This window comes from Thunnus maccoyii, chromosome 1, assembly GCF_910596095.1.
Source record: "Thunnus maccoyii chromosome 1, fThuMac1.1, whole genome shotgun sequence".
Taxonomy (NCBI): Eukaryota; Metazoa; Chordata; class Actinopteri; order Scombriformes; family Scombridae; genus Thunnus; species Thunnus maccoyii.
In genome coordinates, this window is record NC_056533.1 from 5,165,075 (window position 1) to 5,237,163 (window position 72,089).

Consider the following 72,089-nt stretch of genomic DNA (forward strand, 5'->3'; position numbering starts at 1 on the left):
GTTTGTAAGAATAATTTCAACTTTATGCAACTCCAAATCTTAAAAATGATCTATGCAACTGAGCTCTCAGTTCTGGACATGTGATGAACAACAAACAGCCAAAGACAACTCAACAAATAACCTCATGGAGCCAAAATGACAGACATCACGTCATTATAAATTTGGTTCCAGCTTCCAAGAGTGACTGAGATTCATTCTTTAGTCAGTTCCTGTAGACATCACACAGTACAGTCTGTAGGACAGCGTAGGTGTGTGTGTGTGTGTGTGTGTGTGTGTTTGTGTGTGTTCTCCACTCTGTGACATAGTGCCGGTCTTAAACACCATCATCTGGTTCAGTCTAGGGCAAGGCAAACAAGAAGAGAGTGCAGGAAGAATACAGGAGAAGGATCTACTGTAATACAATATCCATGCTCAGGCAGTCATAAAGCACTGTTAATATATATATTTATATACAGTTTATACATAAAACAGTGAAAAAACATCCATAAAACCAAGAATATAAGAGCATGTTCATAGGCAAGGAAGCAGTAAACAACTAATTAATCACTAAAGGATTAGATCACCAGCTGGACTGAGCTGGTAAATGTAAATCATGTGTGACCGTGTGATATAATATCTACATATCAGGTTAGGATAGCACTGGTCAAATATGCATAACAACATCTGTGACTAACAAAAAATTTGTTGACAGTGTAATAAAAAAGCTCAATGGAGGATGGTCTACATTGTCTTCTCAAAGAGCTGACTAAATCCAGCAAGCTAAATATGTGACGTTTCCTGCTTAGAAAAGAAGAAGAGAAAGAATGAGACGGAGACTGCGAGGTCGTCCTTCCTTCATTGGTCAAGATGACCGTCGCTTTAGTAGACCGGGCTGTTGCGGATCCCGCAGCACAACACCATACTGAAGATCATCTCAAAGATCTGGGATGATAAACACAAGCAAGTGAGAATGTGATATATTCCCCATGGTAGGGTTACCATGACCAGCAAAAATATACAACTCAAATTGTGCTTTCAAAATGATACAACAGAAAGGATAAATGTGATATTCTATATTCTTCTTATTATCAATTTGTCTTATTCCTCTGATTTATCTTTTTCTTTTGTGCCAAAGAGCTACATTTTTACCACATCAGTGAGTCATACCGTTGCACTTGGTGACATGTTCCTTCATTACCATGAATACACACACTGTGGTTTATTATGACTCAATCCCACACACACCGTCCTGCTGCCAGAAACACTCAGAGGCTACAAAAAATGTGTATTAATCCACTGCTGCTGCCGTTGGTAGGTTTGGTATTTTCATGGGATTTATTCATAATAATAAAAATGTAGAGTAACACTAGCCTATACTTTAATCTAGCCCAGTAATTTCAGGTCTCAGGCAGACAGGTAGACAGATAAATATACACAAAATATGGTGTTGGTCAAATTAGTCCAAGAGGAGAAAAGCTTGATGGCAGAGAACTGCCATTAGTTTGATTAAAAGCATTTCACACTGATTGCTCCTGAAGTCAGAGAGATTAATTCCCCTTGTGTCCTTTAGGTGACTGATGCACTTTAACCAGCACCATTTATATTTTATATTACAAGATTTATGTTTTGTTTACAACCATTTAATAATTGCATTGATGCAGTGAAAGAGCAGTCACACCCCTACCCATGACTACATTACTGTATTTAGGATTTCAGCTGTCAGGTGAACGTGTCTTGGTAACCTGCTGTATGCTGTTGGATAAGTTTGAGGCTGAAGAAATACAGTGTGTTATTGAAACTCACCATAATAACTGCGACCACCAGAGCGGCGATACCAATCAGATAAATCTTATCTGAGAACAATTCCTGGATCCTATCGTGGCAACTCTGCAAAGGAAAATCATCAAAATATTATTTTGTATCTTGTTTACTGATTTTGAAGTCAATGGGAAAACAAGGTGCCATATTTTACTTTGGCTTTTTATTATTTAAGTACTATTCCATATTTATTCCAATGAGCAGTTTGGCTTCTTATTCATTCAGGGCTGTATTCAGAGTAAGGACTTATGTGACATTAGCGGATGGGTTCACAATTTTTCAAGTCTGTTTTAATACAACAGTCAGGTGCCCCATTGAAACATGCTTTCTTACCATAATCGTTCCTCCTGTTCATACTGAGCATTAGAACATCCCTTCATAATGCACTTACAATGTAAGTGATGAGGGACAAAATCCACAGTCCTCCTTCTGTGCCTCTGTGTCTCCTCATTTTAGCCATGCTAGCTGCTTGGGATGTTCAGTCACCTAACTAGTACTTGCAAAAATAACGACATTCCCATCCCATTCGTGTTCAGCGCTAATTAGCAAATGTTAGCATATGAACATGCAACATTAACATGGTGAATGTTAAGCCTTACTAGCTGCTAGCGTAGCTCTTAGTCTGATTTATTTTAGCAATCAACTGCTATTACTTTATCAATTTAATCTTATTACAACATGCTTTCTCTAAATTTTACTTCACAATAGCCTACTGTGTCTCTTGTATTTAGTCTATTATGTTGATTACACACAGTAAAAAATGCATTTAAAAAAAAAAAATCAATCCACTTTTTTTTATCACCTGATGTTGGATTAACAGTATTGGCTCGATACACAGGAAAACATCAGTTCCAGAAAACTGAACACAAGATAGTCCTGGCAACCTCAGACGCTTGGACTGGACTCAGATCATTTCAGTAATGTGAATGTGCTGCCAAGAAATCAAGATGAATCCCCTGTGCAGCACAAGTCTGAATACAGAGACCTTCCCTGCATATCTTTCTACTGAAATTTTGCACTGAAGCAGCTTATGTCTCCAGCCCTGAATACAGCCCTCAGTGCTTCTCTACATCACAAATTTAGTTGGAATTATAAACTCTGTTCATTATCCCATCAAAAGACAGTAGCTCTACATCAGTGTTTCTCAACATTTCCAGAGCCCTGACCACATAGATCTTTCTCACAACAGATATTTAGACATTTTAAACGTTTAACATTATGTGAAATGTGCTTATTCACTTTCTTGCAGAGAGTTAGATGAGAAGATCGATACCAATCTTATGTCTGTGCTCTAAGTATGACGCTGGAGCCAGAAGGGGATTAGCTTATCTTAGCATAAATAGTGGAAACAAAGAGAAACAGCTAGCTTGGCTCTGTCCAAAGTTCAAAAATACACCTACCAACACCTCAAAAGCTCACAAATTAGATCGTAAATGCTGTATAGTTATTTATTGGTGAACAACAACCAGGAGCAGACTTCTCTGAGTCATGTGGTCACTGTGAGTTTGCCAGGCATCCAGCAGAGACGCTGCACAGAAGAGCGTATCCTCCCACATATCCTCCCTGTACATTTGGAGAGTCAGGCTAGCTTCCAGTGCATATGCTTGCTAAGCTAATCATCTCCAGGCTCTCTCTTCTCGTCTAACTCTCTGCAAGAAAGTGAATGAGCATATTTTCCTGTTGAACAACTCCTTAAAAAATGGTTACATTCCAACTGACAGACTGACATGACATACTGGTACACCTAAACGGAATGGAGACATTATTAATTATGTTAGTAACACCTGTGCTTCAACAAGATACAATGTCTTCCTTTAGCGAAGTGCGTTCTTAAGAAATGAGTGCAGTGTTTTCAAGACCATTGTGATTGCTCCAAATGTATAATATATACATAAAACTATATTTCAAATCCATTTTTTTCTGATAAAACATATCACACACTTTTAATATTTCAATCTGAGATATATTTTACTCTAGAATGAAGTGAACAGTAACACACAGTACCTACATTTGTTGCTGCGCTGTTGAAGTTTTATGCTGAGTGTGGTGAACACAACCTCACAGTGTGACCAAGCTGTTGCATGCATGAAAGTGGTGAGAAAACTGTGATCACACTTACAGTTGTAGTTCCTTTGGGGCACAAATTGGTCACGCCGAGTGTGTCTGTAATTCTGGTCAGGAAAGCAGTCCCCTGGCCTTTACCACAGCAATCCAGCTGAAACACAAAGACAACACAGTGATGAAGTAGCGCTCCCTCGTCCTCTACTTACTGTACGTCACCCCCCATTCTTATTTGGTTTCTGTTATCTACTGGTTTTAACAGTTTAATGACAACACACTCTTGTGTATCATGCAAATTTTGCACATAGCCTCTATAAAGTGTTTGTTCCTACTTCATGTCATCGTTACTTGTCGTTATTTTACGTTCCACATTTCTCATAAACATATTAGTTGAAACATACAACAGACAAAAACTGTCATATGTATGTTTCCACAGATTTTTATTGACAATTGATCAACAGGTTGTATGAATTGTTTTTGCATATCCTCTTAGTTATGGTGCTTTCACACCTGATCTGTTTTATGCCCTGTGAGGAAAGCTGGTGCTTTTCCTCTTTGGTTTTTCTTGGTTTGGGCTGGCAAAGCTGTCGATCAAATTCTGGTATGGACTAAACAAATGGACCAAGACCCTCTGAGACAGAGGGTCGGACTCTGTCAGTGCGGTTCATTTGTGGTGTGAAAGCAAAATGAACAAAATACTATTTTTTCTGATTGTTAAGATTTGATTTTAGCATTGAATTCACAATCTAAACTACTATGATTCCATCTGCTGATCATGGAAACTGACAAGCCATCTTAATAAGTATGCAAGATCATTTGGTAACCTAGTAACACACGTGCACATCAGCACCAGTGCGGGGATTTTCCTCAATACATCAGAGAGTGAAAAGCAGCTATAACAAGGGCTGCAACTAACAATTATTTTCATTATCGATTAATCTGTTGATTATTTTCTTGATGAATCCATTAGTTGTTTGGTCCACAAAATGTCAGAAAATGTCTGTCACTGATTCCCAGAGCCCAAGATGACGTCTTCAAATGTCTTGTTTTGTCACAACCCAAACATATTCAGTTGACTGTCATAGAGGACTCAAAGAAACTGAAAATATTCATATTTGAAAGGCTGGAATCAGAGAATTTTTCTCTTAAAAAACGACTCAAGACAATTTATGAATTATCAAAATTGATGGCATTATGATGACATTATGGTTAAGATGCCTCTTTTTGTCTTGTTTCTACCAGCCTGTCATTATTTATGATATATGAGGTTTAGTTTCAATCTCGACTATTAATGTTCATAATCAGTCATTATTTCATGAGCTTTTCGTGACACCAGAGAAGTGAAGTAAACACATAAGGTTCACTAATGTGCTACATGATGACCTGCTGTTAGTCACCAGAAATTGATTTTCCCAAAAATCAACACTGGAGATGGACGTGAGTGAATCATTACTAGCAGAATTTTATAGCTGTTGTGAGGATTTTCTCATATTGTCAACTTTAGCTTGAAAGTGCACCATTAAAATGATATATAGTCGCTGGCCAGACGTCTCTGCCCATGCACAGGATGAGTCACCACCAAGACTGAGTCACTGGGAGCCATCTGTCAGAGCTGATTGGTATTATTTATGTTCTACTTCCCAATTAACGCCAACTGAAAGCAAGTCACTATGCTGCATTCAGCTGTGCAGTGAGTTTCATCCTTGAGGGAGAATTTATTGTGCTCCATGATGGATCCTCTGCTGCTGCTTGGAGAAATATTTATGCAACAAATAGTCCAATAACCTCTGACATGTCTGTGGCGCAACACAGTGTAACAATACTTGTTACACAGCAATAATGATGGCAAATATTTGAAAAAGTACCTTGACATGTACTGTGTTTAGTGAATGTGTCCAGAACTTTAACTGTTATCACAACTCTTGAATATGCAGTTGTTGTGATGTCAGACTGCCTGTATTAAGCAGAGCTCTACCTTGTGGCTATGTTTATGTATTACATCTCACACGTATCTGGGTCAGACATACACCTGCTGCTACACTGAACACTCAGCTGTCACATGATTCTTTCAGGGTGTTTATTTTTACATGTGCACAGTAGATTACTGCAATGAAGACTTGAGTTTGCTTTAACCATTAAGCATGCTCTCTTCCTTCTTTCAAGGGAGGGGTTATTTTGTTTTTTTTTTACATTATATCAAAATATACATTACATAGCGTATGTTCATACCGTCTCATGGAAGACCGTGAGCACAGAGGAGGCTGCCTGTTTCTTCTCCTGTTCAACAATAGTTGATGTTATGGCCTTGTCGTACACAGAGTCATAGAAGTTGATCATCTCCTTTGACACCTGAAACAGGAACAGAGAGGTTTTTGTTAGCTCTGCCTCAAACTTAATATTGTTACCTTGAAAATAAATCGCTAAATACACTACAATTCAGGCAAAGCCTTGGAGTGATGAGGGGCAATACAGCGAGATGGAAGAAGTGTTTAATTTGTTAAGATTTTTTTTGTTGTTGTTGCATTCACAGCAGCACTAAATATACAGTTACAGTAAAGAAAAAGTGACCAGCCATTCAGACCGAAAACAGCGCTGCATTAAATATAAGCTGTGTTGGTGTGAGTGTGTTTCTACAAAAACGCTGGTCTGAGTGATAGATTGATGAGTCTGAAGGTTCATCAGATACAAAACCACAACACAGTGGTTTATAAAGAGACCAGACTTTACAACTCTGGCCACAGTCCATTTATCAGTTTTATCAATGATCATGTGGGTTAACTGTAGAATTACCCTGTTCACATTTCAAAGTAATCTCCCAGGAATGTGTGCTTGCATGTGTTTGATTAGAATGACTTGGTATTGCTTTGCAGCACATGTTTAGCCAGGTCCATCTGAATACAACACTTTGTTTTTTTGCAGGAGGCCTCTGTGTTGGCAGAGTCAACACAGCGAGCCCATTGAAATAAATGAGGGGTCCTGAATTTACTGTACTGCTAAATGTTGCATGCCTATTTCTAGCTCTGATGTAAGTGCGTGTGTGTGTGTGTGTGTGTGTGTCTGTGTATGCATGGTCTCACTGTGTCTTTGTGCATGAAGCCCCAGATTCCAGCTGCAACCTCGCAGGCGAACAGGATGACCAGGCAGGCGAAGAACTGCAGGACAGAACGAAAACATTGGATAAACGGTTATGGTAAGGCTTTAGCTAAGATGGGGTTTTCCTTGATTGGTTAATGACAAAATAAGCTAAATGTGACAGTGACTCACAGTTCCCAGGAGACATTGGGACTCCTGGATGGCACCATAGCACCCGAGGAACCCGACTACCATCATCACAGCGCCGACAGCGATCAGGATGTGGACACCTGGATAAACAGACAGACTGATTAATATCCATGGCAACGCAGTTTATTAACAGGTAGGACTGACAGGAGTACTGCAGGGACGCCCGGTGTACTTGACTAAATACTCATGCTTTCAAAGCAGTTCAAGTTCATGTAAAGGACTATTACTAGAGCACAGACCACTGAAAAGGCTGTAAAACCACAGTGGTTTTAAAACCTTGTAAATATCCTCCACCTCATTTAAATACCTACATGCAAGCAGTAACATCTGATGGACAGCAGAGGGCACAATGATGTTTTTTTAGTGCCAGTTGTATAAAGCGACTCATGTTCTAGTTATGTTCACAGGATGTTGTTTCGTGTTCTCTTATGTAAATTGTCTACTCCATAGTTTAGCACATTATTTTCCACACAGGAAATAAAACACACACACTTATCTCACAGTTTTGAGCAGTTTTTACAGCATGTCAAGAAAAAGAAAGTGTGTGAATGTGCTCTACCTTCTCATCACAAATAGACTCATTTCCTGGTTTTTCACTTTGCTCTTAGTTCTATTCATCTGGGGAGGTGTGTGGCTGTAAACCCCCCGCTGTGTTTTGGCCCTTTTAGTACAACAGCTGAGAGAAAAAAAGTGAAAAACAGGCTGATGAAAGTTCAGGTCAATGGTCTGGTGTAGTGTGAGCCAGGCAAGCTAAAAGCTGGGTGGAAAGATGGGACTGGAGAAGAAAAAATCACTTCTGCCTTGTTTTTCCTTTAAAGACCGATTTGCTGTTTTTGCAAGTTTTAGTTCTATAAATATACATGACTGCCTAAGACTTTCCTGTGTTAAATGTTTTTCCGTCCAGCAGGTTGGTTTCCATTCAGTGCAGTAAACTTTAAAAAATGTAACTGCAGAGACGTGTTTAAGTGAGGTCAACTATCACAGTTCACATCTTGTTTTATCTTTGTGGTAACATAGACACATTTGAGAGGTCGACTGCTGAGTGGTGGTGTGTTCATGAACAAAGAGTGAGAATAAGTGAGAAAGAAAGAAGTGAGACATGAGCATTAGTTGATGATGAGAGGTGCATTCATGGACACAATAAGCAAATATTGATGTTTTGAAAAAGTGTGGAGAATGTGGCAGCTCCTCGAATAAAAATGATGCTATTCAGCAGCCAACTGTCATACTTTATCATTGTAACAATATCCCCCAAAAACATGGAGCCCTAAAGTGTTTAATATTCAATAAATCAATAACTAAATAGAAATAAATAATGTGATGAATAAACTGTATAATATATATAAAAACAATAAAGTCTGAAATAATCTAATAAATTACTGAAACTATTATAAATTACTTCATCATTCTTATTTTCATAACATCAAGTTTTTATCATTTTTATTTTATACTCTTTTCCAAAAATCTGTTTTTATTTAATCAAGTCATTTTTCCCAATGACATTTTCATTTCATGTCACATTTTATTTGATAATGCCACTGTGGTGCCATCATCATTCACCGTTCACTCCCATTTCAGCCAATCACATGCACTGTGCCTCTCTTAAAAGGGAACTCCACCGATTTTACACATTAAAGTGTGTTTCCAGGTGTTGGGAAGTACTACTGTATATGTGAAAAAAACAGTATGAAGCCTTTTGTGTCTCCAGAGGGAGCTGTGTGAAATCTGATAAATTGCCTCGAGTGATGTCACTTGAGTCAGCGTTGGTTGGGGCTCCACAGCCCCAGATTTATTTTATTTGTAGTCTTCAGCCAACAAATAAAATAAATCTGGGGCTATGGAGTTAGAAAGTAGTGAGGTTAGCAGACCTCTGTAGCCCACTCCTCATGTGGTCTTGAGGCTACATTAGCTGCTACTAGCACACACACCCGAATTTCGGACCGAACTGTTGGTTGTCGAGTTGCATTATGGGTAATTTATGTGGCTGGTTTTGACAAGGAAGAAGAATGCATGGAATAAAAAAAGACCATTTCTCTGGTTCTGCTGCATTGATTTTGTTCCTTTTATTTTAACAGTCCATTGTGAATCTAAATCAGTGCAGTACTCTTTTAAGCAAGCAAATTTAAAAACTACCAAATTCAGCCAGTTAGCTCCTGTTAGCTATAGCAACAACGTCAAACAAATTCTAAACCAACCAACAAGCTGCTGCTTTAAATGAACAGTGCACATAGTAATTCACATCTTCGTTTATTTTGCATAACAAGCTGCACAAGCTAGCTACGGAGCAGGCTACTAGCTAGCTAGAGTTTGGACTATTATTCAGCATCTAAGTGAAGAACCAGAGTGTGAACGGCAGCAGCTAGCTGGTCAATTCAGTTACTTTGGCAGCTTTTTGATCCTGAAGATGTTCCTCAGAGAAAGATGCACAACTCTGTGAAGAGAAAAAAATACTTTTTTTCTTTTGTCACCTCTTTAACCAACAGGAGCAAGCTAGCTTAGCGACACTTAGTGACCCTGCTGGGAGGCAGCGGGTATGATTGTTTGAAAGGTGAAGGGGAATTAATTAAAAGCATTACATTATAATGTCTTTTTAATTAATTTAATATTAAACATTTGGGCTATATATGAAACAAACTTCCCACCTCAACTTCATCAGACTACAAATAATTTTTTGACCTCACAAATATTGACTGAAACACAAACGCTGACGTCAGTGAGTACCAGGGTATTCTCCCACTGTCTTATTGTGCTTGAATCTGGGAGTGGAGCTCTTTGTGTCCAGCCCCAGCATCATTACTCCTGCTTGTCAGCTCAGACATAATTCGATTCTGGACCACTAACGGGTCCCCTACCTCGTATACCCCATCCCCCACCACTCTTCTGCCCACAGAGCCACTCACACACACACACACACACACACACACATACACTAATGCTAATTTATAAATCGATATCTTGGCGACTGACCAAGCGGTCCCTCCATCTCTTATATTGTGGCTCTCCAGTCTGACACAGTCCCTCCCCTCCCTCTTCCAATGCTGTTTGGCAATCACAATCTCTCCCTCTCTTACCACAGCACCACCCGTCCTTTCTATGTATTGCATTTGCTCATTTGAAATTATGCTCTCAATAATTCCATTTACTTAAATGTCTTTTCCTGTCTGTCTTGATTTAATCTCCTCATGAATCCTCTCCTATTATGTTCTCTGCTGTCTGCCTCTATTCATCAGCCCTACAGCATCTCCCTTATACAGACTGAGGAGGAGCTGATGGATTACATTCCTGCGTACGTTGCAACATTGCCACGAGATGTGTCAAGGTCTTCTCAAGTTTCAAGGCCACAAATAAAAAGATCACATGTGCTATCAAGTGATAATTCTGAATAAGAAATGGTTCCCATACTTGGCTTATCATTCCCGTCAGTGTTTTAATTATAATTTTTATTGCTACTTAAATCATCTGTGTGTTCCAACTGAAGTGCTTGTTGGATGATCCAACAGTGTCCCAATTTCCCAAAGCTTTCTGAAGTCAGAAGTGGTGCAATGAGATTTTTCTAACTTTCCGAAACAAGCACGCCAACTTTATGCCACGATTGGTCAGGTGTGCGGAGGTATGAAAGTAGGCAGGGTATGAACTTCTCTCCCAAGCTCTATCTTTTCACTGTTCACACAATTACTTCTGTCACTTTTTGTATGTGCCATTCAGCTATGAACTAGATTATTTCAAGCATAGCCCTTCCTTTATGGAAATTCTCTGATGTTGAAAATCAAAAGCCATCTATGTTCTTGAAATTAAACCTATTGTGTTTGTTTATCCGCTCACAGCTGGAAACAACATATAGCAATACAGCAAGCAGAATTTCCATGAGATGATTCATCTAATATAACAACATACCTCCAAATATTTTATCCAGATGTGCTTAGTTTCCATGTTAAAGTTATCCTACTATTGTTTGTTGTACAATGAAAGCCTTCCTTTCTGCTGCTTCCTGTTCCATTACAACTTGGAAGCTTATTAATAATACTGCAGTTCGTCCATGTAAGAATATCAGATATTCCGAGGGGAATTCAGAGATTAGGATAACTGCAATGGAAAAGATCTTCCTGATGGAACATCATGTAGGACACTCGATTTTTCAACCTGCAGACATTTTCAGGTTTCAAGTTTAGTCTACAGTGTTGACTGCAGATTGGTATTCTTTTGGTAGTAGTTTAATTCGTAGTAGAAATTGTAGTTAGTTTTGTTTTTTTTTATTCTCCATCAATACGTTACAGCATAACAAGACTGCTTGTTCTGTTTTTGACAGATAGTTACAGCAGGCTTTGTTGTAGTCCTAGAAATGTGATGGTACGGTGTAGGAAAGCTATAATCCAGTTCATACAACAGCATGTGCCAATGAACATGTGGAGCAGAACTCTGGATCATGGGTAAAATTAATAGTTGAATACGTACATCTCAGCTTTCAGTCCCTTCCTGGGCAAGTTTATTCTTTTCCAAATGCAGCTGAGCGACGTGGGAAACCCTGCACAGGGATAGTCCTCTGACTCAGATTCTACTTTTGTGAACTGGTACGGTAAACCACCGGATATGTATACAGTCACTGTAGGTCTGGTAGAACTATGACACATATTACAGTGTGATGCTGGGTTTCCAGGGTTTTTCCTACAATTGTAACATTTAGGCACAATGCCCAAGTGTTTTTTCACAGCCCCTAAGCCAAATGAACAGAAAAAAAAAACTATGCTGCAAGTTCTCTACAGTGTTTTGGTTTCATTTATGGTCATGCTAGCTTCTCTGTCCTCTCCTCTGCTCTCTTTGTCTGAGGGCGGGTGCTCCCATTTTTTTGTTTCTCCTGGGAGACTCCTGTAATTTGCATGGCCCTAAATCTTTATTATGAATAACTGTCATACACACGGATCCATAAGTTTTGTATGTTTGTCTGACGTTACCCAAGTTGCCAGATTGTTTATGAAACACAATCTACACACACACAACATACAATTTCAACTCATCTGTCACTACAATCTGATTCAAGGGGCGTGTGCACAGCTGCTGTCTGCACAGGAAGTCTTTCCTCCTGTCCTCTGTCCTCCTCCCTCTGCTGCTGATGTGATTCACTGACTGCAGGTACCGCTGGTAGAGAGGCGGGGCCGGTTTGTCTCAGCCAGCAGCTACATTTACAAGAATTTATCAAATACAAAGCAAAGTCAGGTTGTGTAACACATACAGGCAGTGGATGGGACACTGCGGGAAAACAGTTGAAAATATCGCTTGTCTACATGTTTATGCTTGTTGAGCGGGTGGTTTGGTTTGGTGGTGGTGGTGGTGGTGGTGGTGGTGGGGCGGGGTGTGATTAGCAGCCACACATTTCTCCATTCTCTATTTCTCTGTTTAGCGTCTTCAGGCTAGGCTAACCCATTGTTGCTAACTTCGGAGCTAACCCCCAAGCTGCAGCATTTAAGTGACACACTGTAGTCTGTACTGTAAAAAAGATGAGAGAAAGAGAGAGAGGGAGAGTCAGTGGTCAAGCGAGCTAGAGTGTGAATGAAGAGAGGGAAACGATGTTTTATCATATTTAAAATATAAATCTATTCTACTCCTGTACTGAATTATTCTTTTTTTTAAATGATCATTTAAAAAACTCAATTATTTAGTAAAGAAAATGTGAAAATGCATAGCAACCACAGCACCTAAGCCACCAGAAACCCAGGGGAAAACCATAATTTCATGTGAATTTGTCACTGCTACTTTTAGAAGCAGTGACATTTGCTTCTTAGTAAGTGAATGACTATGTGGTTTACTGCTGAACAGGAAGATGAGTCAAGTAGTTCCTGATGCTCCACTGGTCTTGGTCACTTTATGTGAAAGATGACCCCATGAAAACAGAAATCATTAAAAAATAAAGAACTTGTGATGTTCTGCTGGGATTACCTGCTCCCTGCGTGAACATTAACAGTTGCATGGTAATGTGAATTATGATTAAATATTAGGCCGGAGTAAGTGAAATGCTTTACCACTGGGGGGATGGATCTGTGTGTGTGTGTGTGCAGCTGTTCTCCACATTAACTGTCAGAGCATTTGCACCCATTTACTAGCTTAAATTTCCAAAGCAGTTCATGCAGGAGCCTGCAACCCCGCAGAGTGCAGATCAACTGTGAAAACCATAATCAAATTAAATGACATTCATTGATCTCCTATAATTAACTCAATGTGTTTTTCCGTTGTAATTCACATCAACTATGGATTTCCAGTTACCACACTTAAAACCATTTCAGAACTTATGATCACAAGCTCAGTCTTGTGACTTACTTGAATTAAAAAATTAAATTACTTCATGAGTTGAATGAATGTCCTACTGACAGGACAGCACAGTTGTACTAGTACAGTGGGCCAAGAGGTCTGTCTGTAAATGGCAAAGTCACTTTAAAAAAACAAAACAAGTTTGATTTTATTCAAACTAACATGTTGTTTTTTTTATTTAATTTGAATGCAACCCATGTAGGCTAATCAAAAAGTTAAAATGAAGGTTCTGTACGTAGTGCTGCCTGACTTCAGTGACAAGCTAACGTTATGTAAGGCAGGTGCATTTTACAAATAGCCTCACTGTTATCCACCATTTCCATCAATGGTGTCAAATCTACAATGTCTACAGACGTAACTTCTCAGATGGTTTGGTTTCATCAGTATCCGTTCAACACAGCTCGCTTGTTTTCTCCAGTTAGCAAAGGGTACAATGATAGCTTAGCGTGCTGATGGGCTAACAGCGCTCGCAATGGTAGATGAACAGTTTCATTTTAAGAACACTTTCAACACATTATTATGAATTGAGTAGTTAATTTTTTTCCTTTTATTTGAATGGTAGTTTGAATTTCCACTAAAAAATGACTGCAACTGCAACGGATGTTTACAACACACATTTAAATGGTTTTACCGTGTCTTTGTTTTCTCTTCCAAATAAATTTGACTAATCAGTTTGTTTAAAACCTATAACTGATGGAACTAATGGTTGGAGCGACAAAAATAAAACTCAAGTTGTAATAAACCATTCATAGCGTAATCACAAACAAGCTCTTAACTGTACTGGAAAACACTTTCCAAAACCAACTTTGTGTCAGTTTGACTAATATCACATGATTGTGTGACAGTCATAGGTCTGCTAATCATGATCAAGATCATTATCTACTTCAGTCCCAGCCTCCCCTGCCATGCTAGTTGTCAACTCTGCCACAAAATGATTTTATAACCTGGAAGGAAGTGACTTTTTAACATCTTTGCTGTTCAGAAAATTAATGAAACTGGACTTAACAGGAACTATGAACTCAAGTTTGAGGAACATAGAACATTTCACCCCTCGAACTCTTTCATTTAGTTTTAAAGTAAAACATGAGCACACTATTCAGTTGTACATCAACTAATCTATGTTTAAGCAGGCAACCACTGGGTGATTGTGAGTGTGTAGGGGTAAAGAGAAAGGAGACAAGCAGATGTAGGGCTCCATATTGAAAAGTTGCTGGCAGTGGGGGATGGAGACGCGAGGGGAGGGAAAAAAAGGGCAGACAGAGGTACAGGAAGGACTAGGGGAAAAATAAGGAGAAAAGAGACAGCACGACTCAAACACTAACCACATCCAGATGGGGAAGTGAGGGGGAGCGACAGTGGAAAGAAACTGAGAAAAGTGAGGGAGAGGAAAACTTTCACAGAGGAGGGAGGAGGAGGGGTGGGGTCGCTGAGAAGGAGGAGGAGGGAAAGGGAGGGCCAGTGAGGAATTTTTTCCTATACGGACCAGGCCTTTTCTCCTCTCCTCGGGAATGAGACGGAGGCTTTATGTAATGGTTAGGATGCAATCATTGAGCCTGTTTGAGAGAAACTCCCTAAGTAGTTCCTCTCTGAGTGGTGAGGCTTTTTTCACTGAACAACCACAGCTATGCTGCCATGGAGGGCGGCAAAAACAAAGGTCCAAAACACCCACTTCATTTTTCCTGTAACTGTGTTTTAAAAGAATCTTTCACACATTCATTTTGAAACTATAAAAAGCATCTTGCTATCATCCCTTCCCTTTAATATCTCTTCCCCCCTTCTCTTCCTCGGAAGGCTGATGACTCAGGTTGTTGACGCAGACAGGAAGACCAACTGTCGTAATGTGGGCGTCGATGTTGGTTTACAGAGTTGCAGAGAGAGGTGACGGAGCAGCTAACGTCATGTGGGAGCGCAAGCTTTGAACAGAGTCAGATGATAAGCTGTGTGTCCTCTGTTAGTCCTGGTCACAAGTTGCTGGTGATCTGGGCGAGGCGGGGCCGCCCCACTTCAACATGAACACATTTCACACCAGTTTACTATTCTCATGTCCAGGTTACTAACGGTCAGCTCGCCCACTTCCCTCCCTGAACGTCCTGTACTGTATTGTATGTGTGAGTCCATTCAACGAGGCTGTGATAGATTAGACAATGCTCTGTAGAGCTGAAACAATTAGCTGATTAATTGATTAGTTGTTTAGCAAAATATGAATCTGCAACAATTTTGATAATTGATTAATTAAAGCCAATTTGAAGACCTTTCACCTTGAACTCTGGGAAATTTTGAAACACCTTTTCACTATTTTCTCAAGTTTTGTAGACAATCAGTTAATCAAGAATAATAATAATAATGATAATGATGATGATAATGAATATGATAATAAAAATAAATTAATGGATAATCAAATAACCATTAGTTGCAGCCCTGCAGTTCAGTTTGGAAGAATCAATATTTATTCAGCTTTGGGGATCAGAACAACCAATCCTAAAATAAATGAGGAAAACAAACGTTACTATAAACTAGAGTGTTCGTCAATGCCTGATCATCATGGCCGCCCACTTTCCACCACACATGGCTCTAAGGAAAACATTTAAGAGCATTTTAAAAATTCAAGACCTCTTCTGTTTGTGCAGCTGGTAATCCAGTCTAACTCAGTAAGCGGGCAATAAGGCAGCTGGTCAGGGAGGTGGTGACCAACAACCTACTGGCCACTCAGGGAGGCTTCAGAGCCTGCTGGCAGATGGACAGCCATCTCTGCAGCACTCTGTTAATCATGTCAAAGGCACATGACAATCTGCCAGGATGTTGCGATTATGCAAAACGGCATAAACATGGCAAAAGGTCACATTTCATGTTTCTGAAACCACCCTGAGATGATGAGTGCGTAACCCACCAGAAAGAAGAAATGTAAATATATGTTCATTGTGGCTAGAAGAGCACATCAGCACAACACACCTGGCCCTGTAGTTAATTTTGAGGAGTTTAGAAATTCACTAATCTTACCCTCAACTAGTTTATAATGTGCTTGTTTGTACTGTATCTAATTTGATACCCACATGATGGGTCCCATAAGTAATTTACAAAAGGTTTTCTCATGACTCATCAAACTCTTTAGGCACATATAGAATACCATCCATGATGTATTAGCTCTAATAAAAGTCACCTCTTATCTTAAAGGTATACTATGCAGGATTTGTGTGTTGGTGTTTATAAACACACAGCATTCAAAGTTGGCCCCTCCTCCCCGGCTCAATGACTGAGCATGAGAGAGAGCATGAGAGAGAGCGTGAGAGAGAGCGTGAGCAGCGGCGGTCGAGCGAGCTAGAGAGTAAATGAAGAGAGGGAGCGGTGCTGTGAGAACAAAGCCATGGATCAGATAAATAAAACCTTATTTCCTGATTGTTTCATGGCGGTTATATTCTAAAACACACTCATGCCTCCACACATCTCTGCACAACCTTTGCGGGAAGTTGCAGCATTACTGGATTTTGTGTGAATGCGGAGCTGCATCTTGTCCACTGTGGCTGCGTGTGTGTAGCTCAGCCCCGCCCACGAGTCGCCCAGACACTCAGACCTGCAGCTGTTCATACATCCATGACACAGAGACAGAGAGCAGAGCGGAGCAGAGGAGAGACACGTAGAGAGCGATGTAACCTGGTTGCTATGCTATGAGTCCTGACCTCACACCCTGTCCGCTAGTATTGGCTGGGGGCTACACACCCACTGCCAAAAGGTTGACACCCAGAAGTGTCCTGAACACAGCAAAATAGAGGCAGAGGGCAGCGTCTCTGTAGATACATACACCACCACACACTTCTAGTGGGTCATAAGTGATGATTGAGAAGTATCATTTTTGTATGAGTCTATACATTGTTTTTTTAAAGGAAAATCCTGCATAGTATACCTTTAACTTATTAAAAATGAATATCCCATTCGTCTTATTCAACAGGGGCCTTATAGACCAAAGAGGATCCACTATTCTATCCATTAATAGTTAATGTTATTGTTTCACTGTTAGTTATTGCAGCACATTAAAGAAATGACACTGTGAAACTGTATTCAAAAACAAAGGAAATAATATGCCGATACTGGTTTCAAGTTAGAGGCACATACTTCCTTCTAGTATCTTGCATGAACTTGCTTTAAACTTGGACTCATTGATGAGGTCCCTTCACTGAGGGATATAGTAAAAGTTCAACTCATCTGAACTCAGTTTGTCTTTGACCAAAATTACCTGCCAGGATGTATTATATATCAAAATTTGTTTTGAAATTCAGACCAAATGTCAGATCCTACCTGATACGACCACTGTACTGTTTTTTACGCTGTGGTTTAGTGTACAAAGTGCTGTGTTGTGTGGAAATAATGAAGATGAGCGCAAATGCCAGTAACACCATCATTTTCCATGTGAGAGAGGATAGAGTGTGGCAACAGATGCTTTTTGTTGCCACAAGGCTCTCTTAACGAAAGTTTCAGCAACAGATTTTCCACAACATAGACGGCACAGAGACAGACAGTAAAGATGGTGTAGATGAGATACGTACTGATGTAGAAGGTGCTGGGGGCCTGGGCTCCATCAAATTCAAGTCCCAGAAGACTGCTGGTCTGGGGATCATGTCTCAGCCATAGGGCCACGCCCAAGATTACACCTCCTGCAAGCTGCAACACACAACATGACACGTAGTTCCTTCAGTGCATCTCATTTCATTCGGTACATTGCATTGTGCTGGTTACATTTTTAAAATCAATACTTTTTTGTTCACTTTCATATTTATTGGGCACATTCAGTGACCTAAACAGTCCATCACACATGCCTGCAGGACACTATGAGCTGCTTGTGTTTTATATTTGTATGTTTTACTGACACTACAGATAAGGCCTGCTGCCATTTATTGCAAAACAGTCTTCCCTTAGCTGAAGTTAGTTTGTTTTCTTGGCAATAGTTAGCTGAGAAGACAGATAGCCCTCTCATGTTTGTATGCTGAATATGAAGCTACTGCCAGCAGCCAGCTAACTTAAAACTAATGAACATGCTGTATCTCATTTGTTTCATCCATATGAAGTCTGAAACTGACAAACTGTAGTTTGATGGTGGGTTATGTGCTCCTACAACTATTTCTTGGCCAGGAACAGTTGCCATGCAACCAGCAGAGACTCACGGAAGTTACTGGAAATCAAGAAATTGTCCAGCTCCTACCTGTCCAAAAATTTGTTTTTTTACACTTTGTACAGATACAACAAATAAGTTAAATAATTAGTGAGCTTTACAGGTGCCGGTGGGCAAAGTTTGTTACATTTGGACAGAACCAGACTAGTTGTTCTCCCATTTCCAGTCTTTGTACTAAACTAAGTTAGCCAGCTGCTGACTTGATATCTAAAAGACAGACATGAGAGTGGCATCAATCTTCTCATCTAACTCTCAGAAACAAAGTGAATAAATGCATTCTCTGAAATGTTACACACTTTAAGTTTATTTAAGTCAGTCAGGTGTGGTGCAGAAGGGATATTTTGAGTGTACATTTGACGACACAAGCAAGACACGTCTGTGAAACCCTTTGTTTTTTTTCTTACTTCCTCCACTGCCCAATTTCCTGGGGGAAACCCTGCACACACTGCGATGTGTAACTTTGCTATATAAATATATTGTTCTCCAGGTTGGTTTATATTGACATAAGCCTTCCCCAGGCCTTTTTGTTTTACCCAGGACAAAGAAATCCTAAATATAACCAGAGTTAGCATATACCTCAGCAGGCACACAGGAACAAGCACCAGCACACATACGGCAGCAGTAAAATAAACCACTGACGGACAGAACCAACACCCTTCCCCTCAACATGAGTTTGGATCTAAACGTCTGCATCTTTTAATATATTTGAAAAAATGTCCTTCTTCTTTCCTGTGACAAAAACAGAATATTTAAACTAAACTAGCTTCTGTGAATAGATTTTTACCAAAACAGGCTCAGCGCTCTTACTCCCTCCCATCCTCCTCCTCTCTTAGTGATCTCCATTCCACAGCTGAGGACAGCTGCTGCCTAGCAACCAGATCAACACCATTACTGCCAAGAGTGCAGAAATTCAACACAACCACACAACCACATACACACACACACACACACACACACACAGAATTACTAACTTTAAGTTAACCTCTACCGCATTACCACGTGAATTACCACTGAGATGAGTCACTGAAATGCAAGAGGGTTAAATAAAACATGTTTATACAGATTCCTGAGAGGCTTTAGTTTACAGTGTTTAGATGATGAATAGAAGGAGAACTCTGTTGAAATTCATCAATTTTAAACTCTGGCTGGGATGTGACCAGGGTCTGAAATTAACACCCCCCAAGCGCCAAATGCGGGTAGATTTTCTGTTTGGCGAGTAAATCTCAGAAGGCCACATTGGCGGGTAAATATTTGTACCGAAATAGTCATGCAGTAAAATATCTGGCATGATGGCTTGGAGGAAATTACTCAGGTTTGTCCCTATACAGTGTAGACACGTGTATAATGTGTTTTTTTTTACACACTCCTAAACAGTGCCACGAAACTGTAGGAGATGGTCTGAGGCGAAGGAGTGCCGACCACAGACTGTCTCGAGCACTCCTAGTTTTGTGGATCTAGTGGATTTTTTCATCTACCAATCCCTTTGGCAGGTGAGTCAAGAAGTTCATTTTCAAACGCTGGATGTGATCGAGGCTGGAGCAGCCCAGCTACTGCTGGAGCACAAAGACAGTCCTGGTCCCAGGTTAGCCACAGTTTCAAGGGCAGCAGTGCAAAGGGATGTGACTCCCAAACACAACCACCAGTACAGCTATGAGAAAGAAAGTATTTCATCACAAATCCATGAGATGGCTTTTGAGCCGTAATTATGGGATCTGGGATGTTAGAGTCAGAGGTGCAGGCGGCTTCTGGAGAGACTACAGATCTTGAACTGTCTCAGAACAATTTTAGAGGAGAATCACTTAAACTCAGATGAAATTCAACAGGAGAAGTTAGAACTGGACTCACATCTCACCTAGAGCAGACAAAAAGGCTCAACTATTGATTGAGTAGTTAAGTAGAGCTGAAACAATTAGACAATAAGTGGATTGACAGAAAAATAATCTGCAACCATTTTGGTAATAGATTTCTTCATTTAAGTATTTTTTTTGTTTTTTCTATGACAGTAAACTGAATATCACTGGCATTTTACATATTTATATTACTGATAATGAAAATAATTGTTAGTTGCAGCCATATAATAAAGTAGTATAGACTAATAGCAAGGTTTTTTTGTAATAAACCTATTTCACAGCAGACACTTTGACATATAATGGTAGAAAAACCTCAGGTCTAAGTCATACATTTAAACTGGCTGCAATCCTTCTAGTTGTTTCAGTAACAGCATGCTGGTTCGCTGGAATGGCGTACGGGGACATTTAAATGGAACAGACTCATCATTAATACTGTTAGTTATGTTTATGTTGAAATGTCTGCTGTGAGAGAGGAGTATTAACAAGATTAAGTAGGAATCCACATAATAAGCAAGAGCGTAAGTGCGTTCTATTTGTTCAATCCACACTGACAACAACCGCACCTACATTCATCGTCTCTGTCCACAGAAGCAGAAGTCTGTCTGCAGAAGCAGAAGTTCCTGGGAAGCTGAGAGGACAGCGGCCAGACGGAATGCCCCCACCAGACTGACTGACAGCAGAAATTTACTGAACCAAAATAGTTTTCATGTCGGCTACACAGGAAGAAATCAACAGTGTTTGTATTTATTGATTCATTGATTTTATTTCCCACCGTAGCGAGTGAGGAGAATCTGCCTACATTGAAACTGGTAGCTCACAGCCAGACCGGGAGCCTTGATAAATCAGTATAGATACAGTTTGAAACACATAAACATTGAAACACATATACAGTGGGATATTTGTGTGATTTAAACAACTGTCTGTGCAGATTACACTTCATTAAACGTGACAGAAATAGACTCAGAGCATAAAAAAAAAAAATCGCACGTGTTTCGGAGTCAGTATGGATTAATGTATTTAATAAAATGGAAGCGAATCTGTTCCATGAAACGAGTGACGAACATCAAAAACGCTTCTGAAAACACCTTCTATGTGAATCGGCCATAAGAGTCTACAGCCACGCTAGCAGCTCTGTGAAGCTCTACAGCAGTACAGTGGTGCTTTGAGCCAAGTGCTGATGTCATATTGCGAACATGCTCAAAATGACAACACTAACATGCTGATGTCAAAGCAAGTATAACGATTACCATGCTCACCATCTTAGTCTGGCATGTTAGCATGCGCATATTTGCTTACTTAGCACAAAATACAGTACAGCTGAGGCTGATGGGGAAGTCAACATATTTGCAGGTATTGGACAAAGTATTGGACAAATTGATATCTTGACCAGATGACATCGCTAGCTGAAAAGTCAGAAATCAATGTTATTACAGTTCATCTTGAGGGTGGGATGAACATCTGTACCGAATTTCAGGGCAATCCATCCAATATTTGTTGAGATATTTCACTCAAAACCTCAAATGTCAACCTCATGGTGGCGCTAAAGGAAAAGTGAGGGGATCACCAAGGTCAGTAGGATTCATCTTCTGGGGACCATTGAATATTTGTTGACATATTTCAATATGGACCAAAGTGGCAGACCTTCAGACCGACTGACCAACATTGCCACAACCAAAGCCATGCCACTAGCATTGGGATGTCACATTTCTACGTAAATGAGTTCATCTTGTTTTAAATTACATGTCCACACAGGCGTTTTCATTTGTTTTTCTTAATTAGACCTCCACAGGAATGTGTTGGTGTGTACAAACTGTGCTCCTTGACATCTCCCTAACCTCCCTGTTACTTCTGCTGCACTTATTACACCTATATCATTCTTTTTAGTAGATAAAGTTTGGTGGCTCAGTAGCCTTTCAACATACGTCAACAAGCTTGACTTTATTGTTGTCGTTGGCTGGGTATATCCACTGTCCAAATTCTGTTTTTCCAACACAAAATGTTCTGCTCATTGGATGTAGGCTATTATAAGTATTGGACACCAATACTTTCATGAGGACACCCTGAGTGATAAAATGCCAACTGTTGAATCAAGTACAACTTAACTGACTTGACTCTGTGTTGTAGACATTATCGCTCTATGGAAGTCTGATGAAACATATTTTCTCCATCAGCGTCTTCCTATGAACAATGGGTTTCAACATGACCACAGTTTCTTGCCAAAGTTAGAGCAGTTTGGGTTCTTTCACAAGACAAGATTTCCATCTGTGCCCTTGCTGTTGTTTGTTGTTTGAAGGGAAAAAGGACTCAGACGCGAAAAACGTGATGTCAGGTACTCATGTGCCCCAGTCAGGGACAATCACTGTTGATTGTTAAGTGTTCAATATGTAGTTATAGAGAAATACTTAAGATTTGAAATCAGGTTTTCAAGATTGTTTTTCGAGATTGTTTCAGCTCCAACTGAAATACTTTTTTCGTTGGGAACTAGGAAATACTGGGATGTTAAAATGACCACAATATGAACAGCATTTTCCTTGGGACACGTCCTACTCATCACAAGATTTATTGTATGTACGCTACTTTTTTCATTCTGTTGTTGGAATTTTTACACTCAAATCAGATGTCAGACTGTTCAAATCTTACATATGCATGTATTTTATTAGAATAAAATGTCCTCTTTTTATTAGATCAAGACTTAGAGACAGGAGGACATACTACAATCACAGAGTTATACTGGAAGCTAGATTGGTAGCTCATAGGTTAACATTAGTATAACTGCAGATAGGCCCCATTTTCAGTGACTGATAACATTTTTGGCCTTGTATGTCGAAGACACAAGCAAACCATCTGTTGCTCATTCAGCCACTGCATTCGGTGTCACACATTCCACACAAAGAAAACTGTGTAAACACACGGGTCAGCATCATCATGTTTACTGCCGCCTGCTGTCACCAAAGAGAGGCGGCTGACAGTGTGGGCTTATCTTGCTCCTTCTGAGCAAAACCTAAGATTCATGATAATATCAAGCCAGTTCTAATGTGTTGTAAGACAGGAAAAAACACAGATCAACATCTCCGACTCAGTTCTCACACTTAATGCCTCCCAAGATGGAAGCGCGACTTATAGATGAGGGTGAAACTCTGAAATTGTCTCAAACATCATCAAGTGTAAGATAAGCACAGCCAAAGTGTCCCCGCCAGCCCTCCCTCTAGGGTCTATTTCTGCCCGTTGCCCAGAGTGCAGGGGGTTGTAAAATGCTAGGCATGCTGGAGGACGGGTGTGGGGGATGGGGTGTGGTCTGCAGTTCCCATAAGACTCCTAAACCACCACAGAGAGGCTTGCCTCCCACCCCCCACTCCCTCTGTAACCTCTTAACCCTCTCAGTGTCCGGTGTGATTTATGGAAACAGGAGGTCTCATTTTTTTTTAAAGAGCCAGCCTCCACAGCCGGCTGCTGAACGACCGCACATCACAGTCAAAGCGTCTCTTCAAATGGACTGAACTTGTCAGCCCCGACAGATCCATTCACAAAGCTCTTTAGAGCAGCCAATAAAACTAAAAGGGCTAAAGTGGGCTATGTGTTAAAAAGAGAGGAGGAGCCACAGAGATGCTGTAATGCACTTTAAGTACTCGTAATGCATCATATTATAGTCACTTTTCAGGAGTTTTACCAACACTGCATATCAGGAACTGTTTCATACTTGATCTCAGCGTCATACATCCTGCTGCATCCTGTTTCCCTATCGTTGTTTTTCCATCATTACAATTGATTGCGTTCAAAAATGTTTTAACGCCTTACACCAGAGCTGTCAAAAATGTGTACACTACATGTGGCCAAAAGAATTTCCTACAATGGAATCCAAATTAAGATATGTCTTTAAAACACAATAAGATATATTCCATATTTACAAATCTCCTTGGTGTCTCAACACAGCTGGCTAACAAGAAGAAAATCTTCAAAAAAAAATGTGATGTTCGTCCCAATAAAAATAACCTGTATCCTCAATTCTCTGATGTAACTTTTTACAAATGGAACTGGAAACAGAACTGCAAAAACACATAAAAATGATCAAAAGGATAGATTTGAATTTATTTTTCTGGCAAAACTGTTGTCACTACGTCCATCATTTTGTATCCCAAAGTTCTTAATGCAATAAATCAAGAGTTATGTGTAACTACAGTTATGTGAATATGGAGGACTACCAGAGATGATTTGTAATATCTGGATGAAGTACAACATCATGATGACAGAAACTAGGGAAGTATGTCCAAGATAAACTAAATGGAAACATCTTAGTTTAGCCTATTAGCATGCTAACATTTCCTAATTCGCACAAAGTACAGCCGATGCTGACGCAATGTCATTAGTGTTGCTGTTATCTGGTCATAAACCTAGTAAGTACTGGGCAAACAAGGGAAACAGAGGAAAGGTCAATGGACTATCAAAGTCATCATGATTCCTGTGGGCACCATGGACATGTGTACTAAATGTTGTGGCAATCCATCCACTAGTTTTGAGAAAGTTCAGTCTGAACAAAAGTGGAGGACCAACCAACCACTTACAGATTCCTGTAAAACTGATCAGTGCTACACTAAATCCATTCTGTTGGAAGCTCGTAACCCTAAAGGTAATAAATTCTAACCAGCAAAAAGAGTAGATCCATATGTTCATTGTGTTTTAAGTAGTGAGAGATTTGGGCATTCTAGGAACAAGACATTGCCTTATGGCAGATTAATTGGTCTCTGCTTCCCAAACTGGTTACAATTGTAGACAAAGGTATTTTATTACAAAGGAAACCCATAAATGTGGTATAATTACATTTCAATGTAGAGATAAATCCTTTGTTTATTTGGCTGCATGCTATTTGGTGATATAACTGAGTTTGATTTCTATTTAGCCTGAAGAAGAAACACTGATTTCATGTGAATACCTACTTTCTTTGCATGAACTAAAAAAAGATACAGTTGGATCCCAGAGATACCCATCATGGCTGGTAGTGAAGACAAAGTGGTTTTTTGTCTTTATTATGGACTCAATAGTTAATTTCACTTCTGCTACTTTGTGTCTTGGTGGCACTTATGAGAATTGCAGTTTTATTAAGATGATATTAAAGTTTGAACGAGTAATTGAATAGACGCACTTGCTTATTGAGTCGCCTTCTGGAAGTAAGTTAATGTAACTCTTTGAAGTTCAGAAAGAAAAAGGCCCCTGTTCTTTCCACAGTGAGATTTACTGCCTGTTATCTATGTTAGATAAAGCTGGTACCACAGTTTTATTATTAACTCTCTGGTCCCTGAACAGTCAGACTGAGGAAAACTGCAGCAACTGGAATAAAGAGCCTATTGCTCTCTTTTCAACACTATCACTTTAGTTGTCATTCATCATTGATAACGGCAATCAGGGGCAAATGGTCATCAGGGGTAACAGCATTTCCTGTTGGGCCAGCCGTGAGTCTACCAACATCAATATGAAAACTAAAAAAAACTGTACCTTATAGTTCCTGCAAAAGGTTTAAAATGACCATTAACTAGGCTGACCATGACAATCTTTCAAAATTGTTCAAATGATTAATATTATAACCGACAATACTGAGCATTGTTTTGAACACCATTTAAAACCCATTTTCTATTGATTTATTGTAGTAATTACATTTTTATGTGGCACGTCTCATACAAATTAATACAAAACAATGTGGTTTAAAAGTATTTTCTTAAATCAGAAAAGAAAAGCAAAAGTGGGAACATAAAAAAATAATTAAAAAAGAGACATTTAATAATAAGTCAATAATAATTACTGGACATGATGAAACAAGAGAAAAAAAATCAAAGTTGAACCAATTATTCAAGTAGTCGATTGACAGACAATGAATCAGCAATAATTTTTCATAATTATTTGTTACAGCTGTATATCTTTTGGTTTTGGAAAGAAACACCAATGCAAATGTCTCAATAACGAACCACAATACAATGAGTTCAAATTACATGGAACAAATATTGAAAGCTAACACCTACAAACTCTCAGCACTGGATCGCTTATTTGCTGATAAAGCTACGTATTATAACATCTTCCAATGTCTCAAGACTCTATCTGCAAAGAATCAGGAGCAGAAAGCAGGTCTGTACCAGAGTGATACTGTTTATCTGCAATCAACACTTTTGCTTTCATTCAAAAGCTCGTATGGAAGATGGCACATTTAAAATGAATACAAATGATGATCATGGCCAAACAAAGTCATTACAGTTGGCCTCTATGATCTCTATCTATTAATTATTCCGTTATTGCAGTAGCCTCAGGAATGACGTCAGTAACCGGCCACAGCCCCGACAGCTCTGAGATGCTTTCTACTGGTGGATACTTAAGAGAAGCAGAAACAAAACATCTCTGAGCAGAGCACTCTCTCACTGAGTGAAACTCACTGTTAAGACAGATTTCTCATTTCTACTCTTCAGTTTTGATTTGTCATTTTGTGAGTTAAGTCCTCCAGTAAACATACTGAATAAAAGTGGTGAATCTACAAGGTGTGATTAGCAGGGACTTCTCCAATTACTTTTTGACTCTCATAGGGTATAACTGCTGAATAAAAAATAAAAAAAACCTAAGGAAAAAACGTACGAAAGTAAATGAAAATCAGTGAAGGAGCAGTTTGAGTGCAAACTTCGCAGCGGCTCTTACACAAGGAGTAAAAAAACTAAACACCCAGAAATGTTTCCATGATCCATCACCCAACACAAGGCCTTGACTCACCAAATGGAAACCACACACACACACACACACACACACACACACACACACACACACACACACACACACACACACACACGTTGGGTGGAGGATGTAATCCAAACAAAGCCAGTCTCCTGCCGCCCAACATCTAACGGTGGAGCATCACAAGCTGAGCAGAAATGTGTCGACATGCTTCTTCAGCTGCTGAAAGTAAACTCAAATTTGATTGTAAAGTATTGAACTTTCAGCTTTATATCACAGCAAATCACAACTATTGGTTGAGATGATCTTCATGCGGTCTTCATATGGTCTACATGTGGTCTACATGTGGTTACAGACCCCTTTTTCTCCGTTTCATTGAATTCTTCCTCTCACTTTAAGATCTGAGGTGACTCCTGAGCCATGTTGTGTTTTGTCTCGTATAAACTACATATAGGCTGATGAACCAGCCCGTGGGTGTGTGTTGTAGTTACGTAAATTAACCACACATGTCATTTTGTATCAATTCATTTGATTATCCTAATTTCACCGCAATCCACCCTGGAGGTAGAAAACTGTCACGCGGGTATTGTAGAGGTATAAAGGCGCTAAATGTGAGATGTGACGTACATGTTGTTGGTTTCATTCATGATAGACCAGCAGCCGAAACAAACCAGATCCGTTAAAGACAGAGAGGAGGCGGCGCTGCGCCACACACACACACACATAAACACACTCACAATGAGGTGAAAAGCGAGGCTGCTTACCCAGAAGATGAAGTTGAAGAAGAAGAGCATGTACTTGATGCATTTGGTGCAGCCTTCGACCCCCATGGCGGTCCGTCAGACAGAGAGATGTGGCGCAGAGTTAACGGGATGGTGTCGGCAGCGTGCGACTAGCTGGAGCTCAACTGAGGATCTGGATTTCAGTTCGGAGACAGAGGCAACACCCAGCTCCTCCCTCCCGCCCTCACTGCAAAACAGAGCATCCCCCGTTATAATCCAGCCCGACAACACAACACTTCCCGTCTCAGCCTTCAGAATAAAACCCATATTTGAAGGACGAGTTCACTGTTTTTCAAGTCTGTTTTTACAGTCAGGAGCACAAATGAACATTGAAACATGTTTTTCTAGCTGTTATCATTCCTCCTGTTCATATTGACCATTAGAAGATCCCTTCATAATGCACTTATAATGTAAGTGATGGGGGATCCACAGTCCTCCATTTGAGCAAAAATGTATTTAAACGTTTATCTGAAGCTAATATGAAGCTTCAGACGTCGAAATAAGTCAAATCAAGTAGCTATATTTCAATGTTAGTCTTTTTAGTGCCAAAGTCCCTCTTTTTGTTACTATACTTCCACCACATTTGATGCTAAAAAGACTGTAAATGTGGCAGATATCCACTTGATATGACTAACTCAGACTGCTGAAGCCTCATATAAGCTCCACATCAACTTTTAAATGCATTTTTGCACAAAATGACTGTGTGGACACACTGTGGATTTTGGCCTACATCACTTACATTGAAAGCACATTTGAAGGGGATCTTTTGATGGCCAGTATGAACAGGAGGAATGATTACAGCGAGGAAAACCTCTTTCACAGTTCATATGGACACCTGACTGTTGTTTTAAGACACACTTGATAAATTGTGAATCTGTCCTTTAACAACGTGCTTCAACATTTTTGCCCTGATTAGGTATCTGTGCTTCAGTTCAGCTGCTGTTCTGTCTCTCTGTAAATTGTTTTTCTCAAAACATTTTAGCTCAGCAAATCTCTCAGTGTGAGGTGGAGTTGCATGGAGTTGTTCCAGCCAAAATAATTGAACTGAAGCAATAAATAAAAGCAATAACTTGGCAGCAGAATAAGCTGGAAACTCAACAATGACACAGTATCATCTTGTAATGTTGTTGTGGTGAACATGTTAGCAAACAGCTGCCTTTTACATATACAACAGATACATCATTCATTTGGAGTTGTGATTCTGTCCATCTGAAAAATGTAAGTATATTCACTCTCCTTTTAGCTCTGGTTTGGTCTATCTGGTTTAGCTGCTAAATGTTCCACTACATTCAACAGTGAGTCACTAACTTTGTCTGTCATTTGGTTCTGGGCAGTTTGTTTGCGGTAGACTTATGAATTTTATTTGCTCTGAACAGCTGCTGCTGTTTGAAAAAGGTTTGATGAGATGCAGTGAGACTGAACCAGATCAGTAAAGTTGAGGTTGTAAAACCAAAACAAGGAGCTGGAAGACACTAAAAAGGGAAGTACAGAGCGATGCAAAACCTTTCATTTCGCTTATTTATATATACATTAATATATCCGTTAAGCTTTATAGAAAAAAATGTAATGATAAAAATAAACAATATGATTTTAAAATTGTAATTTTAATAGGGTAAGTCAAATAATAAGACAGTATTTCATAACAAATTTTGATGGTAATATTTTGTGTCATTTATCTGCCTATTTGAATATTATTTATATCAATATTAACATACTTTTTATTATATATTATATTTTACATGAAACTAAAATTATAATATGCATTATACATACAATACATTCAATTAAATTGTTGTTGTTGTTGTGTTAATACTTCATTAAAATGGATTAATAACTGTATTATCTTTGCTGGTTCTTTCTGTTGTGTGTTTTCAGTAATGTATCAAACTGGCTCCCCAAAATCACAAAGTACATCCTGAAATTATTTTCAAGCTCCAGTATTAACTTGTGAAATTCTAATTAGTGACATAGTAACATAGTAATTAGTTACTATATATAACTAATTATTATATTACTATATCACTAATTACTGCTTGAAGGCAGTATTGAGTAGAGCGAATGTTCACAAGGAATTTTAAAACATGAGTCACACTCATGTGTAAGGTGAGTAATAATGAGTTTTTCACTCCAACAGGATGACAGATGAAATAAAATGCACACAAACAATTTGTACTTGGTGTGGTAAGTCTTTTAAATTCTTACAATTATAGCAATGTATTACTTATGTATATCGTTTTTACATACAAAGTAATAATTATGAGCTACATTAACATTTTGAGAGGCTGAGTCATAAATCTGACCCACCCGTCTGGCAATGGAGTGCAACCTGTTCAGTGTTTCCTACAACCTTAGCCAGAAAATATCAATGTACTATATATGGGTTGGGTTTTTTTTTCTTATATTTTGCAATAAACACTTACAGATTCCTATAAATAAATCCTATAATTTATGGTGGATATTTGTGGATTTCTTTAAAAACAACTACATTAGCTAGAGTTTCATGCCTTATTTGTCTTGTATTATGGAGGGTGACATATAATGTAGGGATATCTTTTAATTGAAGTTTTTATTTTCCCACGATGCCACATTATGGCATTTGATTTTGAAGGACAAATGCTCATGTTTCAGAAGTATCTCTAGCTAAGTGTGAAATCTTGACAGAGCTGCTTAGACTAGCCTCAGCTCTCTGTTTCTGCCTGTTTTTCTTTTCATTTTGCCAGATTAACATGATAATGAACAGTTAAATGACCATTGAGTTACAGCGAGTATGAGGGAGGCTACAGGAATGATATGATTTATATATTGGTTTTAGAGATTTAATTGATAAGTGGGATTAGTTATGTCAATAAACTGGCTTCAGTGAGCTGGTTCATGTCTTTCTTTTTTAAGATTTGGCCTGAAAGTATATTTTCAGAGAAATTTATTTTCTCCTTTTTCAAATGATTTAAGGTGCAAGGTCAAGCAGGTCTTAAATCTGTGGGATCAATCAGGGCAGAAAGTTGGCCCCAGTCAGTAACTTGCTATTAACAGAGACCCTCATGGCCCTATTGGCTGGGAACAGAACTTCAAAATGTTTCACTTTTACTTTTCACATTCGTTTTTACTTTCTATACTATTTCAGGCTTTGATTCTACTCTCAGAATAGTTTCAGAGCTACTCATTTGGTCAAAGTTCCATGTTTTTTATTTATCTGGGGAAGTTCCACTGTGAGGAAGTCACCCTTATAACACTCTGATCACATAGTTACACTGGTGCAACTGGAAGGGCAAGGCAGTGATGATGAGAGGGAAGCCCCCAATCCTGATTTACTTTGCAAGCCGAGGACATTCTGGTCACAAGATCACTTCTCTAACTTTGGGCCACCACTGCCCTTATTTCAGTTTACATTTCAATCATTTTAATTAATGACCTTGAAGGAATTTCTGTAACCTACAAGTAAAATCTGATTAGACATACTGTACATTTACATTAAGTTTGTTGGAACAGTTGAGAAATTAAATTTTTGATTTAAGTTTCTTTGGACAGATTCAACATGACCTGCCAGTATCATCGCAGTTAAAGACATTAAAGTATCAACTGGTGAGTGATCAAGGTAAAATGTATGTGGTCAACCCTTGTTAAAAAACACTGTACCCAGCTGCTTGAGAAAATTGTTATTATCGTTATTTTCGTGTTTTTTTATTTTCATTTTATTGACAGTGGAAAGTCTACAGACATGCTATAATCGAACAGACATGCTATAATCGACTCTGTGCTGATACATAGAGGTTGGGACTTTATTAGATTATTGGCTATGAATTAAAAGTCTTAGTCTCAGAAGTCTTACAAAAAGAACTTTTACCTCTTTCTAGCTTTTTTACAACCATAACACAAGCCTAAGCAGCAAATGGAGCTGGTTCAATTGTCATGTGACCTTAATATAGAAGTCTGGTCACCTAGGCTTTATTTCCACCTGGTGTTTACATATGATCTGTATCTGGATACATTATCTGGATAATGGCATCTGATCCATGGGCCGTTGCATTTATACTTGGTATATGTGTTTTCGTTGTCTTCATTCTCAGATCTCGATTCATTGTGATCACATCTCAATATGCAGATAGTTAGGTGGACAAAAAACTTGGTGCGTTTTAGGTCAAGGGACACAATGTCATGGGTGTCATTCATTTTATTCAAGGGAATAAAGCTAATAGCTAATAGCTAATAGCTAGCTATTTCTACTACTTGTAGCATTTATTGGGCTTGCTTAAGCTGGCAGGAGGAGGCAGAGTGACCTTTTAACTTGCTGGGTTAGGTTTTCTTAAGAGTTCGGCCACACTGTACAGATTGCATTTACATCTGGTGTCAAGCGTCAGATATGAATGCCCCCCTGATCTTTCTCTGGCTGTCCACTGACTGCCGATCAATGATTTTTACTCCTTCCCAATCAATGCTGTGACCATCAGCTGTTCACAGGCAGCTGATGTCTGTTTCTGTTTCCCTGCTGTTTCACCGATGTAGTGTTCCCCCTAGCTGTCACATGTGATGTCATACACCATACCAGTTACATACCAGTTTTCCTCTCCAGGGGGATCCTAAAGTGTTGAATGGTTATTCCAATCACATATGTAAGGGAGCCTCACTGGTTGATTTAGAAGTGTCTTTAGTGGTCTTAAACCAGGGTATGTTTCTCATCATTCACTCCTTGTATCTGTTGGCCCTGAGTGTCACTCAGACATGCTGCACCTCCCTCTCTCTATCTAGTTTTTGACTCAACCCTTAATAAATAATAATAAAGGATGTGTTTCTGAACCTTAACATTGACTGTAGGTTATTAAGTCATTATTATTTAAAGTTATAGAGAAATACTTAAGATTTGAAACCAAGTTTCAGAAGATTTAATATTATTTCACCATAATTGTATTCCTGACAATGTGGGGAAGACATTGAAAAACAAAACAGTTAAATAAAGAAATGTGGAAAAAAATAAAACACAGTTTTTCATGGTTAGTCAAACTTTTCTTTGTGGGGGCGGGGCTGGGCTGAGGGAATTTGGACTCATGCCCGTAGTATTTCTAAAATCCTGGCAATGGCCTTGGCTTAAGCAACCGTAATCAGGTTGACTGTGAGCAGTTGCACATGTTCGGACTGCACATAAATACAGACTATCTGAATGAACCATTTGATGATCTAAATTACAATATATTGTGTGTAGTGTGTAACAGTTCCTTGAGAATTAATTACCTTTAGTGTTGTGTTTTTCTGCATTTGTTACTTGAAATTTAGTGGGAGCTGTTTTGTTTAACTGTAATTTTGATAACTGTCTTGAAACAAACATTTTTGTGTATAATAGCAGTTATAACATAAAACTCTCCAGAGAAACAAAAAAAAAGGTGGTAAGACCTCTGGACCAGTGTGATATTGATGGTTCATAGGTTTGGTTATGAAAGAAGTAACTTGTCTGCTATTGTACTTCTGGTATTGTACTTTATCTATTATTACAGTTCCCCACTGGGTCTGTGAGTTGAGATACACACCTATAAAGTAACCACAAGAGGGTGGTACTCAGCTGTAATGCACACAGTTGCAGGCCTCCTGAAGGTTGCTGCACACAGGATGGAGAGCAGTCAGTGGAGTAGACACAATGTCTTCAACAGCCATGCAATCTGGTGCAATTTCATTCCACAGAAATGCAGTAAATACTACCTTTGTGAAGCTATGAAGTTAATAATGTTCAAATGTATTTAGAGTATTGGAGAGTGAAATGTTGTTGCACTTTAAATTGTAAGTTGCACTTTATATTTTGTCCACTTGTTCCTTTGTGCAAAGTGAGTGTTGAATTATATGTCTATTTCACTGATTCTTTAAAGGATACGGCTGGTATTATTCTATATTTTTCTTATTTTCTTTCCTGTGAAAAGACCAACACAAACAATATCTCAAAATATCTCTCAATACCTTCTGAAATTCCCATCCTGTGTGACACACATTCTTGTTAGTATATGAAAAAACAAGGACGGCCAGAAACCAGACTATCATGGGGCATTAAAACTATCCATTTAATAAAAAATAAGAACGTAAACATCAAAATTTTACCAGTAATGAAAATACATTCATCAGAGCCAATTAAGGTTACAAGCTACAGACAGTCAATGTTACAGTATCAATTTAATCAGGGATGTCCCGAGTCACTCAGGGACAATCAAAGCATTTTTATTGGATTGGTATCTACTATATAAAGCCTGTTCCATATCCAATTAACAAAGGGATTGTAATCCATTGCTGTCTGGATATGCCAGCTGTCAACAACATCTCATAGTGTACAAACAAACAGCCGTCATAGGATCCATCATCACAGTGTAAATTGGTAGCATCAGAGAGTAGCCTTCACATTAACAAAGCAACAAAGTATGGACTTTATTACTTTTTAAAACTTTGACTTGATTATACATTTATTAAAATACTATCACATAAAGTAAGATAAATTAAAACACTGTGAGTTACCCATTTAGGCAAGATCACCCACATTATTACACCACATGTCATATACTTTTATAGTCATATATGACAACAGAAATCAATCACACAACTACGCACTTTCACATTACTTGTTGCATTTATTACCGTTTACAGCCAACAGTAAAGCCAAGTTCAAAACATTTGTCTGGTGCTTGTGGACGTCCCCACACAAATGTCAATAGAATAATGAACGATTCAGGAAATCACTGCTGCCATTTGTTATTTGTCATTATTCATTATTTTGCGCCTCTATTACAGTGACAAGAACCTTCAAAGCTGCTACTGGTTGCAAATGGCTTTTGAACTTCAAGGTCCAACACAGCTATGGTCCACCAACACAGGTGTTATCACTTATTTTGTCTGATTAGACCTCTTCTCACAACTAGGTGGGTGTGTACATCTCCCTCACCCTCCTGTTAGTTTTGTTGCATTTCCGGTCCGGTTGAATCAGACTCTGGTTTCTTTTTCTTGGTAAAATTTGTTTGGACAGATCTGTACACAGCAGTCATACTCAGGAAGTGGTCTTGGTCTGGTCACAAACGAATTCTGGAGCAGTTTGTGGTGGGAACATGATCCGACCTCGATCCAACTCAACTACAAGGCGTACTCTGCAAATTGGAGCTAAGTGGCTACTGTAGCCAAGTGGGCTTTGCACGGTCGGATGAGAATGACTGAAATTAACAGCTGCTAGCAGCTGCCCAGAGATATATCGAGGTCCAACCTGGACTAGCAATGAAGTAACACCCCATGAATGTTTAGAAACGCCCTGAGAGTCCAAAATGGAGGACACTATAATTTTTTTTTGTGTCTTACCCTTCTCTACTGAATTAGAAATAACACCAATAGAGCTTTCCTCTTCTTATTCATTTTGCCACCAGTGAAACTAGTCACAAAAGTTTCCACTTTACAATTCACTTAGTACACAGCTAATTAGCTTTCAGACATATTAACTTCCATTTCCTATGCTACTTCTATCATTGGCCTAAGCTTAGGCTAACTGCATGTTGCAACTATACTATGTCTTAAGATATAATATCGGATCTCTCAGATGAGAACTTGGGGCAAACTGGATCAGAATGTATACGGAATTAAAATGTATAACCCATAATATCATTTTAACTCTATTCAAGATTATCAAATCACAACAGGTTAGGCTAACCACCATCTTAATACAGGTTAGTATCCTAGTTTGCCCAAAGTTTTCCCTCATTGCCCCATTCTCACCAAACCCCATCCAACCTCACATATTCCAGCCCATTTATACCCAGTCCATCCAACCCAATAAACCCAACTCCAAACTTTACCAACTCCAGCTAACCTCTTTTCACCCTAATAAACTGGGTACTTGCTGCCGTGTAATTCTCCTGAAACCCTTTCTGAACCCCACTGAATCCGATGCACTCCTCCCAGCCTGATCTTCCTTCAGCTAACCCAAGGCTCGCCTCAGGCTCTCAGATTTATGTTGAGTCGGTTCAGGGCGTCCTCTACAATGTCCAGCTCATGCCGGATGTCCTTCACCATGCTGTTGATGCTGTTGGTGTCCCTCAGGACATCCACACTCTGGGTGTAGGGGTTGTAGCATACTGTGAATGGGCGACGGATGGTCTTGGCAAACTCCCTGTACACACAAAGCCATTCAACCAAACTTATAGTAATCTCAAGTAGAAAATTGACATTCCATGATCTATCATCACATTAAATCCTCCCCGACAAAGGAAGGACTTTTATATACTCAAAAGTTTAATTAACTCAAATATATTAACATAAACAAAACTGTGAGGTATCTCCTCGGGCAAAACTTTATTACAGCTAAGCTAAGGTCCACATCTAGAGGCATTGGAAAGGTAACTGCTAGAACATGGAGACTAAAATCAAATGTTGCCAACTTTTGTTGAAATACAGTAGGTACAGCGGTTTTTAAAGAAATAGTTTTTTATGGGAAATATGCTTGTTTGCCTTCTTTTTGAGAGTGAGATGAGAAGACTGACTCTCAGACACATGGGTGATATCAATTTTCTCATCCAACTCTCATATATAAGTAAGTTTGCATATTACTCAAAATGTTGTGGGCATTATGAAACATCTGATAATGTCACAACAGAGCCTTTTTAATGACAATTGGTTAGATTAGCAGCTAATTGCAACAGAGGTGATATAAAAATAGTTACAGAATCGATTTCAGCTACAAAGGGACATTGTGCATTTGCAGAGCAGAATTCTACTCACCTCATCTGGTTCTTGGCTTCCTCAAAACTCTCTGAAACAAAGTAAACTTCTTGGAATGTAGTAATCATGCATTCCTGTTTACAGGTCAGCATGGGGTCAAATGGAAGGGTATGAGCCTTGTCAGACAAAGCATGCTAAAAGAAGAAAGAGAAATATTGTGGTCAGATCTTACATTTTAGTCACAACATACAGACACATTTACATACTGGGAGAATGTCCTTCTTAACCAGGTTGGTCAAGTAACATAGGTTTGGCCAACTGCATAAATGTTATAACAGGGTTACAATTAGCTCAAACACAGAATATGAGAATAAATGGTAACAGAAGCTAACTAAGACTTTCCACTTGACATAGATTGCTGTAGATTGTTGATGTTGTATGAATGTGATTGGTTAGGACCGGTCTTTATCAATATAATTAATCACTTGAATCATGATCATTAATCAGAAAAAATCGTATGTCACAACCTTTTCCATATTTACTATCAATCACTTTGTGTGACGAAGGCAACTAAAATTGTGAAAAGAAAATGTTTCTTGATCCAGGAGTTATGATCCAAAATGTCAAGTGTTTTGTTAATGGCCATGTTTACACACAATGGTCATACTACTGGATCTGGATCTGCACAAAAAAGTAAACATTTCTTACTTGGCCTACAGCCTTACTATTCACCAAACTTCATTTACTTATCCTATTGTATTGAATCTTTTAAATGCCCTGATAAAGAACAATCAAACAAACAAACAGCAATGAAAACCTTTATGGAGGTAAAAAAAAAAAAAAAAAAAAAAAGAGGCTGAGCAGAAGAGGGTTCATCATTTCATGGCAACAGGAACATTCATGTGGATCAAAGCATCCGGTACATAAGTTAACCTAATTAAGACAACCTGAGTATAACTAACAGGTAGTTTCTTTGGTATGGAAATACACAGTATAAGCAATAAGTGCAACAGCTTAGCTTGTATTGTTGAGTCAGGTCATCGTATAAAAAGGTTACCTTGAGTTCACTGATGGAGGAGAGGAGTCCAGCTCCATAGGCCCTCAGCCTGCCATCTTGCTTACATAAACCAAACTCCACTGTGAAGAAATAACACTGGAATACAATAAAATTAAATTTTACTTCATGTTATTTACTCATGCTATTCATATCGGCACCACAAAAATTGGAGCATCAGTGGCAAAAAAACATGTCCATCTCTTAAATTTTAATCTCTTTAAAATAATGCAATATTTCTTTCTGTTTTAACAACTACAGATAGAAATTATAAGTAGTGTTGACTGTGATTAGCCCTAGTGTGGATGTGTGTGTGTATGTTTGTGTGTGCATGTGTCTTTGTGTTTTCTCACTGTGGCCAGTTTCTGTACAGCATCATCTGAAGCCCCTAGCGATGCTAAACCAATCTCTTGAGAGAACTGAGCGAAGCTGGGCTCAGCAAGCAGGGGAACGTGACCCAGCAGCTCATGGCATGTGTCCCTGCATCAAACATACAAGAAATATAAACACAGGCACTTACTTTGCTAAAAAAAAAATCCTAGTAAAAAAAAAAAAGAGTGACTCAGAAGTCATAACAAGTGAATGTGTTGTGTGTGCATATATGTGTGTGTACTCACGGTTCAGGTGTGTACAGGGGTTCAGAGCCATGGCGGACATACTGAGTACAGTGGAAAACTCTGAAGGCCAGGCCTGCTAGAAAGTCTCTGGGGGAGAGGTAACCTGCCACTGGCCTGATGATGAAGCCTGAGCGCTCTATTCAAACACACCCATACACACACAAACACACACACACACTCTCTGTCTATTTGTTCTGTAGAAAGTCTAGGTCTGTGGCCTACCTAGAGTAACTGGGTCATTGGGTCAAATGCAAGAACCACAAGTAAGAGCAGATTTGTTTTTAAGAGACATGTGATGTGAGTGATGTGAACTTTGTTGTCACATTAACCAACTGTCTCGTACTTTGAACAAAATTACAGCAGGTTAGACATGAAGACAATTCTTGAGTGTTCAGGCCTGTCGTACAACTCATACAGTAAACAGAAAGTCTGCCGTCCTCTACAGGGGGAAAACATTTGTTTGACTCTAAAATTCTAATGCCATAATTTAAGTGAATTTGGAGTTTCTATATGTTACAAAAAAATGCAACATGTTTATCACCGCCCACCACCCAAAAGGTTTATAAATTGTCTCTCTGCTATGTAAAAATGTCCATAATCTCTGAGATGTTGATGGCTAGACAGTAGATTCTCAACTTAATGTGTTCGCTGGTGTTGTCTAATGTTGCTAGACATCAGTTATTTATTATTATATAATACATTATACTATAATATATTACATATATCATTATTTATTCAAATGTTTTTACTGAATCTCAACATTTTACTCAATTAACAGCTGTGATGCTCTAATCTGACAAAGCTGGTTTATAGTAGTTGTGAATGCTCACCCTTGAGGAAGCGTGAGATGTCTTCCAGCTGTGGGATATTGTCCTCCCTGTAGTTACAGTATGTGGACAGCAGAGGAAGGTTCTTCAGATACTCCTTGCAGGCATGACTGGGATACAGCTTGTTGAGTTCCCTGAACACCACGCCCCAGGTACGAACCTCCTCTGCTGTGAAGTCTATACGAGGAATAGCTTCGCCGCTGACAAACAGAGAGAGTTAGTTAGCTTGTTGACTTCAGTAAAATATAACTTTAAGAGACAGCTTACAAAATTTAGGAAAACAATGTAGCAATGTAATTAATTAATAGCTAATGTGTAATGTGGCGACACACTATTGGTGTATCTCAACAAGTGTTATCTTGGTTTCTTTTAAACGCAGTCACTCAGATTATTTAACTATTAAGAATGGTGTACCACAAGGATCTATATTTATCTTACTTCTTATTTTACTTTCCTCTATTTTTAATCAATAACCCTTTTGTGGAAAGTTATTGATTGTGGAGAGATTGTTTTGTTCAGTTGTATGCAGATGACACGGTTATGTACATATCTATTTCTGAAAATTAAAAACTCTACAATCTGAATTTTCTCTTGGTCAAATTTTTTTTTAAGTATCTTATAGTTATATATTTATAATCGTATATTGAATAAGCAGAAGTACTGCAGTTTACTAGAAACTAAATACTGTACTAAATACTTACTAGTCTAACTGAATAATCCTCTGAGTAGGCTAATAATTTTACTAATTGATCTCCACATGGCACTCTAGATTGATTCATAATTTTCATTTAGTCATCACATTGATTTTATCATAAATAAAATAAACGTAAGTCTCATAATACCACATTGTTAAATAAATTGCTTTACATATATGAAGATAGAAACATATATCAGACCACATCTGCAATTTATCTTCATCATTATATTGTACAATAGTGTTTGTGGATATGTTTATATTTTTAAAAAGCAGTTAGTTCCATTTAGATCATCACTTAGACTTTCTCAACACGCTTTCTTTTTTCTGTTTATAATTTGGAAAGCAATTAGTAACACTGACATTATGTTATTTTGTTGTGTCAATTAATTCATCTTATGTTTTGTTAGTTTTGTGCAGATAATACTTGAGGACCCCCTTGAAAACAAAATGATGCATCTTAAGGAGCTTATTCTTAAATGTTGAAATAAATAACTAAAAATAGCTAAATGAAACAATTTCAAATGCTTTGCAGTTAGAATGGAACTTACTGTTTGTAGCTCATAGCCAAATCAGCAAAATATTTTCTTCTTTTACGATATATGTTGTCCTTAAATCCCTGCAAAAACAGTACACTCACACATATTAGAAAATAATAGAAAAGCAATTTTTGTTGGCTTTAGCACATGTTAGACAAGATATGAAAATTTGTGCAAAACATAAGTATTTCTGTCCTACATACTGGATGATCTGCATCCAGGTCAGAGCCATACATCAAAACCCGGTTCGCACATAGATCCAAATCAGAAATCTTCTTAGGGAACCAGGGCACATCAGCCATATCTGAAATACAGTTAGAGTTGACTATTTTAAATCAGCATGTTTCTCACTTGATTTCTGCTTTTGCATGTAATCATGAGTTAAATTGTGAATTACACTTTAAACAAATACACTTTTACAGCTGGTGTTTTACAGGCCTGGATAATGGTATTTTCAGTTATATGTTTTTAAACTTGCATGGAGAATTTCTCATATTGTAAATTAGTTTAATGTAAAGTGTGGCCTACCATCATCAGCTAGAGTGAAGTTGTCTGCTGGCATAATCTCAACAATATCTGTATGCTTCCTCAGCAGCTGAGACAACTCCTTGAGCTGTTCATGGTCAGTGTCACAATCCACAAAGATCTCAAAGTCTGAATTCCTTCGTTTGGATTTGCGAGACTCGATATGAACAAGGTTGACATGTTTTTCCTGCACATACATCACATACAAGATGAACAAAACATGTAAAAAAGCTTCCAAACACGATCAAATGCAACATCCAGTGAAGATAATTTTGACAAAAATGATTCTGTAATTTGAATCTACATTTAAATATAAGAAAGTATCCTACAGTATGCTTTTAAAACTTTAAATGAAAGACCCACCTGGAAAAGCTTGAGTGCCTTGACAAGACCACCAATTTCATTTTTTAGTGAGAATATGATTGTTGCACCGCTTTTCTCAGAGCTGGGGGGGCTTCCATTGCAGACGCTCCTGTTGTCTTGGTTCTCATCAATTTTACTGAATGTAACCTTATTCATCTAAGAAAACAAACAACATTTATTCACACTGTGAACCGCACTGCATCACTGATTTTCCTGTGGCCAGAAATACAGGCATGCTTTTTCTCAGGATTTGGTGGAGAGCAAATCTACGGCAGTTTAATGCTGCCACCACAACAAAAAATATCTGCTCAGTTTACTCGTAGGAGAAAATTATCTTGAAAAGTATTACATTGTTACAAAAAGGTTTTCTCATTATAATGACAGAGTTTACTTGTTCTAATAAGATAATTCTTCTCTTAATAATGAGAAACAGCTTGTTATACTGAGATGCTTATTCACATTAAAATGAGTACACTTTCTTGTTATAATGAGAATAAATCCTTGTTAGAATGAGAAAGGTGTTTCAAATACAGACTGTATATGTATCTCAGAAAAACAGCAGTGTTGCTGCAGCTTTTAGGGCTAACACAATCAAATTCTCTTAGTAAGCAACTTAGGAAGGGTTTCTATCTTCATGCGGACACTCTGAAGGACACTGTCCACACTGCGTCTCTATTGGAGAAAGAACCAAAGTGACATTCTAGATGGATTTCTGAAAGCCCATGTGATGTGTTTGCCACAACTGAAGTACAGGCTATTATGAGAAAACTTTAGCATTATAACAAGAAATGTATTTCGTAATAATGCATTTTCTTGTTATAATGAGATTATAGAAACATTTTCTCATTATAGAAGTTTTAATGTGATTGTTTTTTGAGATAATGCTGGACTGGTAATGACATGAGCAGCAATCTCATTCAGATTGGAGGCAGCTTTCATGATAGTCTCCTTTTAATCCTCCTTTACAGCAACGGATTAACCAGCAGTACCAGGTAGACATGTATCCTCCTAACACCTTGGCTGAGGGAAGCAAGAGAAACTAGACCAATTAAACCTGCCAGCAACTACTGTATATCATCATTACTTTGGAAATGAATATGAAAATGACCAAGCTGCCCATGGGGTTTCTGTTAAATATTTTACATTTGTACATTTTTTTTAAATGTTTGAAATTGGTAAACACCTGTTATTTTTTAGTTTAAATTATGGGTCTACGTCTTGATTGGCTTTGTTGCAAGTTGCATTAAAATAAATCAATACAGAAAAAGTGGACATCAGTGTTTCAGAATGTTCATTACAATTAGAGTTTTTTTTTTTTATCAGCTCATCAAAGAAACACAGAACACAAGCATCATTAGTGCTACTTACTTCGTTGTTGAGCTGCTTCTCCTCATAAGCAGAGTTTACCGAGTCAAAAGACCTTCCTTTGCGTGGCCCCTGTTCATCAGTCTTCTTTGCATACATGCCTGTCCCTGGATTAGTAGAAATGTGATTTAACTTTTGCTCAGTAAAGTGCTGTTTATTCTACCCTGGCTAGAACTAAGCTTGAAACTAGATGACAGTGAGTTTTCTGAAAGGAAGACAGCCTCTCTCAGCAGCAGCAGACTTTTACATCAGCTACAGAATGAGTTGCCTGTGGTACTGTCACACAGAGCAAAATGCTGTGGTATTTATGAAGCCCTGGTGGAGGGGAGGGCACATGGAGAGAGGGAGCAGCCATTTCTTTCAGCAGGAGGGAGATTAGAAATAGGGTCACGATTAACATCAGGGCTGAGATGTCACATGGCCTGACATGTAAACCAAAGAAGGGCACTATGACTCCTTCATAAGTGGCCCAAGTACTCAATCATGTGTCCTTACTATGTTAATTTAAAAAAAAAAAAAAATGTATGTATACATGAATCATACCAGTGGCATGGTGAAATTCATCCATGAGTCTTTGTACTAGTGCTAACTACTGCTACAGCTAACATGCTGGCTAGCCAGCTAGCACTGCATTGTGGAATTGTTAGCCATTCATAGTGTTGCACTTGTTTTGAATAGTGACAAAAATAGTTGTGCAAAGAAAGAAAAGCGTGGCATAACAACTTGGCAACTTAGTAAACGTGTTTAACTTTTTATAAAAGGTGACTTATTAGAAAAGTGTTACCTAACAATACCCAACAATGTTTTGTCAGCCCCAGATTTTGTGATGTGTGGCGTAATTTGGTGTCTGGTTAATCCAGTCTCTATGAACCAGACTGGCAGGCTGGGAGATCAAACCATGGTGGCACATGATCAGTCATTACCACACCATCAGTTTTTGCCATTACATAAACTCCATTCCATTTTCCACCGCTTATCCACGACCGGGTCCTGGTGGCATCAGACTGAGTAAGGAAACCCAGACATCCTTCATCCCAGCAACACCCTCCAGCTCCTCCTGGGGGATCCCAAGGCGTTCCCAGGCCAGAAGAGATATGTAGTCCCTCCAGCATGTTCTGGGTCTGCCCCGGGATCTTCTACCAGTTGGACATGCCTGGAACACCTCCAGAGGGAGGTGTTCAGGAGACATCCTAAGCAGGTGTCCAAACCACCTCAGCTGGCTCCTTTCGATGTGAAGGAGCAGTGGCTCTACTCCGAGCTCCCCCCAGATGTCCAAGCTCCTCACTCTATCTCTAAGGCTGAGCCCAAAAACCCTCCAGAGGAAACTCATTTTGGCCGCTTGTATCTGTGATCTCATTCTTTCAGTCACTACCCAATGGTCATGCTGTGAGGGTTGCGACATAGACAGACTGGTAAATTCTATCAGACTGTGTGATTGGATATTTGGTTGCAATGGTAATGATGGCAATTCTTAATACAAAACTGAAAAATACCAAGACGAATGGCACATTTAAAAAACTGTATTAACTGTGCTATCAGTCATATTTATTTCTATTCTCATCTATCCATCCTGGTGGAAAGTGTAATCACTTTGCTTAATCAGCTGTCTTTGTACTCACTGTTACCAAGGTAGAAATGAGGTGTAACCAGTCAGATACTGCTACTGTTAAGTTTATCGGCTTTATATTGTGGGTGATTCACAGTAAATGTACTAAAGACTGCATGGTCGGGTAATGATGCGACTGTTAATATGTTTATGTGCAGTTTTCACTTTCAGTAACAACATTAGGGGTGAAAATTATGAGATTTCCTCTGTTGGAAAAACTGTGAATCACACATTTTCAGGGAATGGCTGAGGGTTTGTGTCTGCTTTCATTCACTTTTTTCACATGACAGAAATTCTTAGACTGGATTGTTTTGGATTTCCAAGTTTGGTTCCAAGTTTACAGACATATGTGTACTTGATTAATGCACCTTTAAATAAAATAGGATGTCGATTCCCAACATTCGAGGGAGAAACCATGTGATTGCTTGAAAATATTCCTTGCAGTATCAGGACTCCTGAAGGACGACTGAAAATATGGCTCAGTGATTTGTTAGGCCACACTAATTCTACCAGTTGGATAGTCATAGTAGGCACCTTAGATGTTCTTATTTTCCAGACAAAAGTGTTTGTATTAATGGAGTTGGCACAAAGGGATCAAGATTACGTCTACATTAAACTGGCTAAATTCTAAAATGCTATTTTCAACAGCGACATGCATCCACAGCAGGAGTTTCAGGTCGTTTCTGTCAATACCTCTATCCACATTAAAACGCCAAAACAGGTAATTCTCCTCCTATTGGGCATGTGTGGAGGACAGACAAGTAAGTCAGCCACAGAAAACCGATGAAGAAGGTATAATATTTCTGTTTCCGTGGTGGCTTCCTGACATTTTGTTTATTGTGAGCAGCTTACAACAGTTTCAGCAAGAGAAAGATGGTAGATAGCTAAGTTTAACTCTAAACAATCAAAGTATGCAATAAAGAGAACCATACTTTCATGAAGCCATCTGTCATTATTGCCATTGTCATTGTGTTTCTTCTTCTTCCTTTTTCCAATGAAATGTAAGTAAGTAAAGTTATTTAAATAGTACCTTTCACAGACACCAATCACAAAGTGCTTCTCAGGCACACAAAAGAAACAATAAATACAGTAGATAAATCAAAGATAAACAACAAATAAAACACACAGGAAAAAAATGCCAATGAAAAACAATGAAATTCCGTGCCACTGCCACCATCTTTTTTGTCACTGATATGACTGTGTTTCTTAATTGTACACTCTACAATGCCAAATTTTAGCATTTACATACTCTGGAGGCCGTTTTGTGGGGGAGAAAAACACTGCTTTAGTCAGGAGGAGGGCCAAAACGGAGAGAAAAAGATCCATTTATGAATTTGGCTTAACATGGACATGGCGTGGGGCTGGTTTATACCATCCAGGAGATGACGTCTGAGTTGCTCCAGAGTGGGACACTGTTGAGGGACTTTAGCCAGACACATGTGCAACTAGTCTTGGCAATTGTGGGACAACTCTGCTGATTTTGAGTTTATTGTGTTGTTCAAAGCATGTCAAACAGGACCACTCCCAGGTGGCACACTGTGGTGTGACTATAGGCCCAGCATTCGTACCACGCCAGTAGGATTTGTGCTGAGATACCGTAAAAGATCTGATAAGATGATTTCTTCTCTACAAAGCAGCTTAGCCCGATTTCAAACAACAGAACACGTGGGACATCAGAGCTGGTTTCTATTAAGATGTTTTCCACCTTGATGTCCTAGTGGAAGATGTGTTTTGCCAGTTCCTTTGCAACATCAACCAGCTGCTTCAGAGTGAGCTGAGCCTCCTTCTTCGAAAGAGAGCCTCCTTTGACCTGTGTGTACAGAGGTCAACAAAGGGGACTGGTTGTTCTAGCACCATAGTCCACATCATACCAGTTCAGTAGAGAAATTGCTGCTTACTTCCTGGATACTTCTGGTCCAGATCTTCATCATGGCAGCCATGACAGTGGGAGTCTTTCTATTATGGGTCACATGTTTTCAGATCACATTCTCTCCGAGAATGTGTTTTATTGCCACAGGGAGGCTCTCAGGTAACCAGCATATAATGATCCATGGTTTCCTTCAGTGAGAAAGTTAACCTGCTGGTATTTAGCCTCAAATTCATCTCTGGTGCCCATTTAGGTTGACACTGCATTTTTTTCCTTCTCAAGGTGTAGGTCAGACTACCTCTTCTTCTTCCTGGGTGTCCCAGTATTCTTGACATATCATTGTGATGTTCAGTTCCCCGTTGCTTTCTGGGCTGGCATCCAGTGAAGATCAGGTGACACTCCTTTCCTTGTTGCTCTGCTCGAGTTCAGAGAACCTTTGTGATTTTCTTGGTACCTCTCCATTTTTAGTGACTTTTCTTTTTGTCCCCTTCACGCTGTCTGTGTCTTCAGAGATGATGCAGGATTTTGGCTCTTAGGTCCTCTGACTCCTCACTCTGCCATCTGCATCTTCAGTGACTTTTCTTTTTATGGTCTTCATCCTGACATTGTCTTAAACATGCTGCAAGAACCAAACTCAGAACCCCTCTTCCTCTTCTGCTGTGTCTCTTCATCAGTACTCTATTCTTTATTTGGATCCTCATTAGTTTCCACAAAGTGGTTGCTAGTCTTCCTTGGGTCCACACAACATGAGCAACAATAAAACAAACAGCAATTAAAAATCACATGGATCAATAAATAATAAGTCAAATATAAAGAGTTTTTAAAAAGTGAAATAACTCTAAAAAGGTTGACAATACAAACTTAAAGTAAAATAAAAAAGAATATTAGCAATAATTAAAAGTAACATCTCTGTAAGTTTCAACAGATTTTGTTTTAGTGACTTTTTGAAAGAAAATCTACTTTTGATGTGTCTTATGTCTGTGGGGAGCAGACTCCAGGCAGCAGAAGCTCTATAGATAACATGACCAGAGCTGATTTGATGTGTGTTATACCTATGACAGAAACCAGTATATACTAACTTTTAACAATAGAAATGTTGATAAATAACAGAAGACTTGATTTCAATTTAGCTACCACATTTCAGATACTTTATCAGAGAAAGAACATTGAAAAACTGACCTGGCTGCTCTGTTCTGCACAGCCTGAAGTTTCTTTTTGTCAGCAGTATTCGGCTAAATGACTGGGCAGTACTCCAAGTGTGACACAACAAGTGAGTCAGTCAGAACAACGTCAGTCATAACAGAAGATGGAACATATGTGGAACATTTCCTTGAAATTGCAGTGCCCTTTATCATCATGGAAACAGTGACTATGTTTACATGCACAAAATATTCCGGTTTTTGCCCTTATTCCGAAAAAGACAATATTCCTACTAAGCTGTTTACATGGCTAATGAAAATGAATATTCCACTATTATTCCTGTCACATGCAGAGGGTTTTCAGGGTTTCCCTCTGCTCCAGTGGGAACAGGAATCACAAGATATCTGCAGGCAGTGAAGTAAACCAGAGAGGTGAAAAACATTAGTGAGCTGCGGCCTGATATTTATAATTGATATTGATATGGCTGATATTATAAATTTATAGTTACTGGCACATCCAGTACCTTGGTTGTCCCATGATGTTTATGACACTGCTGAGTGTTTTTGGTGCACTCTACTCACATTCCTCTCCTCTGTCTGCCGTCCTGCTCCAGCATGTCATTTTGCCTGCGCTGGGGTAAACTGGCAAAGAGAGTCGTGTGTTGTTAACTGTGGTAAAAACCTCAGTTATGACGTATATTCTGAATGCACTGTATACATGTCCAAAGAAAGCTCCTAAAACAGAATAATACCGGCATACCCCACATGTCTTAATCGGTAAATGCTACATTTGGAATAAGTCCTAATTTGGAATATTCAGACAGAATATGCTGTTTACATGACCTGAATCAAATTCAGAATATTTGAAATAATAGTGGAATATTAGTGTGCATATAAACATATCCAATGTGATCACTTGGATCAAGTCACAAGAGCAAATTACCTAATTTAACACCCAATAATTTGGTCTTTATGACCTGCTCAACTGATATCCCATCTATAAACTAACTGAGTGACTTTAGCAAGAACATTCCTACTACCAAAAACAATACATTTAGGTACAGGTGTTCCTCTTTCCTCTCCTTGTACTGACATCACTGGGCTCCATTGTGCTACTGTTGTTGTCTTTCACTACAAGAGTTTGTTTGCAAAAGCAAACTTACTTTGATCTTGTGGTGTGACAGCTTGATGATTCCTAATATTGTTAAGCCCATATTTATTTATTCATTGACTGGCCCCCAGTGACCAAAATTGAACAGATTGATGTCAGGACTATCATAATTTCCTGAACTTGATGGCACCTTACTTTCAGCTCACATCCATCAATGAGTAACACATCAGTATGGCAATCTAAAAAGTGATAGGTTTAAATGTTATGTCTGTGATGTGACACTTGATGTTGATAACTGCAATATAACTGAGCAATACTAAATACAGCTGTACTACAAAGCTTTATTGAAAGATATTTTAGATTATGTCCTACTGCTTTACTCATGAACAATTACTACAGTGTGTACCTGAAATAGCTGGTTCATTCGACAATCAAAAGTCATGCAGCACTATGATAGCTCTGTGATTACCTTTGCTGTATCTATGTCTTTTGTTCAACTGTTAGCTTATACATTTCATTTTGAGTTTTTACAGGCACAATATTACCCCACCGGCTGATCATTTTAATGTTCATATGAAAATACTATTTTTGGGTAGAATACTTTTAGAGTACTGTCTGGCTAACTCCAAATTAAATTCTTAACCCCTTCAAGTTACCCAACTGGGCTGTGAGTTTTACAGTAGACTTAGGTTAGCTAGCTAGCTAACACGAGTTAGCGGAAAAAGTGATAAACTTACTAAACAAAATGCAAAGAAGATCCCTCAGAGTCAGTAACAACAGTGAGTGCAGATTCAGGTCGGTTTTAGAATGCTGATAGTGAATCATGAAATGAAAATATAAATTAATTTTCATCTTCTCAAAAAATCTTATTTAACTTATTAAAAACAAACTTATTAAAAACAAACTTATCAGAAAGACACAGAACATATATCAGCATGAAGAGAACTACAGAAAATGAAATGAAATGAAAAATGTATTACTGTATCTAAATCTACTGAATCTACCAAAATTTCAGCCATTCCATCTGGTGGATGTTCATATATTTCACTGGACAAGTAAAAATTGTATCCTGCCGGTGGTGCCAGGTGAAAAGTCAGGGGATCACCAATGTCAAGGGGAACTCTCTCAGGACCATGAATGTCTGTACAAAATTAGGTGGCAGTCTATCCAGATATTTCAGTCTGGACCAAAGTGGTGGATTACCTGTCATTGTCAGCCATTGAGGCACGCATCCCTAAAAAGCATGGATGACAGTATGATGTCTATGCATATGTAAAAACACAAATTTATATTTCTTCTTTTAAATACATGTGAACCATACTCCTATATAACTCAATTTATATAGGGGTATGGTTCTCTACACATATGCCCACTTTTTCCATGCAATAACCCCGGTATGATGAGTAACTGTAATTATATCAAGAGACAGGAAGTCTCTATGTGGCTCTTTAATTTTGTCTGAAACAGTGGCCTGTCTCTAGGAGGCTCCACATGAGTCCTGGCATATGTAAATACATTTACAGCCGGATCTGACCTTCAGCAACCCTCTGAGAAGAAAATCACTGATGCAGGTTCATAAGTAACAAGTTGTCTGCAGCTGGGATTTTCTGAGAGGTAAATCTGACCTTGATGCAGCTCTGCTCCTTTGAGAAGCTTAATGAAAACCAATCTTAAGAGTGTGATCCATCTGCTCTCTGTTTATACAATTAGAAAGCCCTTTGTGTAGCATTGAGAGGTTTGTCAAATGCGTTGTAACGCTGTATGGTCTCTGTGCAAGGTAATTTGCAACCATGTGTTCATTTTTGTTGCTTTATTGTATTATGCCATGCCCTGTCAGCATGGATAATTTTGAAATAATTCACATGGATGACAGATGCAGCAGTAAATCACTGCTAAGGCTGATAGGAAGGCTCCTCTGAAAGCTGGAAATTATGCCTCTCCAAAGATACACATAATGTCTTTGTGTGGACCTGTGCGTCAAGCAACTCACCTCCTGTCAGGAAGCACATCCGAAACGGAATTGAAAACATACAAAAGTAACACACACTTTAAGTGCAGAACTGGAGTGCAGGACACACTAACAGGATATGTGGGTGTTGAATTGAAGTAAATAAATTAATGCTTCATTATCCTCCCCAAATATTAGGCTGTAAGCTTTCATTTCTGCCTCTCTACACCACCAAACCTCTTGGATTAAGCAGGTGGTTCTTAATTTAAGAAACAGCCACCTGCACTAGTCTAGATTAGTTAGATTGAGGGTGCTATGAAATCCAAGAATGCATCAAGAACTGTATATAATTGGGTGGATCAAGACAGGAAATGATTATTACAAGAATGGCTATTTCATATATGAAATTATATTCATAAAAAATGATGTAGCCTAAAATGGTAGTAGGTTGCAGGCTACTAGACCATCTTCAATGTCAAACAAGGACAAAATATTTATAGAAATGAAATAGCCTTAAAACACATCACAATATGATTTGGATCATTAAACCTGGTTAAACCAACAATTGCAACAAAGGACAAACAATTTGGATGAATGAAATGGCCTCACAACAACTATCTAATTCCAGTCCCACCTGTTTATATTACACACAGGTTCAAGTGGTAGCTATTCTCAGTAGCACCACTAGCTGATGTAGTTGTAATCTTATACAGGAATGAGTAATCATCATCAACTTCAAAAGCAGATCATTTGAACCTACATTATCTCAAATCAAGGACTAATGCACAACTCAGAGGGTGACTTTTGCTCCTCCTCTGAGATTACTCTGAGCAGCATCCATGGGAATAAATTACAATATAATCGTGACGTCAGTAAACGTCAGTGTGCGAGAGCTGGCAGCCCTGTTAATAACTATGTTACACTTAAATGAGCTGAAACTGATTCAGCTCCTTCATGAATGTCCCATCTCCACAGCCAAATCCTGTCCGATTAGCGAGCTAACGTTTGGTCAGTGGGCTAGCAAAGTTTGCTAATGTTGACTCGCAAACCAGTTCGGCATTTCGGCAACACTACAATCCTGCGTTTAGCTCATTAAAATTTGGCTGGAGTCAGTGGGCCAAGCAGGTTCATTCAACATATGCTAGCCCATCTTTTCCTGTGTTCTATTTTCAGTCAGTGATTGCAGTTAGGCTAAATGTCATATTTCTCACCTTTGTAAACAGTCAGACACCTGTGTGGATTGATAGACTGTGATTGACAGCCAAAGAATGCTGTTACAAATGATCAACAACGGGTTCAACTAAACCAATTCAAAGGGTGGTCAAAAAATGTTTGATTTTATCGCTAAGACACCTATATGTCTATGTAAAACTGAATCTTGAAGACAGCAGACAAGCAGAGTGAATGAGTGACCAATCCAGGGGCCTGTGTGTTGTTCGCTATTCTTTTATAACGTCTTGGTGAGTTAATTCTTCAGCTAAGCTAGCGTAGCTAACTCCTGTAGTTGGCGTAAGACGGTCGACCTTTGGTATTGTGGGGATAGTTTGTATGTTCTATGCAGAAATGTGTGAGCTACATCTATTACATTTAACTGCTGTGAGATATTACAGTGTTGACCTTAAGTTAAAGGGAAATTTCTGTGGTGTTTACGCTGAAAAACTTGAGATGTAAAATGTAGCTAACTGAGTACTTTTGCATTGTGTTATAATGGTGTTGTGTGCATAGCATCGTAACAGTTCTAGTTTCATACTGTTAATGTGATAAACAATTTTGTTTGTGCATAAGGAAATAATATAGAAGTGAAAGCACTTAAATGTCACTATACCACACACACACACCAAGAAAATAAATCACTAATTTAAGTGAATATTACGTAATATTTAATTACGTAAAATAGTGGAGTGTGATTATGCTGTTACTTGAAACAAGTTGACTCATCTTGAAATAGGCAGACCTAAACCCATATTAAATTTAAAACTAGTCCTTAATCTCAGATAACAGGAAATTGATTTTTACTGAAATCACAATCAGGACTGCACGTGAAATTTCTGTCAACATTTATTGACTGTTGAAAGTAGTCTGGAAAGAGCTTTCACACCAGTAACAGTCTTATTGTGCAAATTCCTGAAAAAACAAACAGGTGATTCAATAACCTACTGCATTGTTAGACTGTGGGCAACCTTCAGTCTACTGTCAGACACCCATTGTCACAGAAAGGGCATTGTAAGGTCATCAGCGGCAGTGCATCAACAGCCAGGAGGAGGTTATAGATTCTACCAGGACCTGACTGGTGATGGGCCGTCTCTAGAGAGACATACTGGGGTCCTCCGATGGCTGAGAGCAACAAAGAGGAGACAAAAAGTAGAACAAAATTAAACCTCAGGCATATCAATTTAATTTCAGTTAAACTGACACTGACTCAAACTCACCTCAAGAACATGGAACAGTGCCTCACTTATTGATCCAAGCTTATTGGTGGGACAGTTGGGGAAGGAAACATTGAAGGTAGTGCCTTCAACAAAGCAATGGCTTGTCCAGCTGAAAAACAATATGGATACATCGAATGCATTGTCCTTGTTTTTGATAGGCCATTTGACTGTGATATTAAGTATAATTGAAAAGTAAGCACAAAAGCAAAAAATACTTCGGTGCAGTGCCCAAAGTAGTGTAATCATGGAAAAACTATGCTGTTGGTGAATGACAGTGTTTGTGTGTATATGTGTGTTGTGTATATATCCATGAATCTTAATGTCAGCTTGGGAAATTGTATATAATCTGGTGCAACTTGAAAAGTTGCCCTGAATGTTTTGTTAGGAGACAGGTTGTGGGATCACCAAAATCAAATGGTTCTCCTTCTAGGGATATTGAATGTGCACAGAAAAATGAAAGAGCAGGGATATGTAGGGGATTAAAAAGCATAAGGCTCATATGTATACATGACAAAAGGTAGTTGTGGTGTTTAAACCCTCTAGTGACCACTACTACCTTGGAACTACTATTTTGCTGCAATTCAGGCAAAAGAGATTTTTGATTTTTTTTCAGTTTAAATTGCAGTAATAACTGAGCATAATAGCCTGTCATTTGATTAAAGGGGAATACCACCCATTTTAAAAATTCACATATGTTCTTCCTGTACTCCAGGAAAGTTCAGTCATTATTTGTGAACATGCATCACTAAGTCAAAGCTAGAAATCAGAGGGAGAACCCTCCAATCAGTGATGTAACTAGGATGCAAAATTTGCTGCTCTATAGACAAAGAATGGGGCTCTGATGTTATAAGGCCATAAAATGTTTGTGTTAGCTCTTACACCCAAATGAGGTTTATATTCTAATATTGCTAGAAGTTATGAACCAGAATTAAAACGTCATATGAGTGCAAGAGCTCATACCAACATTTTATGGCCTCAAATTCCCCTTTAACACATTACACACTGCTCAATATATATAAGCATAATGGCACTCATGAAGCAAGTAGAAACTTCAAGGCTGCAAAGTCAAGTGATAGAAACTATTAAATAAGAGAACAGGCAATATACCTTTCTAATTAGAAATATGCTGTTGATGTGGACTGGGGGCTTTGCTGCTGGTGCTTGACTGGAGATAATTGCAAGGGGAGCAGCTCTGCAGGCTCTGAAGTCCTTCCCAAAACTGTAGGGGTAAACATGCAACAAGGGAGTCGTGAGGGTTGTAAGGAAGTGGATGTCTGAAAAGACAGAGATTAATGAACTGAATTCTGTCAACTGCTTATCAAAATGCTTATCAAAATGCTGAAAAATATACAGAAATGTCTAAAAAAAAAAATAAGAGAGAGAGAAAATATAATATATAATCAGAGATCTAATGTCAGAGATCTAACAGAGAATGGAAAGAATAGGGGAAATGCACACCTGTTAGGGAGGTGCTGACCATGGCCAATAGTACTGGTTCGATATTAATGGAAGACGAAGCATCTCTAAACTAAAAGCCTCTCTAATCATATCCTGCCAGTTTCCTCACTCCACAGATATCCACATCAGTTTTGTGCCAGCAGGTGGCACCAAGTCCCTCTATGCTCCACTAAAGCCAAATTCAGCAGAACTCTCTACAATGCCTGTAAAGGCAGATTAGTACTTTTTTGCTGTTACAGAAATATTATAGCCTGCTAATTCAAACGTTAATAAAAACACCATCCATTTCTGAAAACTTCACACAATTTTAAACATTTATTACTTTTAGGCTATTAATAATATAATTACTTCAAAAAAACCAAATTGTTTAATGAATACAAATATTTGTATTTGACTATGGCAAGGTGAAGCCTGTGTCCAAAGACAGTCTTCTCCCATCATTCAGCTGGACTGCCCTCACATTGTTGGTCCCACTGTCAGTAGTCAGGGCCACCTGCCTCTCCTTTCCCAGTCCCCAGGAATCAAGGGCCTCTCTCAAGCCTTGTGTAATTATTTCTCTGGTGTGTTAAAGCAAAAGAGGTAAAGAAATACAGATTAATCAATAACATATCCTTGTAGGTTAGAAGCTTTAAAGACAGTAAATGATGAAAAACAAAGAACAGTTATATATGAAGGTGAGTGGTGAAGACTAAGTGGCGGCCCTAGACCCCAGAGAACTAGTAAGCCTAGGATGCAGCAAGAAGACAGTTAGAGCAGTTAGAGCTTCAATAATACAGCAGATTGATGTTCCCATAAATGCAAGGTAAAAGAGGATTCATTGGGGGTAGATCAAACGAGTTTCATGGTCTTCATTTGTAAAATTATTAATGTGGCTACCAAGCAAGAGAAAAAAAGTAGAATTAAGTAGAATTAAGACAGTGGTGAATGCATATTCACTGATATGCACTGGATATTAAAGACTTGAGAGCAGAAGATATTCATGAAATGTTGAAAGTAAATTCTGATGGAGGGTCCCGGGGTAATGATTAACATAGTTTTTATAGTGATCCATTTACTACAGTGGAACACGAGAAGCCTCATTGCTAATGGTCAAGAATTTAAAAGATATGTATCAGACTCAGAACCTTGACCGGATATCTTATGTATACAAGAAACCTGGCTACACCCCCATCTTGACTTTATTATACCAGGATAAACCTCAGCTAGGCATGACAGGGTAGACAATGAAGGTGGTGGTTGTGTTACATTTATAAAAGATAGAATAGTTTTTCGAATCACCAGCAGACATGGAATGTTTAATTGTTGAAGTGTGTAATGCACACTTCAATGCAATCAAAATAATCAACTTTTACAATCCATGCAAGAAGTTGAGTGTCGAAATGTTTAATGCAATTGAACATAGTAATAGAAGAGAAATCTGTTGCAGTGATATTAACACTCATAATAGCTTTTGAGGTAGTAAACACACGGACAATAATGGCAATGTGGTTGAAGAACTGTTGGAGGAAAGATCACTGGTCTGTCTTAATGATGGCAAAGGAACAAGATTAGATGTATACAGAAATGTTCATCATGTCTAGATGTAATGTTAGTATCTAGAAATATAGCGTGTTCATATGAATGGAAGGCTAATGGCATAGGAAGCAATCATTTTCCAATTTTTGTTCTATAAATATCAATGTGCATGCCCAAGAAAGGTACATGTTAAAGAAATGGTGGGAAATTTTCAAGAATACCACACTGAGAAAGCAAATTTGATTTTGATAGATGGTAATATTGAAGAATGTGCTTCTATAGTAACTAATTTAAGTTTGAATGATGCTTTGAAAAGCATACCCATGAGTAGAATAACTGGGAAAAGGAAAGTGGTGGCATGGTTGAATGAAGAATGTAGCTGTTAGAGAATGAAATAAAGCATTATGAGTATTAAGAAGCAACTTGAATCAAGAAAACTTAATAGACTACCGAAGGACAAAAGCTCTGACTCATAGAATTATCATATCCAGCAAGAATAACACATAGAGGAAATACTGTTCTACTATAGGAAGAGAAGTGGAACTACGTGATGTATGGCTAATGTTAAAGAAAATTAGTGGAAAAAGGAAGTACACTAAAATTCCAGTGCTAGAGGATTGAGAAAGAAAAGGCTATGTATTGGGTAAGAGCTTTGCCAATATACACAGTGGAAATCACTTGGACGATCTGCATAAAAAGAGGAAAGAGGAAGGTCTTAGTGAAAGCCGCAATGTAATTAAGAAAAAAAGATAATGATGACTCAACTATTGATGCTGAGCTGACAATTAGTGAGTTAGAAATAGCATTACATGGCACTGGATACACAGCAATGGGACAGGACCAACTAAGATATGCTATGTTCCATAAATTATCTGATCAAGTACTGAGTATCATCCTGGAACTACTTAATAAGATATGGAGAGAAGGATTGATGCCAAAAAGTTGGAAAAGTGCACTTAATTTACCTTTTAGTAAACCCAGTAAAGACCCAAATAATGCTGGAAATTATAGACATGCTGTTGTTAAAGTAACTTATGAAATAGAGAAATCAATTGATGGTGATTGTTTTCTTTGATATGATATGATATGACTATGTGGAGGGAAGGACTGCTAATTCAAATGAATTGCAGGATAGCATACCTAGCAACGACAGCAACTCAATAGATTACCATGGTTTTTTAGCTGATGACTGAAGCAAATCTACCAGCCACTTGCATATTTTACCAGTATTTGGCTCGTGCTAATTTTGTGCCCCAACTGTCAGTAAGGATGTTCAGCATAACAACATGGTATCTCCTAACTCCCTTCACTTTCATCAGCTGGTGGCAAGCAAAACATGGGAACTTGGCTTGGGTCTTGAGGAGTTGTAGCATTCATTCACTGACAAATAGCCTAAACTGTACGCACATTGCATTGCTAAGTTCACAGCTATACTGCTAACTTCATACTCTCTGCTCTGGTCGCCAGCCTCACCATCACACACACGCTCTCTCTCTCGACCGCACACTTGTACACATACAACCTACGACCATGTTGAAATTGAAGTTTAACAGAGTTACACCAAGCTGAACGGGTTGAGACTACCTAGCTAGATGGGTGGTAACAGTGTACAGGAGATGGTATCCTCCAAAAATGGCTGACTTGCTGTCTATGACATCACATTTTATATATGGAAAAGAATAAGGAAAAATAAAAATAAATAAATAAATAAATGACATTATATAAAAATAAATAAATGTATATTTTTAAAAATATATAAATGAATATGTATACAAATGAATGAGAAAATATATGAAAATGCTTATAATTATTCTTTTATATTTTGTTGTTTGTCTTTATATTTCCACATTTATTCTTTTATTTATTCCTCTTTATATTTCTACATGTATTTGCTTATTCTTTCACAGATTTATTCTTTTTTTATGGCACTCCGATGACTCCATACACAGCCCTGCTGTTAGGTGTTGCTCGACATGTATTGAACGCAGCCGCAGTTGTCTGGTTCCTGTCTCAGTCGCTTGCTGACTGCTGGTTAGCAAAACAACTTTGAAACAAAGTTATTCCATACTGTGAGACTTATCGTTACACACCAGAGAAAACCTGACATTAACAGGGAGCGGACAAAATGCCTGCGGTCTCTAAAGGGGATGGGATGCGTGGCCTGGCCGTGTTCATCTCTGACATCAGGAACTGTAAGTTTGTTTATCACATTCATACACAGCTCTTGGTTAGCCTATAACAAGTTATTGTAACGTTGGCCAACATTAGAGGTCTGACGGGTGTTTTCGGGAATAGGTTCAGTCAAGAAGAAGAGTGTGTCTCTTGCCCTTTCCACCCGCAGTTTTGGTAACTTCACCGTATGAAAGTGGATTTTGACAACCACTCAGCTGGCTAGCTAATTAACGTTAGCTGCTAGCTTCCAGTAGCTAACGTCATGTCGAAGGGCGTGGACCGCACCGCTAACTGGAGATGAGATAACGCCAAATTGGCATTTTTATTACAGTGTAGAGTTTCAGGGTTTTTCATTTTATAGCTTTCGTGAAGTTTTTCTGTCAGAAATCAACAAATTCTCACTTTCCAGCTCGGTCTGGATGACTCACTGACTGTATTACCAAATATTTGGGCAACGCTGCGACTGGCAATTGCAGTACGTTAGACTTGGTGAAGGCTGTTTCAGGTAACGCCAACATCAAATGGACGTGCACAGCTAACGTAATGAACAGCTCGAGTCTATTTTAAATATAGATTTTGCCAGCATGTCCAGCTTAAAGTGGGTTTAAACGTCCAGCTAAAGCTTACATTTCCCCATCGGTTTCAAGCGTCCAACTACAGAGCTTTACAAGAACTGGCTGTCAGTTTTAGGCAACTGCCCAATTGTTAGTGTAAGAAGATTTGTACATAATTACAGGCACCATTATGACCACACACATACACAAATACCACTTATTCACACGACGCTGAAGTTAGCTTTAGAATCGGGGTTTAAAGGAAAAGTTGAGGGAAACAGTGATATTTAGCGGCTGGTTCTCCGTTTTTTCACCATTTGTACTTCTGAAAAAGTGTTAGAAATCGTAGCAAAAAGCCTTAACGCTTCTTTAACCTTCCTCCTAATTTGTCAAACCTTTATTTTGCTTGTGAAAACTGAAAAAGGGCGATTTCACTGCTCCCCCCCAGATCCAGATAACATTTGACTCGGTTTAAATCAAAAACCATTTTATTTGGACTTGTCAAATCTGGACTAGATTGCCAAGAAGACTCCAGAGAGTCATTAAAACACAGATTTTTCTTTATTCTATTTGTGAAAACTGTTTTTTCTCTATTCAGAGCACTCTAGACCAGTTCCAGATCAAAAAACACTATACTAAGACTTATCAACTCTAATTATGATATAGCCTTGTTCAGATCTGACAATTCAAAATGGTTTTTGAACCGGAACTGGTTTAATGTGTTCTGAATGGAGAAATATCAGTGAAATCGCCCTTTTTTCAGTTTCTACAAATAGAATAAAGGGTTCACAAATTTGGAAGTGGGTTTAAACAGGCTTTTGCTAAGATGTCTAAAACTTTTTCAGAAGTGTAAGTGGTGAAAAAATGCTAAATATCATTATTTATCTTTCCCTTAACTTCCCCCTTAACTTTTCCCTTAACCCAGAATCACAGTCGTCTTATTGACTTTGAACACAAATGTATTTCTATAAGGCAGAACTGTTGCCAAACATTTGCCTAACATTTCCACTTTCCCTTCTGCTTTTCCCTCTGCCCCTTTTTTACAGTGTATTTATATGTAAATACAATTTAATAAAGGATCTAGAACTAGGCATGGGCGAGAGTTCAATAAGCATGTCAGAATTGCGCTTAAAGGGCAGGTTCACAATTTATCAAGTGTGTCCTAAACCAATAGTCAGGTGTCTATATGAACAGTGAAAGAGGTTTTCCTCGCTGTAATCAGTCCTCCCATTCATACTGGCCATCAAAAGATCCCCTTCAAATGTGCTTTCAATGTAAGTGATGGGGGCCAAAGTCCACAGTGTGTCCACACAGTCATTTAGTGTAAAAATGCATTCAGCAGTCTGAGTTAGTCACATCAAGTGGATATCTGCCACATTTACAGTCTTTTTAGTATCAAATTCCCTCTTTGTGTTTCCTCAGACAGTGTTTCCCTGTTGAGCAGTGGAAGTATAGTAACAAAAAGAGGGACTTTGGCACTAAATAGACTGTAACGTTGAAAGATATCTACTTGATTTGAGTAATTTGGACTACTGAAGCTTCATAGTAGCTTAAATACCTCAAAACTTAAATACATTTTTGCACAGAAGGAGGACTGTGGATTTTGTCCTCCATCACTTACATTGTAAGTGCATTATGAAGGGATCTTCTAATGGTCAGTATGAACATGAGGAATGATTACAGCATCTGTCTAATCTGTCAACCATTTTCTCAATTAATTGATTAGTTGTTTGGTCCATAAAATGTCAGAAAATGATGAAAAATGTTGATCAGTTTTCCCCAAAGCCCAAGATAACGTCCTCAAATGTCTAGTTTTGTCCACAACCCAAAGATATTCACTTTACTGTCATAGAGGACTAAAGAGGCAAGAAAATACTCACATTTGAGAAGCTGAAATCAGAGAATTTGGACATTTATTTTCAAAATGATGAATTGATTATCAAAATAGTTGGTGATTAATTTGATAGTTGACAACTAATTGTTTAATTGACTAATTGTTGCAGCTCTAATTACAGCAAGAAAAACCTTTTAATGTTCATTTGGGCACCTGACTTGTTTTAAGACGGACTTAAAGAAGTGTGAAACCGTCCTTTAGGAATTCTGCTGACAGTTTGAAAGTGATTGACTGAGAGGCACATTGCATTCACTGAAGTAAAAACATTAGAGAGGAGATTATTATAAGTTGACTTTCACATCTCATAATTATGATTTACATTCTTGTAATTATGGCAAAATTATATCACAGACATGATGACCTTGTAATCATAAGATCTTCATCTCATAGTTATGAAAACTAACATGTTGTAATTATGATATCTTTACCTGATAATTTAGAGAAAGTGATTTAAGGACAGTGTGAATAGTCATCACCACTTGAGAGACTAGAGAAGATAGAGATTACACAATCTGCTTAAATTTGCTTCCTTGCTTTGAGGCTTTTTAAGATACTGATGTCACCGACTAATGTGAACAACATTTTGTATGCCAACATTGCTCAGGCATTGTAATTTGTTGGGAATGTCCAGTCCCAACCACACAACCAGCTCACACTCATCTACTTGTTGTTTTTCTCAGTCCACCAGTCTCAGCTCCTGCAGGTCATTTCACTGTTTTAAAACGACTTCTTGTTACAGTGTATGCTGTTAGCAACTGTCAGCAAGTACACTTGGACCCAAATGCAGTCCTAATGAAGAGGCTATATAGCTACCACAAGTGTTGTGGCTATCATTTAATGCTGATGTAGTGTCTGTGCTGAAGAGGTTGTAGCGTGTACGCTCTCTCTGATAGGAGGAGGACAAACTGGAGGACAGATATCCTTCTTTGGATTTGCTCAAACCAATCTGTTTCCTGTTAACATTTCTCTAAACATCAGTGTGCCCTTTCCAAATTGACCCTACTGCCACAACAACCCATAACCTCAGTTCCTGTGGCTACATTCTTTTCTTGTAGTTAGGAGATAATATTGTCATGCAGATTTGATAGTTATTTGTGAGAGAGCTTTTTTTTTTTTTTTTTAATTATGAGGTAAAGATCTCATAGTTATGAGATACTGATCTCATAATTACAACACACAGATGTTGCTAAGTCGTTATGAGATTCAGAAGCTATAATTACAGGAACAAGTCTCCATATTCTTTGGGGGGTGAATGCAATACTTCTTTGTAAATGAGAGGTAGTTTAATAGTTTCAGTATTTCAGTGTGTGTGATATAGCTAATATGTCTGTACATGGAGCTCCACTGTCCTCAATTAACCCAACATATAACATGCAAAATATCTTGATTTTTTTTTTCACAGGTAAAAGTAAAGAAGCAGAGATTAAGAGGATAAACAAAGAGCTGGCCAATATCCGTTCCAAATTTAAAGGTAGGTTAACAATTCTGACAAATCCATGCTAACATTCAGTAACAGTGAAGCATGTGGAGGGCCAGGATTCTACAGATTATCATTCAGTCCGAAGGCTGATCCCGATCACCTGGAATCATGAAAACCTTTACAGCCTTTGTCTTCTATGGTACATGTTTTCCTGTCGCTGCTGACTTTGCCCCTGTGACTTTCTTAATGACTGCTGCTGTGTCTGCACCGTTAAAAGTTCACACTCCTCACTGTCAATGTGTCGTTCTTAATGTGCCGCTGGTGTTGTTTCTCCTGCCACCTGTTCCACACCGCCTAAAATTAGTTTGCTCCAGAATGACGCTGCCTTCTCTGCCCATAGCACCCAGCATTCTGCCCTCCCTTTATTTCCTCTAGTATCTACTCTCCTGCCCCCGCTGGTTTCCAAGGCTTTCAGGCCCACAGTTCGACTGTGTTTATTTTACTGTGATTGTCTCTCCGGTGTGTTTGTCCTTTCCATTGTACATTTTAATCTGAGACTATCACAGGCAGTCCCATCCAACTCCATGGAGAGATTACAACCCTGTTCTATTTCCTTCTTGTAATCATACCCTTCTTTTCATGATGCCCTCTATCGGGTAGTGGTCCTTGAGATCAGAAACCTAAAGCGTGTGAGGGGTTGTAACTACAAAATCACACGACCACTCGTTTATATTGTCAGTAGCTGACACTGGAAACTACCCAACATACTTAAAACTTTTTCTTTTCAACTCACCAGCCTGATAATGTGGAGATTTATGTGCCATGGTGTTGGGACGTCTGCCTCTGAAAATGGGCAGATATTGACTGCTCAAAGCTTTGACAAATTAAACAGCAAAGTGTGTATACGGAAACACAGTCCTTGTTCATCACAAGCCTCTGATGACAAACGCATCCTGGACTAAACTAAGAAAATAAAAGGTTGACTTGAACATGACCCCGGGAAAGTCCTTGTAGGAATTTGCATGCTTGCTATCACCAGTTTCCTACAAAAAAAGTTACACCACTTGTTTAAAGTCACACACAAATCAAACCTTGATCTCAATAAACATCATTATAACTACAGTAGAAAGGAGTTTTTGTTTCCCTGGAACGTGTCTTCTTCACTTGCCTTGTTTACCCCAGCCCCTGAAGCTTCTCTAGTTCCCCATTTAAAGTTAACAGAACTGAAAGTGTTTCCAATCTATTACCTAAACCTGACCATGTAGCTTGCAGAGTTTGTTGTGATCACTAGAAACCACTAAGCTTGCCTCAAATTCTTCTACCTTGCTAACATAGGCTAACAGCTACAAAGATCCCCACATACAGGGCATTCCTAAGACAAATAATTAACTTTTTTCTTACCTTGAATGGAACTTATGATATATTAGGATTATTGGGAAGTTCTTTAATTAGTGGCATATTTTACAGCTGTTTTAAAATATCACCACGCAGTGTTCTGGAACAACAAAATAAGGAGACTTTTGTCTTTGTTTCCTTTCCTTGACTTGAGTTCTGCTTAGTTTAATCAAAATGGGAAATTAATGTGGATTCCTCTTTGATACTGTGCTCACAATGTCAGATCATTGAAAACCCTGCATTTGTGACTTCATTCAGACATTCAAATCCATCTTTGTGGTGTGTGGGTGTGGACGTGTGTGCGTATGTGCTCGTGTGTGGATAGGAGACAAGGCTCTAGACGGCTACAGTAAGAAAAAGTATGTCTGCAAGCTGCTCTTCATCTTTCTTTTGGGCCATGATATCGACTTTGGACACATGGAGGCTGTCAACCTCCTCAGCTCCAACAAATACACAGAGAAACAAATTGTAAGTAGACAGAAACACACAGTCCTCACACATTTATGAAAATTAAGAAATCATTGTATTTCAATAATATAACATGGTCTCTTGAGCAACTGTACAATCATTTCAATCAACATTTTACCGTGTTCCCTTTCAGGGTTACCTCTTCATCTCAGTGCTGGTGAACTCCAACAGCGACCTGATCCGTCTAATCAACAACGGCATTAAGAATGACCTGAGCAGCCGCAACCCGACCTTCATGAACCTGGCACTGCACTGCATTGCCAACGTGGGCAGCAGAGAAATGGCTGAGGCTTTCGCTTCAGATATTCCCCGCATCTTGGTGGCAGGGTGTGTGCACAAATACACTCTGCTCATAGTGCCTTTCTATACGGTAGTTTTCATTGTCGGTGGTGCATTTATTTTCCTGTTACTGTTGATAGAGGCCTCTCTGTTAACTGTTGACTCTCCCAACATTGTATCAGAGCTGTATTACAGTAAGATATGGCTAATGCAAACCCAACATTTCCTACTGCTGCTGCTTTTGTTGTTAAGCAACCGCAGGAAGTTGTTGCATCAACAGAATAACACATTTTCAGCACTTTTCTTCAGTGGCCTCTCAGTGGACTCTGATAAACTCTACACTAGGGTTTGGAACGAGGGAAAACATAGCTGCACAGGCCTCTGTGAGTCAACAGGTAGAAGTTTCTTGTAAATAGATCTGTTGCGGTCTCATGCACTTTTATAGTTACAGCCTGTATATAGTTATAGGTTAGCAGGGCGGGCCAGATTATTAAATTGGGTGCAGGTACTCTTTAATTTTTGCAAGAGATAAATGGAACAAGAAAAAACAGCTGAAATGAGATGTTGGATGCTAAGCTGCAGGTGTCAAGCTCAGTTTGTGTACACCTCCAACTCGCCATCAATGCAAACAGTTCCTTATAAGTGTGCCATTATGTTGTGTGGAAAACCACTGAACTGTGCATAGAGCATGAGATCAGATGGTAGTTACTCATGGCATGATAGAAATTATACTTATTCCTATTAAAGCAATGTAACACAGTGAATCCTTTCAGCCCAGTTTGTTTGGCTGCGCTGTAATCAGATACACCTGTTGCTCTTATTCTGTTGCATTTCTGACAAAGTAGCTATTACCACCAGTAACTATAGGTGTCACTAAATCAATCAGGACTGAAGTCTTAAGGATTCAAACTTTTGAGGCCGGAGTGCGGGACTTTTGTCTCCTCCTTCTGGCAGTGAGAGTAGTTACAAAAACCCTATGGACACGTGACTACGTCATAGGCTCCGCTCTAGCCTACTCTGTCGCTACTTTTGTAAAACGGTGGATAAATTGTTTAAGTTTTAAGTGTCAATCAGCCCCCACGAAATGACTTGTTTCACTATCAGAATTTGATCCATTCGGTCCGATATCATTTGGAAGGTCTAGAAGAGCTGCACAATTAAATTATTTTATCCCCATTCAATTTAGCAGAGAGCTAACTGGAAGTTAGCCGCTCACCTGGCGGAACTCTCTTGTGTGTATGCTCTGCCCATAGAGCATGTGCAGTATGCATTCATCTGGCCAGTAAGGGAATGTCAAACCAGACAGCAGAATAAACTCTGGTATACTGTGAAATACAGAGAGATTTATCTGGCGGTGATAGACTTAATCAGCATTGCGTGAACTCATTTGGCAAGGGCTTGAATGTAACAGACGTTCATTTATATGTAAAAGTTCCATACTGCAGGTTTGAAGTGTGAAGTTGTGAAAGTGACCATTTGAAAAGTATATTGTATGTAATGTGTTGGATTATGATGAGTGAAGTTGTGTTGTGCTTGCCTGGAGCAGGGACACCATGGACAGTGTGAAGCAGAGTGCAGCACTATGTCTGCTACGACTCAACAGGACGTCTCCTGACCTGGTACCCATGGGTGAATGGACAGCCCGAGTGGTCCATCTGCTCAATGATCAGCACCTGGTAAGCCTCACTACTATCCTAAGACCCAGTCACACTCTGTAACTTCTGTGTACCTGAAAAATATTTTCCCTGGATGATGAAATGTTATGTCAGTGGGTCTGTATTTTTTCTGTCTGTTTTTAGGGAGTGGTAACAGCAGCCACCAGCCTTATCACTACTCTGGCTCAGAAGAGTCCTGATGACTTCAAGACATCCATCTCACTGGCTATAGCCAGGCTGAGCAGGGTGGGTGTCAATCTGTAGCTTTACACAGTGTCTTCATCTCACTGATGTTAAAGGTAAAATGTGTTTCTGACATCTATTGATGTGATATCTTGTCCTTGCTTGTCCAGATTGTGACTTCAGCATCCATCGACCTCCAGGACTATACATACTACTTTGTTGCTGCACCCTGGCTGTCTGTTAAATTACTGCGTCTGCTACAGTGCTACCCTCCACCTGGTATGGTACAGAACAGGCCTGTGTTTATGGAAGAGAAAATTAGGTCAGGTGGAAAGATAAAGTCCTGTCACCTGGAACTTTGAGCAGCAGTCGTTAGAGATTCTTGCATTTACAGTTGTTTACATCTACTGTAGATTCTTCTTAACTTTGCAAGGGATGTTCAATGTTTTTCCAACAATTTGGATATCTGGCCAACTACTATCCAGATTGAAAAGGAAACTGATATGGATATTCATGGTTCCCATATCAATCTTGATTTGATGATTCCAGTTTTTGACATTACTGGTGTTTGCCCTCTTCTTTACTGCCAGGTCAGATTATCAGCTTTGTCCACAAGGTAACTAATGGCCATATTTTTATCAAATTAGCTGTGGGTATAGGATAAAACTATTGATTTAGGGAATCCCATTGCCTTCCCTCTAGCATCATCCTCCTGCTTGAAACATTAGATGCTTGCAAATCCCAGTATAGTAGTCAGCTGTCTAGCCGGCGGCCAGCTCTTGTGGAACTTCTTGCTTGACAGTTAATAACATTCTTTCACACAAATCTTCCAATACAGAGTAACGCCATTTTTGCAGAGCTTAAATTTTAAGGTAATATTCAGGTTATTTGCTTTCCCTCTTAGTGTGATGAGAAGATCTATATCATTAAGTACAGTGCTGGAATTATTTAGTCTAGTTTAAAATAAAGACTGGAGTCAAGGAGAAACAGCCAGCTGGCTCTGTCAGAAAAGGGAAAAAAACACACCTACTCACACCTCCAAAGGGCAACACACACTGCCTTATTTCACATTATGTAAATAAGACTGCTTTAGAGGTGTAGGTAGGCTTTTTGAAAACTTTGGACAGAAGTATGTTCCCCTGCCTCTAGTCTTCATGCTAAGCTAGGCTAAACACATCAAATATTAGCTCTGTACTAAACACACATTCGTGGGAATGGTATCAATCTCTCAGAAAGGAAGAAAACAAGCATATTTGCCCAATGATGGCTGCACGCATCATTTCTGAGATGTTTATTCCAACAGTCTTTAATACAAAACTGCCAGGTTTTGATTACTTGGTTGTTTAAAAATAGGATAAAGTTGCATAATGCAAGTTTTGGCTATGAGATGACAGAAAGTAGAAATTATGTCAGTTTATCAAATTCTTAAAAATAATGAGGCGGGAAAAATGACTTACACATCCAGCAGAAAACCAGCCAGTCAAAAATTCATTCACATTTTAGAGCTGCTTTGGTCTGCTGACTCCTGACAAAAATATCTGAGCCTCTTTAGATTGGCAGATGTTCAGCTCTCTTCATCAGGTACTTGTTTACTTCAGCTTTCCACTACTTTGAGCTGGGCACAGAGTAAACTGCAAACTGAAACAACAAGCCCACAGTGGCTGAAAGCACTAACAACCCAGAGGTTGATTTGATTCACTGTTAATATCAAAACATATTTCATAATGTAGACCTTATACTGAGTTTATGCAAGTAATGAACCTAACCTAGCCTTTGTTGATGCAGAGGATGCAGCGCTGCGAAGTCGTCTGACAGAATGTCTGGAGACCATCCTAAATAAAGCCCAGGAGCCGCCCAAGTCCAAGAAGGTCCAGCACTCCAACGCAAAGAATGCTGTTCTGTTTGAAGCCATCTCACTCATCATCCACCATGACAGGTCGGTCAGATTCACTGTCAATTTGGGTTAAATTTCTTAGGAATTTTACCCGCAGGTCACTGTATAGGCTTTTAGCAAATAGTGATTTCCACCATTAGTTGTATTAGATTCAGTTCAACTGTAGCAGACTCTAGACTGTAACGCTGCATTAATAACACCAACAACAGAGGAATGTGCTCTGACTTGGATATGATTTATCTTAAAACTTCACATTAAGGTCACAGGACAAACCCAACTGTCATCAGTTCAAACTCTTGTGTTGTGCAGCACTTGTGGGGTTTTTGGATTTTGAAATGTGTGTTTGCATGTAAACACTCCCGCTAATTGTTGTATCTCGTCTCTCAGTGAGCCCACCCTGTTGGTTCGAGCCTGCAACCAGCTAGGTCAGTTTCTGCAGCACAGGGAAACCAACCTGCGTTATTTGGCTTTGGAGAGCATGTGCACACTGGCCAGCTCTGAGTTTTCTCACGAGGCAGTAAAGACGCATATAGAAACTGTGATCAACGCTCTTAAGGTGAGTCCTTTGATAAGTGTTTTCAGGTTAATGTGAAAATGATGTGTACGGTTTGGATGACTTGTTTCAGAACCTGATAGTTCTCTGGTCTTCCATGTTTTGTTTTAGTTTTGACCATCAGACCAGTGGTAATCAGGAGTCTGAAATATGAAACTGGAATAATTATTCATGTGGTCAATGGTTATTTACAATTAATGAATGAATAATTGCAGTTATAAACAAGTTCTAGAGTGAGCATGGACAATCTTTGTGTAACATAATAATCTCAACTCAAAGGTCCACTTGCTATCTTTTTGGAACTTTCCACTGTATCCCATGTTTTCATAACCACTTTATAACGGAAATCATAACTCCTGTCTCCGCACAAGGATGGTCATTGAGAGCTTCAAAAAACTAGTAAGTGGACCTTTTGAGGTTAGTTTATTTTTTATACACAAGTTCTAGAGAGAGTTATTGAATTTACATTTAAAAATGGTAATAAAGTTATAAAATAATCAATAAATTTTCCAATTAATAAATAAATATTTTAGATTTTAAGAGGGATTTGCAAAATATTTTATGTAAAGACTTTAAATTAACCATCTTACCTAATTCCTTTGTCCATGTTATAACATCTTGTCTTTCATTTAAACGTAAATACATGGCAGCAGTGTGTCACACTAAAATGCAAAGTGACTCCAACCCACAGGGTGGTTATAGGAACTGATTCTAGCTGTGTTCTGTCCTGTTAACCACAAAGGCTTTCTAAGAAAAATGCTCTCTCAGTTGTTTGATATAGTTTTTTACTGCCACCTAGTGTTGTATGTGAATATTCCTCAGAACAGCTGAACTTCATATTATTAAACATCATAAGATTAGAGAATATACAATATATAAAACTTTTCATAACAGCCTTATTGTGATAACAGTAATTTATCTATGTGAAGATTAGTCTAAGTTTCAAACTAATCCAATTTTGATAACAGAAACTGCAAAATATTTTTATGCCAAACCAAACCTGCACATCATATTCATGTTTACATGCCAGATGTTTCACATCAGCAAATTTAATTTTGTGTTTGAAGACTGTCTGTCCTCCAATTTATATTTATTGATTTTAAGGAAATGTGGAGCTCTTTATATCATTCCAGGAACACAAGAGTAAATATTATTACAAGACATGTAGGAAAAAATAGTAAAATGAAAAGACAACCTGTCACATTCTCAGGAGACACATTCACATTAACTATGATTAAAATCTAAACAGGCATTTTTTTCAATTTCTATGTAGGTCCAGAAAAAAAGGGTCGTAGGAGGAAGAATAATCTTTTAATGTTTTAAGCACAGACTCGTACAATGCTTTTTCTACCACTAGACTCACCTTATATTTCAAATGTTTAGCCTTCAGCTACTTCCTGTGCTGTTATCACGCCATCATAATAACTGAGAAGGCACATTTGGTATGTTTGGTATTTGAGATCCATCCTCTAATAAAAATCAATCAAGAGCTGCATTAATTACTGAACCAAACCATCCACCCAGGACTTCTATCACTTGTACATTGAAGCACAAATGTTTCTTCATCAGTCTTATTCTGTGGAGTCTTATTAGTTTATGACAATATCTCAATTTAATATATAAAAACTTCATATAGTGTAAAGTTCCTCTTTGCTTCCTTTACATATTTACCACATTCTGCCCAAATTTTCCATCTTTATGGATGCATGAAAACAGTTTCACATATGATGAATCATTACCCATAAAGTTGTTGGTAAATTTCTAAATATTTATAATCTACAATGTTTGTTGTCTGTGACAATACTGGATGTATATCTTGCACAATCTCTTGTTTGTAAAATACTTTCAGTAATGTTCTTTACCCTTAAGAACAATATTGTCCAGTTAAATTTCCGTAGGACATAAATATACCTTCTTTTCACAGATATCCAATAGTATGGAATCTAAGATCTGTTGCAAGTGTCATTTCATATCTTGTGTTGATATGTGTTTTCTACACAGACTGAGCGAGATGTGAGCGTGCGCCAGCGGGCTGTGGATCTGCTCTATGCCATGTGTGACCGCAGCAACGCCAAGCAGATCGTGGCAGAGATGCTGAGCTACCTAGAGACGGCTGATTACTCCATCAGAGAGGAGATAGTGGGTCACCCATTCAGGCCTGTACACCACAAAGTTGCCCTGTGTTCCACTCTCGCCCTCAGCCAGTTGCCTCTCTTCCTCAGGTGCTCAAGGTGGCCATCCTGGCAGAGAAGTACGCTGTCGACTACACCTGGTACGTGGACACCATCCTCAACCTCATCCGCATCGCCGGGGACTATGTCAGTGAGGAGGTGTGGTATCGTGTCATCCAGATCGTCATAAACCGAGATGATGTCCAAGGCTACGCTGCCAAAACTGTTTTTGAGGTGGGTATGGAGCTTTGTGCCATCACAGATCAGCTTTACCGTCAGTGCGCACCCTCAGTGTCAACCTCATCAGTGTTGTAAGCAAATGTATCGTATATATTTTTTTAGAATATGTGGGCTAATGATCTGGCCAAAACCTACTACATAGGTGCAAATTTAAAAAAACAAATGTATTTTTCCAATCCATACTGTCCCATTTCTGGTACTTTTAAATGATAGGTATTGGCTAAATAAGGTGATTTCTAGTCCTTCGCTTGCTCCGGGTGCTCCTGCTGTCACAAAGGCCCCTTTGTGCTCTGTTAAAACACTGGGAGCACACAGTGAGCGCTTCATTACAGAATATTAGCAGAAACCATCAAAGTAAAGCTGTGATGCAAGTATTTTCAGAGTTATTCAGCTGTTGAATTGTATAACAAATGTAAATATTTGCCTGCTTTACACTAAGTGAGCACTTTATGTTAAGAGAAATATTTATTTGAATCAGACTCTTGCCAAGAGTTAGAAAAACAACATTGGATTAAAAAAAAGAAAGAGAAGTAGTAGAGAAATAACCAAAGAGTTATGACTGTTAGGAATTAAGTTTGATCAGTGGCAATCAAGAGACCCTTTGAGCTGATTACACTTTACCCACAAGAAATCCTCAAGGAGCCCATGCAGTGGGAAACAGTATGGGCTCCAGAGGAATTGTATCCTTGTTACTCGACTCTGTTGGGTCCACATGGACATGCTGGCTAGGTGGTTACCTCCCATTCTATTCAAACTCTCACTTAGATGGTGTTGTGTGATTTCTTCTTTTTTGTTTCTAACCCACTGCTCTCATGCTTTGTGAACACTTGCAGGCACTACAGGCTCCCGCCTGCCATGAGAACCTTGTTAAAGTCGGAGGTTACATCCTGGGAGAATTTGGTAACCTGATTGCTGGTGACTCGCGCTCCAGGTACAAACAGTGTCCACAAAAAACCCGAACACGGTGCAGTGTTTAACATGTAGAAGAAGTTAGAGGAATATAATGTTGTCTATTAGCGAGTATGGTTTAATATACAGTGGAATTATCAGCATAGAGTTGACCTGAAGGATAAGAAGCCTTACTGTCACTGTTTTATATCGTCTTCTCCTTCAGCCCTCTGGTCCAGTTCAACCTTCTCCACTCCAAGTTCCACCTGTGCTCCGTGCCGACGCGGGCGCTGCTGCTGTCGGCCTACATCAAGTTCATTAACTTGTTTCCAGAAGTGAAGGCCACCATCCAGGACGTCCTGCGCTCAGACAGCCAGCTCCGCAACGCTGATGTGGAGCTTCAGCAGAGAGCCGTGGAGTACCTGAGGCTCAGCTGCATCGCCAGCACAGATATATTGGTTAGTGATTTCTGCAGGGAGTGGACAAAATACTGAAAACATACAAACAGGCTCACACACACTCAGTAGAGTCATAGAATACATTTGCAGTGTCTTAAATTAATACAAAGTGACTTTCCACAGTGTCATCTAGTGACTGTATTGATCATGAGATGAAATGCATCACAATCTATTTGATTCTGTGTGTCAGCAAACGATTTATGGAAAAA

The 72,089-nt window shown here is 38.8% G+C and overlaps 3 protein-coding genes and 1 long non-coding RNA gene across 7 annotated transcripts in view; 1 reads left to right on the forward strand and 3 right to left on the reverse strand.

Moving 5' to 3' along the window:
* Nucleotides 1-427: 427 nt before the first annotated feature.
* Nucleotides 428-28,112, reverse strand: cd81a (CD81 molecule a). Its single transcript, XM_042415312.1, has 8 exons — nucleotides 27,918-28,112; nucleotides 17,979-18,093; nucleotides 7,123-7,220; nucleotides 6,936-7,010; nucleotides 6,088-6,207; nucleotides 3,917-4,012; nucleotides 1,783-1,866; nucleotides 428-921 (listed from the first exon to the last, which is right to left on the reverse strand). Exons 1-8 carry the CDS (start codon nucleotides 27,981-27,983, stop codon nucleotides 859-861), a joined length of 717 nt encoding a protein of 238 aa, XP_042271246.1. The 5' UTR covers nucleotides 27,984-28,112; the 3' UTR covers nucleotides 428-858.
* Nucleotides 28,113-34,511: 6,399 nt separating this feature from the next.
* On the reverse strand, nucleotides 34,512-42,933 carry LOC121904413 (tryptophan 5-hydroxylase 1-like). Its single transcript, XM_042422164.1, has 11 exons — nucleotides 42,587-42,933; nucleotides 41,219-41,374; nucleotides 40,859-41,042; nucleotides 40,534-40,634; nucleotides 40,343-40,410; nucleotides 39,101-39,297; nucleotides 38,271-38,406; nucleotides 38,007-38,133; nucleotides 37,657-37,752; nucleotides 36,660-36,793; nucleotides 34,512-36,051 (listed from the first exon to the last, which is right to left on the reverse strand). The coding sequence occupies exons 1-11, from the start codon at nucleotides 42,680-42,682 to the stop codon at nucleotides 35,877-35,879; spliced, it is 1,470 nt and encodes a 489-aa protein (XP_042278098.1). The 5' UTR covers nucleotides 42,683-42,933; the 3' UTR covers nucleotides 34,512-35,876.
* Nucleotides 42,934-52,296: 9,363 nt separating this feature from the next.
* On the reverse strand, nucleotides 52,297-57,302 carry LOC121893810. Its single transcript, XR_006095431.1, has 5 exons — nucleotides 57,241-57,302; nucleotides 54,602-54,698; nucleotides 53,791-53,902; nucleotides 52,684-52,792; nucleotides 52,297-52,588 (listed from the first exon to the last, which is right to left on the reverse strand). It is a non-coding gene; the product is annotated as an uncharacterized LOC121893810 (long non-coding RNA).
* A 305-nt stretch (nucleotides 57,303-57,607) lies between these two features.
* LOC121893792 (AP-2 complex subunit alpha-2) overlaps nucleotides 57,608-72,089 on the forward strand; it is a 21,154-nt gene continuing 6,672 nt past the window's right edge. For 3 of the 4 annotated variants that reach the window (XM_042405857.1, XM_042405866.1, XM_042405874.1), the window contains exons 1-13: nucleotides 57,608-57,848; nucleotides 61,679-61,747; nucleotides 63,417-63,559; nucleotides 63,693-63,886; nucleotides 65,385-65,514; nucleotides 65,638-65,739; nucleotides 65,847-65,955; nucleotides 67,462-67,612; nucleotides 67,958-68,126; nucleotides 70,125-70,262; nucleotides 70,346-70,528; nucleotides 71,368-71,465; nucleotides 71,649-71,880. In XM_042405857.1, the coding sequence (XP_042261791.1) occupies nucleotides 57,782-57,848; nucleotides 61,679-61,747; nucleotides 63,417-63,559; nucleotides 63,693-63,886; nucleotides 65,385-65,514; nucleotides 65,638-65,739; nucleotides 65,847-65,955; nucleotides 67,462-67,612; nucleotides 67,958-68,126; nucleotides 70,125-70,262; nucleotides 70,346-70,528; nucleotides 71,368-71,465; nucleotides 71,649-71,880 (1,785 nt within the window). In that variant the 5' untranslated portion in view covers nucleotides 57,608-57,781. Of the gene's footprint in view, nucleotides 57,849-58,314; nucleotides 58,334-61,678; nucleotides 61,748-63,416; nucleotides 63,560-63,692; nucleotides 63,887-65,384; nucleotides 65,515-65,637; nucleotides 65,740-65,846; nucleotides 65,956-67,461; nucleotides 67,613-67,957; nucleotides 68,127-70,124; nucleotides 70,263-70,345; nucleotides 70,529-71,367; nucleotides 71,466-71,648; nucleotides 71,881-72,089 lie in introns of those variants that run through there. The other variant, XM_042405883.1, reaches the window with a different exon arrangement.

Excerpts from the sequence above, each read along its gene's own strand:
- LOC121904413 (XM_042422164.1), bottom strand. The coding sequence starts at position 42,682 with ATGTATGCAAAGAAGACTGATGAACAGGGGCCACGCAAAGGAAGGTCT. Across the intron at positions 40,635-40,858 it reads CTTCACTCTAGCTGATGATG|ATATGGCTGATGTGCCCTGG; the intron begins GTAGGCCACACT and ends ACTGTATTTCAG. Across the intron at positions 38,134-38,270 it reads CCCCTGTACACACCTGAACC|GGACACATGCCATGAGCTGC; the intron begins GTGAGTACACAC and ends TGTTTGATGCAG.
- cd81a (XM_042415312.1), bottom strand. The coding sequence starts at position 27,983 with ATGGGGGTCGAAGGCTGCACCAAATGCATCAAGTACATGCTCTTCTTC. Across the intron at positions 18,094-27,917 it reads TCTTCAACTTCATCTTCTGG|CTTGCAGGAGGTGTAATCTT; the intron begins GTAAGCAGCCTC and ends TGTGTGTTGCAG. Across the intron at positions 1,867-3,916 it reads GCCCCAAAGGAACTACAACT|AGTTGCCACGATAGGATCCA; the intron begins GTAAGTGTGATC and ends TTTCCTTTGCAG.